Here is a 53,828-nt window from a genome sequence, read left to right as displayed (position 1 = left end):
GTGATGGTTCAAAAATATATTAAAATTTAAGTATTAAATATCAAACAAGTAATAAAAGGAATATATAAGCTTTAGATAGAGTGTCCACCTAGGCGAAAATAATCGGCCAATAAAAAACTATATTTTTACCATGTCACTTCCTCTATTTGTTTTAACAAAATGATTTTTTAACTTTGTACAATTCTCATAAATAGACAATTTTCAAGTTTTGATCATAAAAATAGATCACAAGGAGGAAAATGATCAAAATGTTTCATTTAATAGGTAAAAAGACACTAATACCCTAGATATATTAAAAAATTTTTTTTATAGTTTTAGATTATATGTTTTCAAATTCGAACTTTATATAAAATTTTTTTTGAATTTTTTTTTTGAATTTTTTTTCAAATTTTCTTTTTGTAATTCGAAAATACTTTTTGAAACTATTTTTAAAATTTTTATTTTCAAATTTTTAATATTTATTTTTTATTTTATAAAATTTTAAAACCTCAAACCCAAATCTCCACCCCTTAACTCTAAACCTTAAGATTTGGATTAGTTAACCCTAGAGGTATAAGTGTATACTTACCTCTTTAATGAAACATTTTGGTCATTTTGTTCTTAGAGTCTATATTTGTGATTTTTTAGTGCTATCCTAGGGTATTTCCCTTTAATTTTTTACTTAAATAACTATAACTGAAAATATTTTTTTAGTGAAAATATATTATTTATGTCAATATAATTATATTTTTTATTTACATATTAGTTTGTAAAGAAATATTAAGTGTAAATAATATCATAATTTTATAAAATACTAAAATAAATTGGGTTGGTTCTCAACTTTCACAAATAAAAACTATTATTTGTACAATTAAAAAAATATATCAAGAATATTTTTTTAGGAGAGAAAATAGAAAAATACATCGGAAAAAAAATTCATCTCTATTATGAAATTTCTCTATTTTAGAGAGAAAAAAATAGAGGAATACATTGGAGATGGTCTAAGGCATGGCTCATGTAAATGATCGACGTTGAGATTTCAGCTTTTCTAATTCTTACTATTCTAATGTTTCAATATAATTTGAATATTTCCTTTGTTTTATAATATAACTGTTTAAGAGTATTTTTGTTTCACTATATAAATTGTTTTTATATTATAATGTAACTTTATATTTATTTGATATTGTGAAGCTAATTAAATTATGTAAATTACTGTGTAATTGATTAAATTTATATATTAAATGATAGTTTTCTAAAGTAATAACATTTAAATATTACAGATTTTAATTAAAACTGATTACATTTTGAAACAGATAGAGTAATCTATAAACTAAGTCTATATACCTATGAGGACAAAATTGTAAAGTGGTCTCAACTTGAATTTCTCTCATTCTGTGCATTCTTAATTGGAAGAAGATAATCTACATCTAATATTATGTTACTCTCAATATATTAAAAATGGTCGAACCGTAAACCAATTAAAGATGATGTATGGAAGAAATAAAGATGTATTTCTAGTTATCACAAATATAGAATCAATTGACAACAACTTAATTATGTCCAGCGTAGGACAATAGAGAAGAGTTTTCATACCTTCTAATATTATAATATCTCACTATATTAGTGGCTAAATTAGTTTTTTCTATCACAAATATTCACTACATTCTAGGAGTTTAAACTTTTCTATCTGATGATATTAGTAGTTTGATCCCCAAAAAAAACGGTCTAACTGTACATTGTAATTGGAGAAAGAAAACAAACAAAAATCAACCGGAGAATTTTAAGGTATATGAAACAGAAATTAAAAGTAGTAATTCTATGAAATTAAAGAATAATGCAATAAAATTGTAAAAATACAAAATAAGACAAAAAATATACACATAAAGAAAGATTTAGTAAAATAAAATCATAATATAATTTTCATAATTGATAGTATTCAGTTACACTAAAAACTCTAAATTTACAACATACACAATTTTATTTACACCTTTAAACCTATTATCTAATTAAAATGATTCTAAAAAAAGTGTCAGCATGAAGAGTTAGAAAATATACGATAAAATATAATACATAACGTTAAAAATACATTATCACTTATCACTAAAAATTTATGTAAGTAGTAATAAAAATGAAATGACAACACATTTATTAAAACCATAGAACGGCACGCAACAATGTGTTATTTAAGATACAAACTACAAATTAATATACTCAGCTCAAACACACATAAAAATGAGACATCATATTTGGATATACTCCCTGTTCGAGAACTCGTTAGGCGCTAGTCGGGTTGAGCCTAGCGCCTAACAAGAAAATCAGGGATTAAGGAGAAATTAAGCGGAGCGGAATTTTTAAAGTTTTATTTAATTTATCGATATATATACTAGATAACTTTAAAGAATAATGATGAATCTAAAGTGGTCCAGTGGCCATCGTTGTATTAATGCTTGCAGGGCCGGGTTCGAATCTCCCTTGCCTATTTTTCGTCATTTTTTCAAAATTCAGGTTTAATGAAGGGTAAAAAGGATATTTTCCTTGCATCTTCTTCCTTCCTTGTGCACGACCTTAAACCGGCGGCTACTTTTTTTTGTCGTTTTTACAGTGATTTCTTAATTCTTTTGCTAGATCTATACTAAATATTGATGAATCTATGAAATACTATTCGATTTGTAGAGTTTAAACAAAGAAAAACGAAGTTTTTCAAAAACACCCGATTTTTTGGTTGGTTACAGCCTACTCCCGGCGGCTCCGTCCCGCGCCGCGATTTTCCGGCGATTACGCGGCCCTTGGCGCCGCGTTTTAGAACAGGGGATATACTTAAATCAATAATTTTAAATATATTATATTCTTGATAATTTTAAAATTACTTAAAAAGAAACTAAATTATTAAAAAATTAATATACAAATAAGACTAAAGCAATATTTTGTAACGTCAAAATAATAAATTAATAAAAATATATTATGTTAATAAAATTGATGTTTATTACAATTAATATTTTACCATTAGATATATTAAAATAATATTCTAGATCAATATTCAATTGTCAGTTTTCAACTATTACATGTAAAAAAATATTATTAAGTATGCTTTTTTTTTGAAAATGGGGTTTTATATTTTAAATAGGTTATTGTAGTACTTTTTCGTGAATTTATTCGAGATGAGATTCCGATCTTTTAAACTAAGATAATTTATGTTCTATACATAATTATATTTTTTTACATAACTCCAAAATCTCGGACTTGATTCTTCGTATTTTATTAGTTAATTGTGTTACATATAATAGAAATGCCTATTTCAAACTAAAAATAAAAAAAAAAATCAAATTTAAAAATTAGCTATATATAATTTAATATACAAAAATTCACATACAAACAAAAATGATAAATGTAACAAATTTAAATATATTATCCGTGCTACACGCGGAAAAAAGATCTAGTATCTTATACTATAAAATTGGCTTATCTGTCCTCTCACGCGTCCACATCACTCTTTAGAGATGGGCATTCGTTGACACATGTCAGTATTTAAGTAGTCTACGTTTTTTTTCGTTTATGGGCTGCAAATGAAAAGGGCCCACTTAAAAGAAAAATCGTCGTCTCCTTGCTTACCCTAGCAGCCGTCGGATGAAACTGACATTGTAACGCCAAAGGTCATCATCCTCCTTTCTAATTAAGATTTACATTTACGATCTCAAACCCACCTCCCACTACTTAACATTGATTTCTCCGACTCTTTTCTTTTGCCATATTCTAATTTGCTCCTATAAATAGGCATCGAGAAATTGGATCACTCACCACCTCCTTCACCAGAAATCAGAGAGGTCGGGTGTGGAGTCTAGGGTCATCGTCACTATAAACATCAATTTCAAATTCGTACGAGGTCATTCTCTTCTCCCCTTCGAATGTTTAAAGCTTATTATCACACAACACCTAACTCTGCATAACCAATTTATTGTTCATTCTTTATGCCGAAAATTGCAAACCAAGTCTTCTTCTCTTATTTGACCAAAAAAAAAGTCTTCTTCTCTTATAATATCTCATGATATGTGTTTGTTCTCAGCGGATCTTGGGATATGTAACATGAATTTATACCGCCCAGAAAAAAAATTGACATAAGATGAGAAAGAGGTCTGATCAGAGGTCAAGGAGAGGTATGCTTGTGTCCTTTTCGCATCCGTATCGAGATTTACCAACGTAATGCCATGAACAAGGTTCTGTTTCAAGTATGATTAATTTTTATTATCTATTTTTGATTTAACATGAAAGCTGTGACTGTATTTGTTGATAAGATGTTATCTATTTTTGATTTAACATGAAAGCTGTGACTGTATTTGTTGATAAGATGATCTTAAAAATTTGTTAAATGGTTAATCTATTAAAAAACAGAAGTAATCAGCATTACATAGAATTTTTTGTACGTATACTAGAATAAGGGTGAGTGTTTCAAAAAAAAAAAAAGTGTTTCAAAAAAAAAACTAGAATAAGGGTGGATACGAGGAATAGGATTGTAAAATATATTAGCTTAATTGCAGAACATTTTTTTGATGCTGCTTTAAAATGAACAAACCAGAGATTATAGAAAAGTATGTGTGCCATCATGATCCATGAGTTTTGTTTGGATGATGGTTTTGATATCTTGATAAATGGAATTAGGAGAGCGAGAAATGGACATGGAGGAGGATAATCATAGATTTCTCTCTTTCCAAAAATGAGATGAAGGTTTGTATGATTGGCGCAAGGGATAGCTTTTCTTCAGCCAATCCAATACTTTCTGAAATATTAAAACTGCTCAGATGCAATGGTAGAGGAGCGAGCACATGTCGTGAGTCTCGTGACTGAAGGTGCAGCTGATGAGATCATTTACTTTAGCTTGGAGTATGATTATATATCCACTTCTGTCGTAACATGTATATGTTTGTGGAATGGATCTGAATTCTTTAAAAATCTGACCAAGATACTAACTTTTTTTTTTAGTTAAAACACGTGAAAGCTAAAGGTTAATTAGTTTACTTCAGCATTGTAAATAAAATTCATAAATTCCATACAATTTGCATACGCTATTGTCTTAAGTATTATTGTATTTGGTGGAGCCTCCTTGATGTATAAATATTAATATTCATATTATGAAATTAGTAGCACAAATTGTTTTGTCTTAAATTTCATCTTTGTCTCTCTCAGGTCTGTACTGTATGAACAAAGAGGTGGGATTAGAAATAGTTAGCCATATACTGACGCAACATGCAAACTTCTTTAGGATATCCTTTCAACTTTTTCTGTTTTGATCTGATGCCTTTGTTCTGTATATAAACGTAGTCATGTTGTTTCTCTGTTTTAATGTGATCCTTTTGTTCTGTCTATAAACGTAGGCATGTTGTTTTTTTGACAAAGGCTTTTTGTCAAAAAAATTCCAAATACTATTTTTTGGCGTGTTAGTTTATGTTCTGTGGTTTGGAAGTTAATGGGATCAATACACATAGTCGTTTTTTATGCCTCAGTACATGAGAGAAGTAAGATTTGATCGATGATGAATTACCTGGTCTTCTTTTGTTACCATTTAAGTATACTTGGAGGCACTGCATCATCACGTCCATATTTCAACAACAAGAACCTAGAATATCGAGAGAGCATACTTGCACATTCCTCATTGAGATGCAGCTTAGATACCTTACTCAAATCGAGAGAGCGGCTTATCAACATAGGAGGTATAAGAAGCACACCATCATCACATGACAACATATATCCAAAATTTCACATTTTCTACTACAATCATTTTCCCCGCCCTTTTCATAGGCTGTCACCGGTGCTACCTTATCTGGATAGAGAGAGTTCGCAATCTAAGTGGCAGGAGAAAAGCGTGTTCGGAAAAGGTGTACTACTCTAAAGAGTACCTAAATTATATCAAATATTAAAAACTCTGTAGAACAATAGTTTTAACTCAGGTAATTGCCCAGTTTGGAGCCGAATATAAATAACAGATGTGTGTCGTCCTTTAGCTTTCACGGTTCATAGAGGGCAATAGACGTAGTGCAGGTAAAACAAATATTTAATTTTTCTTTTGTGTTTTTATCCTGGATGAGTACTAGAGAGCTTAAGCCACTGTTGTAAGAAAATCGAGTAAATATCATGTATAATAATGAAAGATAGTCTAACGAAGTAATTAATTTTGGGCAAGTTTGCTATCATCTGTGATTATTGGTATCATGCATTAAAGTTTATAGTTTCAAAGCAATGTATTAAAATATATATACATGAATTATTTAAAACAATAATTAACAAAATAATATATACCTATCTTTGTTGTTTACTGCTGCTCTACTCAGGAAAAATCAGAGAGGGAAAAATGTTGCTTGACACACTTGACTGAGAACACACACTATGTCACTATCTACATCTGTCATTGCTGAAAAAGGTTTAAAAACAAAATCAGTGTTTACAGTATTCTTTTAGAAGACAACTATTTAAACAACATGGCGAGACTCAAACCCATACGAAGCTGCGACTTCCAAAACATGAATCATCTATGCAAGAATTGCTGCTACCTTTTAAGATTGGAGAAATTTATCCAATACATAGTTCATAGATAGAAAACAATGTTATTGTTTTTTTTTCTTTTGTGGGGTTTTTAAAAAAAAATTCTTACCTATACCAATTTAAAATGATTACTACTCTCCTATGAATAAAATTCCTACATTCAAAATTCCTTAGAATGAGAAACACTATAATACAACAACATCTATTATTCTAAATATACGAACCATGACATGATTTGTAGACCCAAAACAGACACATTCATTATACTTATTCTCGCTCCCGACCATAGACATTTCAACACTTAAATGTACAACTATATTTACTATGAAGAAGCAATCAACTACACTAAACTACAGACACTATTAACTACCACACACAAGAACACAACAATTTGAACTCTTCCGCAAATAAAACATTCGAACCCGGCGCGCAGCGCCGGAATACCACTAGTATCATAATAAAGTGTCTTATAGGTTTGTGTTTTTGGAGTTATATTCGCTTAACCGCCGGCTTCTTTTTGCTGGCTTTGTATCCAAATCTTATATATTTGTTTTAAATTTATCAATGAAATGTAGACGGGATAAAAAAGAATTTAGAATGAAGAAGGGTCAAAAAGAGACCAAAATGGGTGTTTCAAAAAAAAAAGACCAAAGTGGAACAAAAGGACACGTAGGTGTCTCAAAGGTTCAAATCCAATTTGTTTCGTCCTTCACAAAACTCCAACCGTATCACATGGTCGAACACATGAACTCGACAAGTTCTCCTCTGCCACTTTATTTTTTTTTTGGTAAAAATGTTAAGATATTATTACCAATTTTCTTTTTTTGACAAAATTACAGAGAAAACAAGAATCGGAAAACAAAACAAAAAAACTAAACAATACTCGGATTAACCTAACACAGTAAAGACACAACAAGAAAGACATCTAACCGCTGGACTAGACAGAGTCAGAACATCCCGCTTGCCGCAAAAGGAAAAACCTCAGTTAAATCGAGAGACAGAACCCGGTAATTTTGGCTTCCCCGATGATCTGCTCTTTATGATCAGGTTCAACCAAGAACAGCTCGCGGGCGACCTCCAAAGCTGAGACAACTCGATCAGACATCAAAAACTCGAGGCCAACCACAGCGCAAGGCAAGTCGAGCTTTTATTCATGTAACAAGAAACCAAGAGCCAAACAAGCCATAGACCCGACTCGACTCCGGAGACCGCCACACCGGACCGCGAACCCAAAAGGACACGGGCCAAAACGGCTGAGAGAGAGGCAAGCAAAGACCGTGAACATCAGCACCTGCAGAAAGAGGAGAACGGCCTACGCAGAAGTCCAAGAGAACCACCACGCACTGGGATGACCGGTCTCAAGTAAGTCGCCACAACGATCCGAGAAATCCAATTGACCCAATCGGGAACTCGAACCGAACCCTCACTCCGGGTACACAGAACATGGACCCGCTCATACCTGCGCACTGTGCTGTAACCACCACGCCATATAGACGGAGAACAGCGAACAATGCGATACTAAAGGCTCCAGACACAAAGACCCGAGCAACACGAACCTGCAAGTGACGACGACGAAACAAGGAGAGAGCAATACCAGAGAGGGAGAAGAGAGCAGCCATAGACGACAGATCCTGAACCTCCAAACTTCGATTGCAAGCGCAAACCACGGAGATACAATGACCACACAGCCACAATATCCAACGTGCACGCTTTGACATGGCAGAGCCGCCATCATCACCCCTGAGCACAAGACATAACCTTTGACAGAAACGAGACGCCAAGTCTCCGTCTTGGGAAAGCTTGGAACCCCACTCCACAACGAAGCAAGATACACTTCGGAAAACAACACGAGAAGCCCCGGAGCCAGACCGCCGCAACAACACCCGCCGCAATCTCCGTTCACACCACAGATCTACAAAGGCAAAACTGAGATCCGGATCTGAACACCAAAACGCCGACTCCGAATCGCCCCAGACCCCCACCGCCTCGCTGATACTCCAGTCAAGAGCCACAAGCCTCGGATCTAAACCCCCCCGGAGCAGATCTAGATGAATCCGTGACAGAGCTCCGACCACAACATCACACATATCGACGGAGAGACGCAAAGAGGCAAAACGGAGCAAAGAGAAAAGAGGAGGAGGAGGAGAGGAGGCTCCCGACGGTCACGCGCGCCGAGGACGACCGCCGGAGCCAAGAAGCGAGGCCAAAGTTCAGAGAGCTTTTGAGGAGAAGAGAAGAGAGAGAGAAGAGAAAAAGCGAGATCACAATATGATCTATTGAGACTTCTGCCACTTTATTTTTTCCTTATGCAAAAAAACACATGATTACGTCCATCGAGATTTCTCTAACTTTTTATACAATGTATCCAGTACTCAAGTCCATATTTGATATTCATTCTTTTATGAACATTTTACTGTTTTTAATATATTTGATTTTCTATTTGGTATCATAGCTCATACCACACTGCCATCTAAAGAGGTAAAACAAGAAAGGTCATGCGTTCAAACACAATGCGAAGATAAACTGATACCACATGCTATGTTCTCTAGCTTAAAAAAACCATGAGCATACATGTCTGAATTTTCTTGGTTACAAAAAAAAATTGGTTCCTATGAATTTTGTTAACATTGCCTTTGTAAGTTGTGCGATAGAAATGAATGTCTTCCTTATTTTATTAAAGATTTATATAAATATTTACATAAGAAATCCTGATCATATACTACAAGATTATACTTGTACATCTGTTGGGAAAAAGGAAGAACATGAATTTTTGTTGTTCTTATTTATAAATGATAACTGTATATACGGATATACTGTCTTGGAGGATAAATATACAAATATATCTACGATACTATAGAAGATAATCCCTATAATTAATGATATTCATATATTTAATATTCATAACACATTCCTTTGTATGTTCATTATACAAAATAATTTTTAAAACGTGTATTATGTTAATTCATTAAAAACTTTACAATAAAAAATCAACGGAAAAACCATAGTTAAAAGAAAGAGTACATCGCACATTAACTCCTCATCATGAAAACATCAGTTAAGATCTTTGAGATGACATACTCTAATGTGATGAATGAACTCTTCAAAAGTAGTAATCAAAACGCTTTGTTAAATATGTTATGTAGAATCTCCACTTGAGTAAATTTATAGAACACTAGATCCTTTCTCCGCGCGATGCGCGGAAAAGTGTGTTGATAGCCGATTTTTGATTATAAAATTCAATGTTTTTGTTTGGAATGGAAGCATTGTGTTTTTCAAAATGTTTGAAAAATTGGTGAATATCGAGTTTATGCAATTGTTTAAAAACAAAAAGAGTAGCTAAATAAACATAAATAATATAAGAAAGAGATTAAGTCTTTTGAAGATGTGGTTTATAAGAAAAAAAATAGCCTGAAATTGGTTAAGAATAAGTTAGTTAGCTTAAATTTAAGTAAATACAAAACTATGGTTATTTATATAAAAAAGGTTCATACCTGGCATAACTGGGTAAAAAACTCTGTGTAAGTCCTTCTTTATTTGATTGTATCATCGTTTGGTTGATATGTTGGGCATTATAAATCTGTAAATATAATATTTTATCAGAAGACTTCTGAAAAATGGTAGAAGTGAAAACTACTAAGTTAATTAAAAATACCTTTGTGGGAAGGAAGACCTCTGAATATTTCTTTATAGACTATGTTATTCATTTTCAGCTGGTGAAGTTTTCACTTTCAGCTGGTGAAAGTCTTCACTTTGTAGACTATGTTCTTCACTTCCTACGGGCATGATATAATTTACTTGTGATCTAGGCTATTAATTTTTGTATGATTTTATGGTTTGTGTTTTTGGTTTGCATTTGTAAGAGATGTGTGATAATGATTTTTGTCTTTTAGAAAATATTAGGTCATGAAAGATTATATGTGATAACATATATTTTGCTTGTTTGGAATAGTTTTTTCTGTTAACCATGTTTAAAAAAAAAATTATAATAACCATGGTTGTGGCCTTACAATTTGTGCTGTTTTCAGAGATGAGTTCTCTATTGTTTAACCATATTATGCTTCGTATAATGGACTGTTTTTTTTTTTGGGTTGCCCGATTGGGTGGTGAGTGGTTCGTATCGGGAACAAAAACTTTATAGTGATTGTAACGTACGATTAGTTATGAGATTTTTTAAAAGTTTAAGGTTCTTGTAATATTGTTAGGGTGTCTTTGAAGTTTTGGCAGAATATATTGGTGGACTCCTTGTTTTCTATAGTAAGAATATAACAATTATTGGGTTTATATTGATCTAATAGGTACTGTTTAGGTATTGTTGATTCGTGACTTTCCACTTCGGTACTACTCAATTTGGATTAAGAATTATCATACTATTAACAGTATATCAAATGTTCCATAATAATCTTCATAGCTAACAATACATCAAATAGTTATGGTTTTCTATTTTTTATGAGTTTAGCCTATATTTTGTTGGTAAAAAAAGGAAACAATTGTGGAATTTTTTTTTCAAACTTTTGTTGATATGAGTTATAAGTAACATAAAAACAACATAAATATATTTTTTCTCGAATACAATAATTCATAAATATATAATCTAAATATTTATTTATAAATATTAGAAAGCCACAATTGATATTATATTTTATGCTACTTGCTTATTTTTTTAGAAAAAGATAATAAATTGGCATTTTCTACTTATTAGAATTATAAAATTTAAGAAGAAATATATTAAAAACCTATTAAATTCAAGAAAAGTAAATAATGTAAAATAGTAAAATAGATATATGTGTGTTTAATATAGTAACAAATATATAATTTCTAAAAGAAAAATAAATAGTAAAATATGTCATAAAAATAGTAAACATAATAATTAAAACAAACTAAAAATTTATTAAAATTTTAAATAGGGCCGCCTAATAGCACATGCAAGTGGAGTGGTCGAACATGATCGGAATCAAAAAACAAAAAAAAAAATAATTAAGATTTTTTTAAAAAAGTATATAAATTACAGTTTATAATTTTAGATATAAATCTACATTTAGAGCATATAATATTTTAAAAAATCATTAAATATTTATACAAATAGTTAAACTATTTTACTACATTATTAATTATATTTTTAATATTTTTGAACATGATCCAAAAATTAATTAAGACGACCTGATTTTAAATATATATATTTTTTCATTTGTTTACCCGTCCGTAGGGCAGATCCGACCCTAGTATATCATATACATGAGGTGTAGAATTATGCTTAAAAGGTGTGTAAGTTCTAATTCTATGTTGGGGAAATTACATGTTTACCACTTTCATGGTACCAGTTTTCATTTGTACCACCACTAATCAAGGAGACATTTTCAAAAATACATTCTTCATTAAGTGATAAAAGACTCTTATGCCCTTGTTATTTATATATATAATAAATCATTATTTAAATAAAAAAATTAAGAAAAAAAGTAAAAAAAATTTATGTTTTCGAATTATACTTTTTTATAAAAAAAAATTTTGAAATTTTCTTTTTCGAATTTTTTTTTATTTTTTTTCAAATTTATTTCTGAAAAACGAAAATTATGTTTGAAACTATTTTTTAAATTTTTTTTTATATTTATTAAGTATTTATTTATATATTTATTAGAATCCTAAATTTCACATTCCAAAAACCCTACCCCACCCCTCAACTCTAAACCCTAAGTCTAGATTAGTTAACCCTAAATGTATAATTGTCTTTTACCCTTCATTAAAAGTGAGGGTAAAAGTGATTAGTGTAAACATGAAAATTGGTACTATGAATGTGATATTTGTGGCAATTTCCCTTATATGTTTATATTAATTTCATAAAATTTGTACAAAATGGACTTTAAAACATTTTAAAATTAACTGTTTATATCTTAAATATATGTTTATCTCCAAACATAAGTAACTTAAATTTAGTTTTGAATTTATTAGTTTAAAATCAAATGTGAATAAAAATATATTTATGCATATAAGAAGCATAGTTTTTTAAAAGTATTTTTAAAAGTATTTTTTAAATTTTACATCATATATATAGTATTTTAAAATTATCCTTTACAATTAGGTTATGAGAACTTCTTATAACATGTAACAATACCGTAGAATTATTATTTATTTAAATAAGTGGTTCTGGAAAAGATTTGAATTTTGTCAGAAATTACTATCCACCAATAAATGTTTAAATTTTTGAATGAAATAGAAAATACATGAAAGTACAACTAATAACTATATAAGTTGACACATATTAAAAACTTAACCTTTTATATACATATACAATGTTGAAGGATTTGCAAATTTGTATGCTGTTATTTTTTTAAATAAAATTTGGATACATATAAAATATTATTTTAAAATTTTGAGCTGATAATTAATGTATTGTTTGTTAGATCTTTGTACAGTAATTATGTCATGTATGTATATTTTAATACATTGTTGTGAAAATATAATTTGGACCACATGATACCAATAAATTACAGATGATAGCAAAGTTGTCAAAAATCCATTACTTCGGTAATCGGTCTTTTACCATAATAAATCAAATTTACTCAGGAAACATTTTTTTTTAATTGTAACTGCACAGAAAAACAACTTATCAAAGCAAATATATTTTCAACTTTAAGTATCACTCTGCTCTAGCTCATTCCGATAGTCAACTTAAAGTATTAGAAAAATCTGACTACAACACCAAATCCCACTGGTATGCTCGTTTCAAGGGAAATATTTCCGGGCACACTGGGACTGAATTCTGTTAAGAAATTAGTCAGTGGAGCCCGCTAGAGACACCAAAAATTTGAAAAACAAAAAATCAAAACTATGAAATATCCATCGCCCAAAAGAGCTTATGACCTTGAGAAAGACTTTTCTCTAATCAGAACCTACAAAGATTGTAAAAGAAACATATAACATTATAAGTAAAAGTTGAATCAACTGATCAAACATAGAAACTACAACAGTCACATCGTCCAAGCAAATACCCTCTGGTGTACCTGAAAGAAGGGGTGTTACAGAGCCTCCGCAGATGGTGTCTGATAGTAAATGCACCTGATGGAGTACAAAAATTTGATACTAACCAACTTCTAATGTGCATAGATAGGACTGTAGAAGTACTTCAGGTGCTCTCTTTGGCTCTACCTATCAGAACAAAGCTTTTAGAGTCAGTAAGGCAGCAATGGTGTGGCCACTAATCGACATATTGGTCACTGAAGTACAATCTTTACCAGTGTATAACAACATACTCAATAAACGTGGACTTAAACGAAACATATGGGTCACTGAATTAACCTCCCCGCTGACAAAAAAAAGAAAAAAAAAGAATTAACCTCCCTGTGGTGAAACAAAAAAAAGGAAAAAAAAAACATCCCCTGCCTGTCCAAAATCAGCAATGTTAATATTGGGTTTAAAAGAAACAGATTATTTTTGCAGCAACCAACACAGCATAAACATATACTGTTCACAAACAAATTAACTATGATTGTTAGAGAGACCTAGTGGTTAGAATCAAAACTGTCAATTTTTATAGCGAATGTTTTAAGTCTTGTATCAATTGACCACACTGATGATTGTCAAAGTGACCTCAAGGCTATCAATCACCTGGCTTAAGATCACGTTTGATGCATGTAAGGATTGCTTTGAAAGGCTTGAAAGTTCCAATTTCTGATATCATCTAGAACAAAAAATTTTTTTTGCCAACCCTTCATAAGCAGGTAAAATATTTTCATTCCTGATCAAATAGAATGAGATACACAGCTAAGTTCCATGAATTAGTGTCAGGAAAAATCAAAATGCAAGCAAGAAGAAGTATAACATGTACTCAAAGAACAGCTCGCCAAACATTATCAAAAGTCCATCACAAACCTCTTTGATTAACTTGTACATCTAAGTTCAAAGGCAGCTCACAAACCAAAAATTAAGGGACCAGATGCTAAAGATATCAAAAATAATAATAAGAGTAATTTAAGCATGTCGGTCGTCTTTCTGGTGAAGCAAAGTGGCTTTATTTTATGTATGTTATAACTTTTGAAAATTTTATATAGCAACAATCTTTTAGTCGTTCGTAGCAAGGACTGGAAGCAAACTCAGTCCTCACTCCTCCACTACAAAACTCATTCCTGCATATACAGTGAAAAGGAATTTTAATGTGAAATCTTTTAGAAGCAAAGCTTAATTGAGAACATACATCAAGATCCATGGGGGCTTAATACAATTAACAGATGATAATTACATATATTTTGCTTAATCAATTTGGGAGGTATTTTAATCGGGGAAGAGAGTAAACAAAAGAAAATCGGATAAGTTCGAGTAACGCATTTGATTTGATTTGACCTAATCAATTTCTAACTGAAGACAATCATCCATTAGTTAATCATCAGCTAATACAAAAAGATCTGTAAGGAGTAGAAACCCCAGAGAAGCGAATTTGGGAGTTAGAGGTTGGAGCTTACAGATTCGAAGGTGTATGAAAGTCGCCAGAGAAGAAGGTAAAAGATGAGAGAGAGATCGGAGGAGAGTGGTTTTAATGCGAAGATGAGTTGACTAACGGCACCATCATTGAGGATTTTTGAAGCTATCGATGCGCTGAGATTTGTTTGGATGTGGGTGGAATAAGTGATCAGAGAAGCGGAGAGGAAGTTATATATTGAGAACCTGAGTGAATCTGAAGAGTTATATGCTAGGTGAAACGAATTCATTAAGAGGGGATTAAAGAAATTTATTGATTGTTGAAGAAAGGGGTCGTTACAGAACTTCATCGAATAAATGAAGGAGAAGGGTCGACTACGCTTTCATACGAAATAGATTTGGTGAATATGAACTGATATGGGCTTTTTAAAAAATATAAACAGCCCATTTGAAAGGTGATCACACAAAATATATTAACGTGGTATGACGTGTCAAAATGAAATCGTTTGATTGGATGATTTTTTTTGGCAGACGTGGACACGCTGAGCACTCTGGATATCGGCCTTTTAATATTGTTAGATTGCATTGTCATTCATCCGTAATCCTTACTGATGATTTTCTCATGATCATCATCTTTGGAACTTGATGTCATCAATATATAACAAATTCTTTAAACAATGATACACTTTTCTCTTTATAATTATAACATTTTATTTGAGAGCATTTTATTTGTTTGTTCTTTGATGCCTTGTTAAAATCTTGCCATATAAATATGAGAAAATTAATGAGAGAAAACTATGGTACGGAAAAAAAAATACAGCCACACAAATCATTATATTTATCCTCTTGGAAGCATCATCTTCCGATAGGAAATTTAGCAGTCTTAATGTATAAACCCGTCTGAATTCTAATAGTCATTGTACTGCTGGTTTATAGACAATTTTTTCTTGATCTTTTTGGACTTAATGCCAAATTCCTTTACATACAATAGCCTAAACATTTGTATTATATACGTGGTTTATTCATGTTCTTGTTATAAAAGTTACTATTATGACTTTCGCCATACTAAATCATATTTTCAATCATGAAAAGTATTTATAATTTACTCAAATAACATCTGAAGTATGGTACTCTAAGACCAAACATATGTGAAGGATCTTCGGAGATAATATCTTGTTTTCTAGATATTCTGTTTGGACTACATAAAAACAATATCATCTTTCCAAGTTCTTTTCTTCCAAATTAAATTTGCTATAACTCTTCTGTAGTTTCAATTATATCAAATCAATGATCATATTAATCCATTAATCATTGATAAATACACATTTGTATAATTTTCAGTAAATCACATTTTTCAACCATGAAAAATATCAGTTGCTACTCAAATAACATTTGAAGTATGATATTTCAAGACTAAACATATTTGAGCCTTTTCTATATAAATTCTTTAAGGTTCTTCTGAGAAAATATCTTCTTCTTTTTTCTAGATGTACAGTTTAAAATACATAAACAATATTGTTTTTAAGTTCTTTTCTTCCAAACTAAATTTGATATAACTTTTCTAGAGTTTCAGTTATATTCAAATCAATGATTATACTTCTTTGATAACTACACATTTGTATAATATTCAGTATATCCCATGAAAACAGTTTAAAGAAAAAATCAATCGAATAGTTGGTTTCCAGGAAACATAGTTTTGATATCATCGATCATTCACGGTTCATATTGGTATTATATATATCATGAATTGTATCCCTTCACATAAGTATTACTATCCAGTGGGTAGTACAACTCAAGCTCTTTCTTTAATATCAGACTGATAAAGAACTTGAAGATAGTTGCATCCACCATCTGAAGTTATTGTCTCTTAACAATCAGTTTCATATTTTATTTTTCTTTGACACAGGTGCTCATTTAACTCCCACTGATTTTAGACATTCTGATGTATGGATTTCTAGTCCAAATAACTCTTTTTCTACGAGAGTTAATTTATTTATCAGTAGTTTTTTTTTAATTTGGTCAATCCTATCTTTGTGTCCACATTTTAATAGCATTTGTTTCATGATCCATTTTCTCATTCATCATATCTCCTATATATTAATTGAGAAGCATTATAACATTTTTTTTGTAGTCATATGTCATCACTAAGATGATTTTCAGAATCTTAAAAAAATAGGTTGGTTAATAGTGTACAAAAAATATTCTCCATTCTTTTCTTAAGCAAAAACTATGAAATTACCTAATATGATTAACATATATTGACAATTAATGATTATCAATAATAAAAGTTTGATAACAATTTTTGTATCCTTCCTCTTTGTTTTTTTGTTTTATTTTATACTATTAAAAGAAATTAAATAATCATATAATAAAAAAATTAGATGTTTTTCTTATATGTTATATTTTGATTTTTTAAACGAATATAAATTACTATAAAAGTTAAAAATCTCACATTGAATATTTTTTGATCAGTGGTTTAATTGTTTTGTTAAAACAAATACAAATGATCATATAATCGTATAAATATGAAGTCTCATTTAATAGATATTCATATTAATATACCATAAAAAATACATAAATATGTTAATTTTGAAATTTTCATTGTAAAGGTATTGATATGTTAATATTTTTTAATTTTTAAATTTGTATTAAATTTTTTGAACTGAAAATTTTGTGATTAATAATTTAATTTTTGTTACAGAAAATATACACATTTTAATAAAATTATATAAGTATAAAATCTCAATAATAAATATTTAGATTAAACTATACTATATATATATGTTAGTATCCTTGAAATTTAATTGTATATCATCTAAAATAAATAAAATGATTATTTTGATTTACTTACAAAATGTTAGTGTAAATAAATAAGGGGTATTGTTTTGATTTATCTGCGTTTACTTTAATTTAATTATACCATAATAAATAAACGAACCTGAAATAAATAATAATATATAAATATTTGTATACATAATATTCATTTTATGCAAGACACAGATTTTAACCTAGTAAACTGTTATTTTACGTGCATAATTATTATCATTGTCGATTTTTTATCCGTTTTATTTTATTTCTTATACGATAGTTTATTGGGATATTTTGGTTGTCACATGTACGTAAATTTTTTAGTCATGTTTAATATTTCTTCTAGAGATCAATCAAAACTTAGTTTTTCCAGTTTGATCATTTTCAGTTTATATTCTTTTTCAATAACGAGGATTTTATCTTTGAAATCAACATATTTACCAGACTTCAAACATGACTCACACTTGCTAGCAATTTGATTTGTCCTTCTAAAACATCGTTCTTATCGAAACAATTACAGATGATATATGTGATTTGATCATTCTAAACTTTTGGGTCACTAAATGTGTGTACCAATTGCTTTAATGACTGTGTACATGAATTATTTTTGGACTTCTAATTCCAACTATCTTAAACTCTAGGATCATAGATAAAACATTACCTTCTATTTAATTATTTAATTCTTCTCTCTAATGTTGGAAAACTGACACATTAAATTTCAGTATGATATTCGAACATTACTTATGTTATTCATGGACGGTCTAGATTCTTAAATATCAATAAAATTAACATCTGACATATATATTCTAAATTTCATTTTAAATCTAATTTTAAGCTTTGTGGTAGAGAAACTGGTTATAACATGTTGTGAGTAAAGAAAAGAGAGAGAAATTGATGTTGTTTTTATTTATGAATGATAAATATATATTGTTCAAAAAATGAATGATAAATATATTGTATCTATATATATATATATATGTACAATATATATACACACAAATATATTGATATAATATATTAGATAATAAGTAAATATATAGACACAAATATATTAATAATATTATAGAATATAATCTATATTATAACATCCATATCTAATTTTTGTAACATATTAATATCACTCACATAATTACATATGATATAAATAAAAATTTGCTTAAAATAAATCATATACTTCATATTCAAATTATAAGAGTTATAAATACATATTTACTAAGTAAATTAATAGTATTTACATAATTACATATAATTTTCTTTAAAATGAAATTAGAAAATAATATGATATGTACTCTTTGGAGTTCGTTTATTAATCATTAGTTTAATAAGATTTTGCTCCCTTTTTAACATTTACTTAAATTAGTTTTTAGATTTTAATATTTTTTGTTTCATAAATATATATATAAGTTGAAAAAGAGCCCCTTTCCTTTGTCATAGAAGCTCTGGTCAAACACGACATCTTTGGTCCCATATCTTTCTACTTCTTTGACCATTTAGCACGTCCCATCTTCTTTACCCAACTTTTAAATTTGACCCCAAGCACTCTCTTTTTTCGCCTAAAATAAAAATAAACTCCTCAAACTGCAATCAGCCATTCATATTGCGATATGTCAGAACTCAGATGATGAATCATTAACCTAAAAAAAAAAGAACAAAAAAAAAAACTAATATGAATCGAATTTTTAATTTAGCTAAAATGTTTATCTTCCGCAGAAGGTTTTTGATTACAAGATGCATAGTTTCAGTCATTTAAAACAGAATTAAAAGAGAAGTAACTTCACTAAAAATCTAATTTTTTTTATATCATATATGCCTTCCAAAAGATTTTTTTTTCCTCTTCAAGACGATTCCAAAATGAGATTTGCTACTGCGGCGCCGGCAAGATCGGCGGCGGAGAGAGAATGATTATGATCTCCTTCGTAAGTAACGATTAACATGGACGAATCATCGGCCGCTCGCTCCACGTGTTTGCGAGCTGGACAACCTCTTACGCTACTGCACTTGTAATATCCTCTGTTTTTTTTGTCAAACCAACACACAAAGATTCAGTACCGTGTCCAACAAGTTTCGATCTCACACAAACTGAATCTTATTAAGTACCTTGGATGTGGAGATCCTTTGATTGGTTTCTGTCCGTACTTTCTCCATGAATAATCGTCTGGAGGTACATCGGACATTTTAGCACTTATCGCCGGAACCCTAATTACCCTCCTCTGTTTTATCTTCCTGTAGCAGACAAGAAACCGTTTAGATCGAATCTATTAGGACAAGACCTGACTTTGAAGTGTTGGAACGTCGAATCTTGTAATATAATACCTTTTCTTGGAGCAGTGACAACGACCGGAGGAAGCAGAGGCGCATTTTCCGGCGATATGATTCTCTGAGTTACATTTTCTCTTCGTTGGTTTGGAGAAAGAAGAAACTGTTGTGGAGAGGCTTTGAGTACCAAACGGCGCCGTTTCAGAAGGACGGTGATGATGTGAAGAAACTGTTGTGGAAAGGCTTTGAGTACCGAACGGCGCCGTTTCACGACGGTGGTGGTGGTGTTTCATGTGCTCGGACTCCGCCGTTACGGAGGAGAGAGAAGAGAACTCGATCGTTTTAATCGGTGAAGAAAACGAACCTTTATGGATCTGCGGCGGAGCTTGAAACGGCGTCGGTTTAATTTCTTGAATTGGTGAAATAACCGGAGCGCGTCTAAACCGGGCGTGTCCGGTTGGAGTACGATCTAAGAGAGATATGACTCTTTTGAACTTGGAGACCGCCGCGTCCGCCGTTGTATTACGAGCTAGTTCAAGATCGGTGATGGCGGCGGAGGAGGAAGACGATGGTTGATTGGAGTTAAAGCTTTCATGAGACATCAAACCAATAAAATTCTCCATGCTTTTGAGTCCTGAAGCTGCTGCTTCTTGAACGGCTAAGCTGTCGACTCCGACGCCTGAGATGTAGTTTCTAGTCATGAGCTCCACCGCCATAAAAGCTCTCTCTACAAGAAGAAGAATGGAGAGAGAGAGAGAGAGACTTGTGGACTTTTTGAGATTTGAAGGGACTAATAAGTAAGAGATTTGAAGGGAAAAAAAACAAAATTAGAAAAAGATGTTTAGGTTGGCTTGACTAATGTGTCACGTTAGACTTTTCTATCTTCATAAATAGGGTTTGTTGATTCTTTGCTTCTCTTTAATGTCTTGAGGATTAAGAAGTCAATTTCCTTTTTTGGTTATATTAAAGTCAATATTTGTCGAAATTAGGGGTTTAATAATGAAATGTTGAATAGAAGATTTAATAGTTGAATTAGTGCAGTGGAATGTTGAAAAATAAAATTTAATGTTGTGGATTATTTAGTGTTGAATAACTTCAACAAATTGAATAGAGACCACCGATACATGTCATTTTCTATTTTTTTTTTTGATATTTTCATATTTTCTTAGTTATGTAAAATCAATAGTTATATTATAAATTAAATAATTTATTTTTATTTATTATACAAAATCAATTATTTTAAATTATCTATAAATAGAACTAAATCTATTTAATTTGAATATATAAATACTATTCTATTTAATTTTGTGTTGAATAATAAGATAGAAGAAAGAAAAGGTGGAATAGAATATAAGGTATTCAAAGATGAAATAAAATATAGAATGCTAAAAGATACTCCATCCGTTTCAGAATAAATAGTGTTTTATAATTTTTTATTGTTTCAGAATAAATGATATTTGATATTTTATGTTATTTTAAATTTTATTGAAACTGGATATCCAATTAGATATTGCATTCATTTATATAAATGATCGAATGATTTTAAAATTATATTTTTAGAACTATTTTTTTAGAAAAAAGTAAAATTTTTAATGTTTGCATTAAGGTAAAACATCATGTATAATAAAACGATAAAATAAAATATAACGCTTTGAATCACGATACCATTGTACTTCTTACAAAGTTATAAGTTATAACTAATACAAGTAGCAATTTATATAATTCTGATCGCTTGGAAGTAGCTAACAATATGCATAGTGATAGTGGTTAAATTAACGATAGCTATTATGCGTTAGTTTTAAAATATTAGTGGTTAATAAATATAAATTTTGGCTGATAACTGTCCAAATTAATATTAAATTTCTGTCTAATGTTAAGTGCTTTTGTTATTTAAGATATGCATAGAGGGTATACTATAGCTGAAATCACAGAAACAAAAAAAAAATCAAACCCTATTCACCTCTGAAGTTTCTAACACTTGAACAACTAAAATGGATCAGTCTAAGCGGATCCCATGAATATGAATTTATACAGTAAAAATGCATGTGATTTCATGATAAACTCTGGTCCTCTGATTAGATGAAGAATGCATGTGATTTCTTGGAAATGCAACACAGAATACATTTTTTGCAGACAAAAAAATAAAAATAATGAGTTTCAAAAAAAAAAATAAAAAAAAAATAATGATAACTGGTATGAGCATAAGTCATAACGGACGAAAAAAGAGAGAGAGAGAGGAGCAGTTGATGAGAGAGCAGCGGGTCAAACTTTGGTCGTCAGCCATAAGATCTGATTTAGAAGTGGGACCCGATTTTAACGTAATCGCAGAAGTTTTGTCCTCGCCAGCTTGGTGGAGTTGACCTTTCGTCAGCTCCTTTTTGTTATTTTATTCATTTTATTTTCCGTCTATTTTTCTTGCTTCTTTTTTTTTTTTTTGAACAACCTTTTTTCTTGCTTCTTAACTTAACTATGAATGATGATTTAAGTATAGATTATATTCGGCTTTGGTCGTCTCTAGTCAGAGTTTCTTTGTTTCTGTGTATTTGATTATGGGATTGTTTCTGTTAAATTTATCGGCTTGTGTATGTGGAATTGTATATGTTTAACTAGGTCTGCGCATTTTAATCTGGATCCGAAGACCCGAACCGGAACCGACCCAAAATACCCGACCCGGAACCGGATCGAAAATGTACAAGTATTTTTTGGGTTTAAATTTTTTTTACCCGAAAGAACCGAAACCGAAAAGAAACCGATCCGAATAGATCCGGACCCAAAAAAAACCGACCCGAATAGACCCGATTCGATAAGAACCGATTTGTACCCGACTTAAAAACATATATATCTAAAACTATGATGTTTTTGTGTTCCATTTTATATATTTTATTTTATGATTTAGTTGAAATATCTTTTATGAACAACATTTGTTATTATTTTTTAACATTTTTAAGTAATATAAAACGTTAAAATGTAAAATTTAGAGTTTTAAAATGTTTTATTTTAATTATTAATAGTTTCTTTTAAGTTGTTTTGTAAAATTTTAGATATATATGACAAATATTCAACTAAAATTGATGGAATTGGGTATATCATGTCCTTTTCAAATCCTAAATATCCGAATCCGATCCAGACCCAATATGAATCCGAAAATTATGGATATTTTATAGGTATTTTAATTATAGATCCGAACCGATCCGGATCCGAGAAGAACCGATCCGAACCCAAATCAAAAATTTCTAAGTACCTATTGGATCTAAATATTTAGGATCTGAAAGATCCAGACCCGAAAAAACCAGTCCAAACCTGACCCGAACGTCCAGGCCCTATGTTTAACCGCCGTTTGTACTAGTTATATTTTTTGATGAGAAAAAACTTATGATGATGCTTTAGGTTTTAGGTTGGTTGTTGTGGAAAACTCTTAAATCTACAAACACTGAGCTGTTAGTTTTATTAAATTTTAAATAAGTATGTACATTAGTAGCTTGAACTTGTACTTTTATTGTGAAAATGGTTTCCAACCAAATGTTCTGGTTATATTCAGGAGTATTTGTATTCAGTGAGTTGATTCAATGAAATAGGTTTAATTAAATTGCCCGAATTAGTTATGATAATTTACTGTAGGTTGGCGATTTCAGTAATAATAGGCAAAGATGGAGAAATATTTTTGTTGAAAAACTCACTAGTATAGCTGGTTTGATTGTCTTTAGATTTCACTGATACCAGAACAAAAATAATCACAATTGATGATATACATAGATTATCATTTCATTTCTGTAAATAAGTGTTTATGCAATTTGTAAAATATGTTTGTTAATTAGCCTTCCAATATTTTACTGAGTAGTTTAGAAATAAAATATGTTGGAAAATAAAGTTGCAATTAATCAAAATAAAAGAAAGAGCCGCTACAAAAAGAGAGTTTAGAAAATCAAGTACCACAAAACTTGACTGAAGAGACACTCAAAGTCAAAGACGGAAAGCTGACGAAACCCTTTACTGTTTATTCTTCCCAAAAACGTGTTTGATGTCTCTTTTCCGCCACCGAAAGTTTCTTCTCTTCATCTATGCTCACATATTTGTAGAAAATAGATTACTACTCTCTACGAAGTCCAACAAAAAAAAATTTGGCCCATTTAATTAACTCTGTTTAAGTGTTGTTTGGTGCCATCGATTTGACATCTTCATTCGGCTTAACTACTCAACTTTACTCCACACCACGAACTTGATACGAGAGCTCAGCTTAACAGTCCGAGCGAGCAGCTTAGTTACTCAGTCCGTGAAGCGTAACTCAACCCATTAGACCAAACTAATTTAAGGTGAACAGAAGAAGAAAACTTATTCTTTTGTTCACCTTAAATAAGTTTATCTATAAAAGGGAAACAAGCAACTAAGAGGAGAATTCAGGCTTGAACATAGACAGAGACTGACGGCTACCTTTCCGTCGACTTGTATTTTTTCTACTAGCTTAGACGAGCACCGACTAGTTTTACTCTTATTTTTATACTAAGTAAATTATACTCTCTTTTGATCAATAATACTTACAAAATAATCCATCCTCGAGTTTTGTCTTCTTCCACCGAATTCGAATCCGACCAAACTCAGATTCATCAATACTGTTTTTAAAACTTTTTTTGTGTGATATCTTATTCACAGGATTACATCTAAACAAATGTTTCCATCACTAAACTAATGTTTTAAATAAATTCAAATTCAAACGAGAATGTCTAGTTTTAAGGCTTTGAGTCAGATAATAATGTCACATAAAATATGTATTATTAGAAAAACACAATGTCTTAGGTTCTGCTAGCGATATGCTAACCTAATAGTTCTACTTAGTAATTTTGGATCAGAATGGTAACTACGGTGTAATATAAGCGGTGCAGCATGATGAACCTGCAGTTTAGGCAGTTTGCGGGAAAAGTGCGGTTTAGACAGAATAAGCTGTGCAAAATGATGTTTGATTGGTGAAACAATATTTTTCAATTTTTCTAGATAAATATTTAAAATAATGTGACTTTTTGAAATATTTAGAAATTTACAACTTTAAAACGATGTGATTATTAGAAAAAATTATCTCTTAGTACTATTTTGGAATAAATTATATTTTAGTGCTAGCATATAATTTGTTTAGTAGTAAACTGAGAAATATAAAAAAATGTTTAAGTATTTGTGTAATCCGAATCATTTTAAAAGGATTTTAAAAAAAAATGTATATCGAATTCTAATATTTAGTTTGGTTTGAGTAAAAAATATAAAAACCATATAATTCTCAAATAATTGTTTACATTTATAAAAATAATTATGTTTTTTATTTTGTAGAGTAAATTGAATATTTTAGATAGCATAAAATAAATAAAATAATGATTAAATACAAAAACGCACTCAAAATTATACCATATTTAGAATTTTCATAAATCAAGTGTGTTATGTTAATTGCATGAAAAAACAAAAACATTTTTTTCTAAAAATATGGTTAGTGGATTATTCTTGAAAAACGTTCTGCTAATTCACGTTTTCTTTGAATGGTAACATATTGTAGGGACTACTATAATAATGCATGCATCTACAAAAACGATGTCTCCATTCATAAACTTAAGTTTAATCTTGTTAAAGCAGAATAATTTATATTGTAAATACAATATTATTTATAGTTATTATGTTTTATCCGGGAAACCTATGGATCACAAGTTCATTTTTATTGAATTATAATTTAACAGAGTAAATGAAAACTATAATAGGTGGTACATGCATCTTTTACAACGTAATATTTTCCATCTTTTTGTACCGGAGGTCGCAATTCAAAATGATGGAAACAAAGTAGCATAGGACTTCGAACCAATGGTTCAAGTTTGATTGTAAGTTGTAAATTAATCGTTTCACTTTATTATTTTATATCATCAATTCGTTAACTTTTAATAATTTTTCCAACCAGATCATACCATTTTTTCTATTTCAAATTAAGTGTCGTTATAAAATAAATTTTTCGCTACAAAATAAATTGCGTTTTATGATTTCAAAGTGCATTAATTTATCTCTTTTACCCTTTATTATATTAAAAAAAATATTATATGATTTTAATAATTAGTTAAGTGAAAATTTAACTATTCTCTTAATCTGTGTAAAATAATCTTAAATGGCATATAATTATAAATGGAGAGAATAAATCATACTCTTTCCATTCCAAAATATATATTTTTATTCGTTCATACATATTAAAAACATTGTTTATTTATTTTATCATAGATGCATTATTTCTGTGATTATGGATTTTCAATAAAGTAAAATCAATAATGATTCAGTAACCTCAATTAAATTTCTAAAAACTTACAATTTACTCTTATTAAATATTTTTAATGAAAGAAACAAAAACCTATCTTTGTGGGACATTTTTTTTCAAAATTTTATATTTGTGAAATGAAAAGAGTATACAATTTTTAGTCAAAAATCAAATTAATTATAACTAAACCAAAATAAAAACTTAATCTGAACCATAAAACCAAAAAATTTGGTTCAACTCAACACCATATTATAAGAATCAAGCTAAATAAAACCAATATTAACTAAACCAAACTGGAAAACACATTCACAATCCAAACTGATCAAAAATCACATAAACCAAATTGGTTCTTCTGATATAAACTAAGTAGCATGTCTAATACAAAGTGATATACACTATATTTTGCTAATTTGTTATGTTCTTTATAATTTTACATTGAGTCTTTTTTTTGTCATCAGATTGAGTCATTAGTTTTAATAAACAGTTTTGGTGATTAATTTTCAATGCAGTTTTAATTTCTCACTTCAGAAAAATAACACTGAAAATCTAAATATATTATCATAGTTAAATTGTATATAGACTTAATTTAGTAAATAGTATATATCTTAATATATATTTATCATGATACTTGAGATAATTAAAAAATTAATATAAAAAAATTATTGTGATACTATCATGCTTAGGTTTATCTTATATTTTTTTGTTAATTTGTTTGTTGCGAAAATATAGACATAATATTTAATAATTTATTCATATTGTTTTTGGTGTCACAGTTTCAAAATCTAAATTGTTGATAATATGTAATCTTAACTAGTTTTTGTTATTTTGTTGTTGTTTGTGGTTGTTTCAAATGCCTCAATGCCACTAAAATTCTTTTTAATCACAACTATAAGAAGTCTTTAATTTGAGATCTACGTTGTTTAATGAGAGTTTGGTTATTATAAAAAAAAGATTCTGATTCAAAATCTACACTCTCTAAATAAAAAGATAAAACAAAATATAACTTAATATATAAATTATCAATATGAATTTTTTAAACCAGCTATCAATATGAATATTAGAATTAGATAATTTATAATATTAACTCAAAATTGGTTGGGTATATATGTTAGTCTGCACCTAGTAGTAAATAATTAGAGAAAAAAATATGTTGATTAAAATATATGAGAGAAAAACAAAATTTTATTAATATATTTTAACCATATCTTAAAGTTTAATTTGGTTTTTTGAAAATATGTTTTTTGATTTTTTGATATGTTTTATTTTCTGAAAAAATATTAATTCAAATAGAAAATTTTATTTCATATGTTTTTAAATGTTAATATATTTGTACCTATTTTCATTTAGTTTCAATGTAAAACCTTATTTTAATTAAGATTACAATAAATAATAACAGAAATATACATAATTATATTAAAATATATTACAATCTAAATTAACAATACAATTTATCTGAATTTGGCTAATTAAGAATATCAAAGTCATGTTGGTTGACCTATTAATATAATAAAAATATAATTTATATAATGGTTTTTAAGAAAACTAAGATTCAAACTCTATCACTACAATCGTCACATAGAGATCGTTAAGGGTGCTATAGAGAAAATATGAACTGTCTCCACCTACAGAAGCTCGAAATAGGGAGATTAGTGTGGACGTCTTACTAAAATTATTTCGTTTTACTAAGTGATGATGAATTTGTAATTAGCGAACTGTTTATTAACTAGTCGTTCCTCTATATTCTGAGGAACAGACTATCATCCTCATTCACTGAAACATCTTATTAATCAAATTATAAACCTTGTTCATAGAGTCTTTTGTAATCTCGTTTCTATCTGCCTCCTACGTTTGGGTGTTTTAACTCGCTATTTTGAGCTTCTGTCGCTGAAGACAGTTCATGTTTTGTCTAAATTATTACCCTCTTCTTTCAAAACGAGGACCATTTAGGTGAACATTGACTGAACTGCACACCCGCTTTGTCCATGCTTCCACCATGATGGTTACGAGTCAAGTACAAAAAAACATTATTCTCACTGACAAAAAACTGGAATAATAAGATACATTGTCTTCGGGTGAAACCAGTACATAGTCAGGATGATAAAAGAGTAAAAAAAAACACTTGTCTGAGACAGGCTAAGAGAGTCTATCTCCTTGATTGTTTCTTCTAATTCATCCCTAACAAAGTTTCAGGCAATCAAAAGAAAAGAAAAGACCTGCTGAACTGACCGGTTGATTTGATCATTCACTGCTCTCCGCTGGAGCAGGTTTCTTTCCATATTTCTGCTAGAAGAAGAAACCAAGAACAAAAGTTACAAAAAACTATTGTTAAGTACGCAACATTCTGCAAAGTATAACAGAAAAAAACACATACCTGTTTGCCGAAAGAGAAAGGGACATATCTGTATTTGATCATATGCTGTATCTGTTTCCTCATGGTGAGGATAAAAAGCAGCACCCAGTAGAAAAGAAGTATTGGCCAGAAAACAGGTACGTCAAAGACCTCGAAGAACGTCATCATAAAACCGATGACAAATGCCCTAATGATCGATAAACTAGTAGACAAAACACACACACACAAAATGCATCAATCAAACAGTGACAAACTCCAAAACGGCATCTGTTACAACGGATGTAAGAAGATAATACAAGAAACAAATACCAAACGCAAGAAAGTAAATCGACACAATGGTTCAATACAGTTCACCAACTACGTCAACGGACAAAGAGAAATCTTATTAATTGAACTTATTTCAGATTAGATTAGAACAACAAGAACACAATAAGGTGACTAAACTGACACGGCAACCCATATAAGAGTGACTAATGCTAACAAATCATACCAGATTCAAGACATATCAACAATATCTTTAACCAATCTTGAACAAACAACATAGTATAAGATCAATCCAATCATTAACTTGATGAAAATTCACATTGATTAACTTATTGATTGCTCAATCAACTAAATCAAAAGTTTACAATAACCGAGAGAACCTCAACAAGCAAGTCATCATCATATAGCATACAAGTCGATACAGTGATTCTAAAGATTCAGTGGCCATGCTCAATTTCAATACGATGAGATCTAACAGTTCGATCAATTGCTATCAAGAGATCTGTTACCAGAATTTGAACTCGGGGAGACGGCGAACGAACGGTCGATACTCATCGGATCTACGAGTAGGAAGCGTCCCGCCGGTGAGCGACGCCTCGGGATCTTCTCGAGGGGAGAGGAAGGCGATGATGAGGTTGAGAAGGTAGATTCCGATGGCGTAGGTGATGATGTAGAAGCCTTCCACCAAGTAGACGCGAACGAAGTAGATCAAGACGACGACGAGGCAGGCGATCCATCGGTAGAGGACGTGAGGCACCGTCTTGTCGAGAAGATGCTGTTGGCGCTGCTCCACGGCGTGGATCAGACGCGCGGCGGCGTCGGCTGGAGACGATGCGTTGCTCGATTGGAGATCATCGGTGGCTGCTGGTGGTGGTGCTGACGCAGAGACACCAACCGTGGGTTCGGATTCCATGGAAGCACTAACTCTCTCTCTCTCTTTCTCTCTCTCAACTTCTCTCTCGCTGCTCTCTGCCTTGGGAACTGCAACGGAAGAGGCGGAGATTTGGTAGATTCGGATCGGGGTTTCTTTTGGGGTCAGACTAAATCCGGTTTACGGTTTATTTTCTGAACCGGTTTAGTTATCGGTTTGTTCTCTGGTTTGTTTTTCTACGGCAAATTGAAAAGGATTACAGAGTACAAAACTCAAAGCAAACTATGTTAACGACAAAGATTCTAAAAGTTGAAAGGATGACAGCAAAACGAGAGACACGTAAATCGAATCAAGTAAATGTGATTAGTGTGAATTGTGAAACAAGCTAGTGGTATCCGGTTTATAACTTACTTTCGAACCGGTAATAAAATCCGGTTTACAATTAGCTTTTTGTTTTTAACAACGACAATTAACTTTCTTATCGGTAAAATTTATGGGAAATTTATTCCCACTCTAGTATTGAGTTTGGTTTGCATTCTAACTTCCAATTAAAGTATTACAATTACGCATGGGCGTTCAGTTTTCGGTTCGGTTCGGTTCGCTCCTTTCAGTTTTTGATTTTTTTTTGTTCTAGAGATACATAAACTGTTTGGTTATCTATGAAATTAGATTTGGATCCGGTTCGGTTCTTTTGGTTTTCTGGTCAGTTCAGGTAACAATTGTAAGAACCGACCAATATCGGATAAATTTTTGGTAGTTACGGTTCGGTTCCAGTTTTTGGTTAATTCAGATAAATTTTGATATTTTGGATAAAAATATTCTGGTAATTAGGTTCCTTAGGATAATTTGGATAATTTTTTAACATTTTAGATAGAAAAATATTTGGGTTTTTTTTTGTAGTTCGGTGTACAGGTAATATGTTTAGAATATTTGGTATTTTTATTATTAAATATAATTAATATTTTTAGGTAAATAAATTGTATTTCAGAAATTTGGGTACCTATTCGGTTTTTGGTTCGGTTCGATTTCAGTTTTTTTTTTTTGTTATAGAAATATAGGAACCACTCAGTTATTTTTGAACTTTGGTTCGGTTTTTGGTTCTCGGCTTTTATGCACAGACCTAATTTCAACATCCAAAACTCAAATCTATTAGTGAAATGCGACTCTTACAGAACAACTATGTTTTTTTTTTAATCTTGAGAGTTACCTCTAAAACAACTCTCCTCCTTTATCTTTAATATCAACCTATAATCTAAATTAAGTTTTTCTTTCTTTAGATTTATGCACATGATACAACTCTTATGAACTGTTTCAATTTCAGTTTCATTTTTATACTAAGCTCTATTAGAGCATAAGATTTCTTGTTTTGGATATGCTATAAGTCTTCTTGTTTTGGAAATGCTTTCATGGTATGGTATCAGAGCTTAGGCGAATTCAGATTTATATGTTCTTTCCTTCCTTCTAACTTATGCTTGTGTTATAACTAGTGGATTAGTGGGTTTTAAAAAAAAAAAAAAACTCTAGATGATTCTTGGCCCTCTCGAATATGTCCGACTTGGTTGATAAGGACGTGTTCAGATTTCTATATTTTGTCACTTTTGATGTACAATACAATGTTTTGCTGCATCCACATTATCTGCTCCCTGGAACCCCAACGAGAATGTCAGATTGAAATGCAGAGTTTTGGTGGTATATAAATAGGAAGCAGAGAATACGTAGAGTTATGTTAGTTGTAGGATGCAAATTCTCTCAGCCATTGGTGCCTAGTTGAGTTAAGAGGATAAAAACTTTGACTCATTGTATAACAAGTAGGTAAAAAAAAACTAAAGATATTTTCACATTAGTGACTTCTTTAAAATGATTAGAGTTATCTAACTTTAAATTGACCTTCGACTAATCATGTTCCTTTCAAAACAATTGGTATCTGCATTCAAACTTGACCTTTTACTTTCACTCGACACCAAAATTTGCGGAGGGGTACTAAAGCTTCCACAAGATCCAATTGCATTATTAGTTTTCCAATAAGTAATTAAATATAAAAAATAATTAAATGTTTTAAATTTTTAAGTAATTTGAAATACAAATATGACTCTTATTTTTCTGATGAACAAATATGAAACTTATGAGCACATGAGAGTTGCTTCTCCTCCATCTTTAATATCTGTCGATTTTTGTTTTCTTATTTGTGTTCTATATTAGTTTTTCTCTTTTTACCTTTTTCCGCATAGTAAAATTTCTATGAGCTATTTCTTTTTTTTTTGGTGTAAATGTTAAATTTTATACTAAATTTTCTTTTGTAACAGAAGTTACACAGGAAACAAGTAGCAGATTGAAAATAAATCTAATGCAACAACAAGAGAGAAAGAAGAAGCAACTCCAAAGATTTACAGACCCTAACATTACTGAACAGAAGGTTTACTAGCTAAGGAAGCGTCAAAACTAGGCCGAGGATGCATTGCCACACGAGTTAAAGCCTTCGATAAATTATGAGACCACGCTTTGGTAGAAATTGGCTTACCCGCAGCGCTGCTCCAAATGATTGGCTTTAAATACGCGCAGCTTTACCAATTCTAACCGCTGCAGCTACGAATCTCAAACAACCACAGGAAGAAGAGAGCCCGAGCTCTTAGAGCTTCAAACCACTACCCGCACAAGTAAACCTTTAGGGCACCATCTAGCTAGCCCGACAAACCATTGAAGATTACTCTTATTAGACTCGACTTCGGAAGTAATGCGAGTCATAGCAGAAGATCGGGAGAGGTGAGAGCCACATCCTGATGCCGTTCTTCCTTGCCTACAAAAGGACCGAAGATCAGCCCACCAAAGAAAACCAAGGGTACCACAATGGTGCTGGGGAGACCGATCATCACACGAGCCTCCCACGGAAAGCCTCCACTAAGTAGCTCTGGGATTTAACTTACAAATAGTCAAATACTACTACCGAGTTTTTAAACTCGAGTTATGATACAACGACAAGACAACACTAGTACAAATTATTATATCAACAGAAAATCATAACGAATACTCTTTTTTTTTGCCAGCACAAACACTAATTTAAAAATTAAAAGTAAACCAAAGTTGGTGATATCCTAAAAATAATACAAAAATATTATAGTGAACACATAACAAGAACGAGTTGCTTAATGTATATATACTTCGGCCTTCACAGAGGGCTTGCAAAGTTAGTGTGCGAATGAAGATTAATAGTGTCCGTAACGGTACGATGGAGACTTAGCCGAAGAACTCATAGGGAATCTCTCAAATACTACTAAAGCATCCTTCATGGTTGGTCTCTTTTGTGGAACTTGAGATGCACAACTATAACCCAACTTGAATAGACCAAGTAACAAGTCTTCTTTGCCTTCCAACTCGGACCGGATCGCCACATCAGCCATGATCAGCGCACGGTTCCCATCATCTACCGTCAGTCCATTTCCAATCCCGACCTCATCTACCGACACGATTTTCCCTGTAAGAAGCTCGAGGAGGATCACTCCGAACCCGAAAACGTCCCATTTCGGGTTCGGTTTGAGGTTGCGGAGCGACTCAGGTGCGCAATAAGGCGATACTGGCCCGACCGAGCTTGGACTTGGGCTCGGTGTAGGCCCGAATTCACGTGTGGACGCTGATGCTGATCGCTTGCTACTGAAAATTCTAGATGACCCACTAGCTCGGTTATAGCTAGTATCTCCAGCAAGAAGCCTTTCGAGACCAAAATCACCAATCTTAGGCTCCATGTCTTGCCCCAAAAGTATGTTACTAGGCTTTAAGTGACCGTGCACGTGTTTCTTCTCGTGAAGGTAAGCAAGCCCACGAGCCAAACCTTTTGCTATCTTGAGCCGAGTCTCCCATGGTAAATGGCACGGCGACGACCCTCCTTTCCCTATCCAATCGCAAAACAACGTCAGCAAATATGCGCAAGATAGCACGAGTGAGCAAAATTTGGCCCACTGTTGACTTACGAAAAACATATCTAACTACCACCAACCTAACAGAGATATTACACTATCATGTGGCTTTACCATACGATATAATGCTAACATGCGCGTTTACATAAAAAGGAAGGGAGTGGTTGAAAATGAAATAGAGATGATGTTGACTCACTGTAACGTGCGTTGACGAGACTTCCATTAGGGACAAAATCGTAAATGACCAATTTTTCGTCGGTGCCCCAATAGAATCCACGAAGACGAACCAAATTCGGGTGTACTAATTTACCAATCGCTCGCACATGTGCCTCAAAGTCCTTAAACCGGCGTTGTTGACTCATACCGTTCTCACCTAACCGACGAACAGCTAGAACCGTACCGTCCTCGAGAACCGTCTTGTACATTATACTCGAACCAGTTGCTCCTAAAATGTAAGCAGAGGCTTTAAGCAAAGTTTCTACATCGAGCTCCTTCTCTCCTCCATCAATGGTCACCAACGTCCCTTTCTTGGCCTCTCCTGGCCCTTGATGTTCTTCCTCTTCGTCTTCCTCTTCGGTTTCATCTGTTTCTTGACTCTTACGTAGACATGACCATTTCACGAATCTATTAGATTGTTCTGGAGAGGAAGAGGACGTAGTTGTTGACGATGATGGTGATAACGAAGTTGTGTCTTTAACCTCGTTAGCTTCTAAACTGTGTGTGTTCTTCTGCATGTTATTCTTCTTCTTGTATCTGTAGACGTAGAAGAAGACAAGAGCGAGGATTCCGATTCCGGCGATATCTCCGACTATGATCCCGATTATAACCCCCGGTCTTAAACCGGTTCGGTTATTTGACTTATTGTTTTCCGGTCCGACCGAGTCAGATTCTGGATTTGACCCGAATGTTTTCGGTATGGCTGCGAGTGCAGGCGTAGACGTCGGTGTGACGGCGGCTGGAGAGGAGGGAATAGGACATGGGTTCCGGGTCGGAGCTCCGCATAAACCCGGGTTTCCGGAAAACGAAATTGATTTCTGGTTAAGGAAAACCGGAGAATCTGGGATCGAACCGGTTAGATTGTTGAAAGAGAAATCCACGGTGGCGTTGCGAGGGAAAGCGTCGCCGACATCGGGAGGAACCTCGCCGGAGATTTGGTTGTAGGAGACATTCAGGTACCGGAGACTGTCGCCGGAGAAATCCGGCGGTAATGAACCGTTGATCAGATTCGAGGAGATGTCTAGAAACTGAACCGATCTCCATCCGCCGGGAAGCTCGCCGGAGAAATAGTTGTTCTTCAGAGAAACCTCCGTTAAGCTTCCAAGAGACGCCAAATTGGCCGGTAACTTTCCCGCCAAGATATTATCGGAGAGATTTAACGTCTGGAGGTTGTGCATATCGCCGACCGTCGCGGGGATCTCGCCGGAGAACAAGTTGTTTGAGAGGTCTAGAAACCGGAGCTCACCGGCGGCGAAAAACTCAACCGGTAAGGACCCGTTGAGCGAATTGTTGGAAAGATCGAGGCTTTGGAGGTTTTGGAGGAAACCCAGATCGGAAGGAATCGAACCGGCGAGCTTGGAGTTTGGGAGAGACAAGGTCACAACTCTGAAGTCGTTATTACACAACACACCTCGCCACGAACAGGGATTGTCGTGATCGTAGCTCCATGATTGCAACAAAGACAGAGGATCAAGAAGAACGGAGTATTTGAAACTCATCAAGAGAACTCCATCAGAGTTTAAACCTGAGGAGACAAGAAGGAGACAAGAGAATGAGAAGAAGAACAAGATCGGTGAAACTAATTCTGTTTTCATGGCTTCCAAGGACGAAACCGCATCGCTAGCGAGAGAGAGAGAGGGAGAGACAACAAGATGTAAAAAGAGAGAATTAAAGAAGAACTGAGAGCATGTGAAAGGGTAACAGCTCACACACGAAACCAAACCTCTCTTCCTGCTCTCTCTGCAAAATATGCAGAGTTTTATAAATACTATAATCAATGCGTTTTTGCACTTTCAGTTTCCAGGGTTCATTAATCATTGAATATTCACAAGTTTATTTCTTGAAATTAGCACCCATTATATTTGCCGGGAAAATAGTATTAAATGAAAGTATTTGAACAAAATAAAAATTTTAGTTAAACACCTGAATAGTATATAGCACCAAAATACCAATGACTATATTATCTACTTTTACAAATGACCGGTGATAAAATTAAACATCAAACATATATGGAAAATAACCTACTTATTTTTTTTATCAAACTGCATTTTTCTCTCAATAAAAGCCATTAAAATATTTTTCTGAATTCATCTTCTTATCTGAAAAATTCATCAAACTGGAAAAAATAAAATTAAAATATCCAATCATAAATTTGATAAAAATAAATTAAAAGAATTATTAGGTTTTCCTGCATAGTATATATATATATATATATATATGTATATAAGTTTATGTTATACCTATATTATTATTTCTTACAAGAAACCAGAATCTTATAGGTCGTAGGATTAAATAGCTACAAGACATAACATGATCTGCAGTTACAGCTTGTTTAAATTTATTTTTTTCCTTTTGACTTTACATTAGATCCTTCAGTTTTGTTTACTATTTTTGTTTCTTTTGTTCATAGACCAAGTAGATCAAACAATCAAAATCGAATCTAGCTTGGAAATTATTTGTATTTAATTATATGGTTCGAATGTCTCTGCTGTTTTTATCATTATTATCAGCTTTTTGGTAATGGGTTCTTACAGGAATGATCCTTGCGCAAATGGCTTCCATGTGCTGCTTTTATTTATTTGCTGGTTATGATTTTTATGATTTATTGTTATATCAACCGTCACGGAGATTCTGCAAACAATTTATTTATGACAAAATCAGTTTTGTCTACAGATTGTATGATCTAATTGGAGGTCCATATGCTTTTAGATTATCTAATAGTGAAAAACATTCAGTGTGTTTATTTAAGATTATAACTTATAATATATAGTGTGTATCTTATGTTGGTACCCAATCACAATTAGGCCAATCCAAAAAGTTAAACTGTCTCATGATCTTAAATTTAACTATGATATGCTGTAAATAGATTAAATTCGGTAACTCATCCGATGTCATGCGTTGATGGATATGAATATTTACAAAATAATTAGGTAAAATTTGCAATTCGTTTATTTATGAATGTGTCAAATATCATTATGTTATTTGTATATTATTATACATACAATTTTGAATATAATAATTTGAGCTAATGAACGACAGCTGATTAAGGACACTTTTGGTATCCAAAATGAAGGAGGAAAGGGATCCTATTTAGAAATTCCAGAGGATATTAGTAGATTTAAGTGTAAGCTATTTTCGTTCTTAAAATACAAACTACTACATAGAGTGAATGGATGGACGGGTAGATGGCTATCGAAAGGTGGAAAAGAAGTTTTAATAAAATCTATCATGTTAGCTCTTCCAACTTAGGTCATGTCCAGTTTCCTGCTCCCGTTGGAAATATGCGAGAACCTTGCGAGTGCCATTGCACAATTCTGGTAGAGTTCAAATCCTCCAAAACGAGGGATCCATTGGGCTAAATGGGAGAAGATGTGTGCCCCTAAGAGAGGAGGGAGGTATTGGGTTTCGCATGATTCATGAGTTTAATCTAGCTCTTTTAGGGAAGCAGCTTTGGCGGCTTGTACAATTCCCAGACTCACTAGTGGCGAGAGTCCTCCGGGGAAGATACTATCGGCTGAGTTCGCCTTTGCGGATCGGTGCAGTGGATAGCCCATCATATGTGTGGACGAGTATCATAGCGGCAAGGAAACTATTGCTTTTGGGTATCAGGAATAAAGTTCATTCAGGATATGAAATTAATGCTTGGCAAGATCCATGGATTCCCACGGTTCCAGCAAGGCCGGCTTACCCTAGAGTCCCAGTAGTTAATCCAAAGATGACAGTCAGTGATCTTATTGATGTTGAGTCAAAGGAGTGGAATGTTCGAGCATTGAAGCAGTATGTAGACCAGGAAGACATACCAACGATTCAGAGTCTGGCCATAAGCCCAACTCACCGACACGATACTTTCTGCTGGAGCTATATCAAAAATGGACAATATACTATTAAATCTGGATATTGGGTAGCAACAAATATATTGAGAGATGTTGGGGAAAAAGAAGTTGTCGAGCCCAGCATAACCAAACTTCAAGCCTTTGCTTGGAAAGTCGATGCACCACAAAAAATTTGTCATCTTATATGGCAACTAATTTCAGGGCAGGTAGCTGTCACAAGGAATTTGGTACGTCGTAATATGCAATGTGATAATTATTGCCCAAGGTGTGGAGAAGCTGAAGAGACGGTTACTCATGCGATTTTTGAATGTCCACCGGCAGTACAAGCATGGGCACTGTCATCAACACCGACAAGCGCTCAAACATTCCCGACTTCGAGCATTTATACCAATATGGACTACCTATTTTGGAGGAAGAATAGTATTATGGGGCCAGAAAATGACAGAGACCCATATCCTTGGATAATCTGGTACATTTGGAAAGCGAGGAACAACAAACTGTTCAGAGGTATAGACAGAGACCCTTTGGAGTTAGTAAGATATGCAGAGAGTGAATGCCAGGCATGGTACAATGCAAAGGAATCTATACATGCTCCTACACAGACACAAATGGGTGAAGATACACAAGCCTTAAGCTTGGAGAATATTTGTATGGTGGATAGTTCATGGACCTCTACGGATCAATTCAGTGGAATTGGATGGATGTGGAAGGATGAGAGAGGGAAGATCCAATTAATGGGGATGAGGAATCTAAGGAGGCGAGAGACATCACTACACTCTGAATTGGAAGCTCTAAAATGGGCAATGGAGAGCATGCTACAGCACTTGACATGTCAGAGATTTGGGACAGATTGTAAGGATCTGATAGCAATGGTAGTGGATCCACAAGCATGGCCAAAGTTCGCAACCGAGCTAGAGGTCATTCAACTTCTGAAGATGTGTTATCCGGATTTCAAGATCGAATACTTCCCAAGAGTGCAAAATGGAATTGATGATTCATTAGCTAGGAATGCCCGATCTTTTCATAGGTCTTTGTGCTTTGTTGGTTGTTCTATTCCGGCCTAGTTACCCAGGTCACCTCAAGTTTGAGTAATAGAATATCTTTTTATTGCAAAAAAAAAAAAAAAGAATATAATAATTTGAGCTACTTGATTTTGCGCAGTTGCATTATTTCAAGTAACCAAAAACTAACGTAGTCTTTTCTTTTCCATAACCACCATTATTTTATTAGATTGGAAGTCTTCATTTGGGGTTGATCGTAATTGTTGTAAGAAGAGTTTGATATATGTGAAATATGTTTGTTTGATTAGCTTTAGTTCTTTGAAATGTGATATCTTGGAACTATTCATAGATTGTGGTATTGTCCTCATCACATTGTTCTTCATATGGAATTGTAGATCAATGTGCCGTTTGTTGCTTAGATTCAAAAACTCTTTATAGTGAATAGTGATGCCTAGATTTATAGAAACAACGACGTCCAGACAATCTAAGCAACAAAGGCTACATTGATTTCCTTCTTATCTCCTTCAAAAATTGAATACTTTTTACAATTTGACAAAGTAATATTTAACTGATATAATATTTTTCTTAGACAAAAAAAAAAAAAATAGTTTTCTTAGAAAATTGCAAATTGCTTATTGCTTAAAAAAAATTGCCTTCAACTCATAAGTAAAACTTTTTTAGAGGGAGATACTCTTTCATATATGGACTCATTATAGCAAATCAAGAATGAAGAGTTGATTATGATTTGTTAAGCATATCAAGGGTCATTACTTTGGATGTTTTGTTTATTTATTTTCTATCATTTCAATGAAGATCTTATCATGTGTATGATACAAAGCTAAACATTCAGCTATATGATACAAAGCTAACCATTCAGCTAAAACTAATCAAAGATAAACGTTTTATACTTTTAATCGTTGTATAAAAACTATTCATTTTATTTTTTGATATTTATGTAATTTGAAAAGGATTAGCAAAAACAATCAAAACAAAAAAATCTGAAAAATACAAAAAAGAAGAATATTTTTCCGAAATAGGAAATTCAAAATTGTATTACTGTTTCAAAGTAAAATTACGAAGTATTATTTTTTGTTTAACATTTCTATGCAATCATAATTTATTTAATAGAAATATCAATTTTGTAACATCGCATGTTAGAGAATCTTCAATGTAAAACTCCATTTTTTCCTCCAAAATAGAGTAAAATTGCTCCAACCCTACTCAATTTCCCATTCTATAATGGAGTGATGAACGAACAAAAAGTAGATTACTCCATTTATGGAGTAAATTTCATTATGGAGTGAGATATATAGTTGGGTTGCATTATTTACTCCATATTTATTTTTACTCCATTTTAGAGAAAAAAATGGAGTGGGATGAAGATGTCCTTAATATATTTGTAATACTATTATTAAATAGTATTACTTTAAATATATTTTCTTTAATATTAGTGTGATTTGGGAAAAATATTAAGCAAAATATTAAAGTCAGAATTCTTATAGTGGTATATATATTTTATATAGTTTAATTCATTAGGGTGTTAATGTAATATATTACTGTGAGAATTAATGCAAATGCAATACATATGAACAAAATTTCTAAAATAATAATACAGAGGTTACCAATTAGCTAAACAACAATAAATTTGTTTCACTATTAAAACAATATGGCAAACTGTAATTAAACTAAAGTTGAAAGTTTTGCACCTCATAACTAAATATTTTGTTGTGTCATGCAGAACCTCGTAATCAAAGTTACAAAATATCATTGTAATTTATTAATAACCAATTAAATAATAAAATAAAATAATAATAAATGTTAATTATATAATTAAGTAAAAATTAAATTAATACAATGTAATATTTTCTTTCTATCTTCGATACACACTGTATATAAATGTTAATTCTATAAAATGTTCATATTTTAGTAAGATAAATGATATTTTTATATTTAGTACAAAATAGTTTAATTTTCATGACTATTTGTATTATGTACTTTGGTGTAATGTTAGTTAAATCATATTTAAGCAGATAATTAGTAATATTTTTTTAGAAAAGTTGCAATATGTTTCAATTTATATTCTAAAATATTAACTATGAAATATAAAATATGTTGCAGAGTTATAATTATTTTCTAAAAGACGTTGATTTTTTTTATATATTTCATTTTTGTCAAAAAAAAAATTCTCAATGTCTTTTAGAAAACAATTATAGCTCTGCTTGAAGAAAAATTAAAAATATTTGGAAATATAAAATATATATTTGAATTTGCTACAATTAGCTAAAAGCTTTTTTTAAAAGCTTTTCAAACAATATAAATTATGTCTTTTTCTCTGATTATAATAATTTTAGCTATACTGCATTAAAATATTTAGCAATCATATTCTAAATATAGTTTAGTTTTCATTACCTTAAATTATTTAGTAATAAATGACGTAGTGAGATATTTAAAAATGGTCTTTTATTTATATAGTTTTAATTTTAATAATTTTCTTTTAAAATTGATTTTTTAAAAAGTTTAAAGATCTATTATAACTGCCGGTTTGAACTAAATTTGTAGTTAACGTTTGATTTGATTAATAGACTTTTTAGCATTTGATAAAACAATGTTCTCTACTTTTGTATTGATTTGATTAATTTTAATGAGCATATCCCAGATAAATATTTTCTAGAATGCATTTATTGAGCTAACATGTCCTAATCGATTCTTTAAATCTTGATTGATTTATTTATTTTTTATTTTTACTCTATCAATTAAAAATATACTCGATATTATTTATATGGATAACATTTTATCATTGGCAACTATTTTGATGAACAAAAAGAATAAATAGGTAAATAATTTTTTGTTCAAGGAACTAAACAATTTTTTTTTTGTATTTAACTAAAACATTTTTTATTTATTATTATTTCTACTTATATAGTTTGTTTGTTTTATTATGCATGGTGAAACTATTATTTTATTTATTTATTTATTAGTATATGAGGAAAATACAAAAAAATAGTTTCAACCTTTCTAAAGAAGTTCCTCTTAATTAGTATACAAGTTGAAGAACAAATATCTCACCCTAGACCTTGTCTTTGGTAACCAATTATTAAATCTCTTATGACCACGGATAAGAAAGCGTGGCCCCCACAATATTAAAATCATCCATATAAAATAAAATCGGTTTGTACGTTCATCATTTCACTCGATTGCTGTTCTTTTTCCTTTATTTTTATTTTCAGCTTTCTTGTATTCTTCCATTTTTAATATACTGTTTAGTAAAAGGTCGGTGTGTTAGCTTTACCCACTCCTAAATAAAATAACTGATTAAGTTGATAAAATTCAAAAGTTGTTGACATACTTTAACTGCAGCTAAATCTAACAGTAAAAGCCACAAACTCAGTCTTGTTAGTTGTTAATGTGGTTTTGCATGAGATCAGTATGTGTTTGTTTGACCAAAAATAAGAGTATATGTTTTCTTTAACAGATCACTGGAAAATTTGATGAAATTGCCTTATTAGAGGCTTATCAATTCAGAAAATTTAACATCCGGTTAGTCTAGTGTACACTTATCTTTAACTAGGATCACTTGGGTGCAGGGACGTCCACGCAATATTTTTATAAAAATTAGTACAGCGATGTGAGGAAATTCTTACAAATTCATTTCTAGACGTATCCAGATGAGTGCTTAGTGAAACTAAATATGGAAGAGTGTCAATATTAATCGTGTTTGAAATAGATAAATAAGATATAATTGGTCGATATTTAATTTTGAACAAAAATTTACTCCCTTCAACAAGATTCTAAATATTTCTCAAAAAAAAAAACAAGATTCTAAATAAAGCAAGAGTTGACATGATAAATTGCAAAAGATAGTTCAGCTGTTTAAGACTAATTAAATTACCAAAGAGAGTTCGATTTTCGATAACTCATGTTATGTGCTAAATACGTTAATTTTGCTTGCAATAGAGTGCAACCAAAAGAAACCAAGGCAAGTGGAGGTCAAATCAAATTGATTCATAATTAAAAGTGTAAAGTGTTTGCTTTTTAGCTCTATCACCGCTTATTTTTTCTTTATTATCTTCTCCATTAGACTTTTATTTCCTCGGAAAGTTTTTTTTTTAATTCCTAGAGAAGAACTACTTTTACCCAGTTCTGAAATTTAATAGTTTAAACTGCTTTTTTAATTTGATGAGCAGAGTTTTAACTTAGCCAATAGGTCAACTAAGTCAATAGGTCACCTTCCTGTTGTGTAAGAGCTTGATCAATGTTCTGAATACTCTTTAATAACACCACTAATTTAAGCTATAAACGCTAACATATATGGTGCAACTCTTAAACAAAGTGTAATTATTTTGCAACATTTATGGTGTATACTAATGTTGATGTTGTGTCATAATCTGGATTGAGATCGTAACGCATCCTTACAGAAAAAAATAGTAATGGTTGTAGTCTTGTGGACAAGGGAACTAGAAAGTAGGAACTTGGCTATGTACGTAGTGGTAATTTTGAAGTAAGAAGCAAAGTGTCTGAACTCAAACGTTACTTGTTGCCTAGAAACAGGATCTTGTTCCTCAAGTTCTCTTCGTGCTGTAATAAAGTTCACCAGTTTCGTGAACTATAATTAATCAATCTCTTTGGAATTTTTCGTACATATTGATCGTTTACTCCATATACTATAAAATGTCTGGATTGGTAGCGGCACGTGATCAAGATATGACAATATGTAGCATCGAAATAATCAAAATTAAATACCAATTAGGGCATTGGGTTAAGGGATTAATCCCGTGATTAAAAAGTTACATAAGTCTGATTCCACTTGTTGGGCTGTTTGTCCGACACTCCACTGTCATTATTACATAAGAGATTACAGAGAAGAATTCTATCTATTATTTATTTATTTCCCACAAAATTCTAATCTTATTCTTTCGTTGAAAGCTAGTTAGTCAAATATATTAAATTCATAAACACGTGAGAGCCTGCATACAAGTGTGTATATAAAGATTTTAATCTTCAACTCTGTCCTTGTTAACAGTTTAAAAAAGTTTTTACAAGGTTTTACCAAAACAATTGGACATTAATTATTATTTATATTTTTCATATGAGAAATTTCTTAAGATCACACTTTTTAAATTTTTGTCACAAAAATAGCTCTCAACGAAGAAAATGACCAAATAAATTTTATTAAAAGATAAAAATTTATTTGTACCTTAGGAATTAACTAATCTAGACGTAGTGTTTAGAGTTAAGAGGCGAGTTTTGGGGATATGGTTTCAAATTAAAAAAAAAATATTTATTAAAATTTTTAAAATAAAAATAGCTATTTTGGTCATTTTCTTTCTTGAGAACTATTTTTGTGAAAAAACTTAAAAATGACTATTTTTGAGATAATTGTCCTTTTCATATTCAAAAGTAGTAGTAGTTTATAATATTAGTAGCATATTCACAAACTGTTAAGAGGCGAGTTTGAGAGCTATGCCTCACTTGGCTTAACCCATTCCACACCTCTAGTTACTACAACAACATAGAAGAGGCCAAATAAACTGTAAATTTTCTACTGGTAGAGATCGTGGCTATTTCTCAAATCAAGAGCATGGTTTTCATCAACAACTTTATTCGTATCAAGGGCTTCATCTGAGTTCAATGAACGACCCATTTTTCTAATATGTCGCAAACCATGTCATCAATCTCTTTGTTTCTAACATTAATTCAATAACAGTTATCAAGACGAGTACTTTTCTCTTGCTTTGGCAACTATGAGGATCACCTATGTCTCAAATCATTATGGTAGTGAGTGGTATCATGATTCTAGTGCAAGTGCACATGTTATCTCGTTGGTCATGAAAAAAATTCCTTATTAATTACACATGTTGGCTCAGTTGATCTTCCCAAATTTTTATGTACTCTTCCTCTTAAAGATGATGTGGTTGTCCTTGTCCCCAATTTTCTAATTGTTTCTCTCTGTTTCAAAGGTTACCTCCGACGATCCTTAGTCTTATAAATTTGATTCAGATGGTGTTTGTATAAAGGAAAAGCAAACAAAGCAGTTGATGAGTTTTGGAAGAATTTTGTATGGTCTTTATTCACTTGAAGAGCCTCGGTCTCATGTCTTCTACTCTACACGGACAAGCCTCCACTAGTGATAAAGTGTGCAATAGAAGGCTTTCTAATTCTCATGCTCAAGTTCTACATTATCTCCTTGAAAATGTCTATATTTGTTAACTGTCGTAGCCATGAAGAATGTGTGAGTCGTGCCATCTGGGAAAGAGTAGTAAATTACCATTTAAGGCTTCTAAGTTTGTTGCAAGACCATCTCCTATTATGTCGAACCAAAACTTATGATATATTTCTTATAGACAATTTAGGAACTGCACTAAAGGAACATCTAGCTACTGGAGAACGAATGGAAAATTGGAACGTGAATGCAAACACATCATGCGGTTTGTCTCAACTTCCAACTGAAATAAGAAACCACTTGTTTCTCATCACACCTACGACAACAACAACACTCAACAAAACACCTTGATTGTTTATTTATTTAAACTATAAAAATATAAAGGTTAATTCTCCTAAATAGACTATTTTCAAGTTTTTGTCACAAAAATATATCCTAAAAAGGAAAATGACAAAAATGTTTCATTTAATAGGTAAAAAGACTCTAGTATTCTAGATATATAAATACAAAAAATAAAAAAAATATTTTTTATAGTTTTAGATTATATGTTTTCAAATTTAAATTTTTTTTCTATTTTTTTCGAATTTTTTTTCAAATTTTCTTTTTGTAATTTGAAATACTTTTTGAAACCATTTTTAAAATTTTTAGTTTCAAAATTTTAATATTTATTTATAAAATTTTAAAATAAATTTCAGATCTCCGGCCCTTAACTCTAAACCATAAGGTTTGGAATTAGTTAATCCTAAAGATATAACTGTATATTTATCTCTTTAATGAAATATTTTAGTTCTTAAAGTATATATTTGTGACAAAAAATTGTAAGCTATCCTAGGGTATTTCTCAAATATAAATACACTAAGATGTAAAATTATATATTTTTGCTTGAATTAATTTGAGCAAAGCTACCATAAAATATTGGCTCAAGTCTTTTACGACGAGTTCTCTGGAACTTGAATAATTATTAGCTTCCCAGATTGCCCCATGTGAATCTACCTCCTCCTTCGTCGCATTACACTGTCGAGTCCATAACTGTCTCATTCACCAAGTATTTTTCATGGAGGAACAATCAACATCTCTCTCCCCAGCAATTCTGGTATCATCATAGACGGCCACCAACCGCTCTCATACCCCATCAGTTCGATCTCTCAGTATCGGTCTTGAACTGACTTCATTTTGTTCTTTCGATCGAACACCAACTTTAAGATTCCTAGTTAAAAAATTTCATGGGTTTCTTTTTGCTTTTGCTATATCTGTTTTTTGTTATGTTTTAGATCTCGTCTTTTATCTTCTTGCTGCCGAATGTTTCTTCGGATTCGGATGTAATCGTCTAATCCTGCAGTTGGAACTCTAATTAATACAAGAGTTTGTAATTAGAAAATATTATATCAAAAATATTAATTTAGTATTTTACACTTGACAAAAAAGCTTGAAAGTAAAAAAAAAAAAAAAAAAAAAGAAGCTTAAAAGTACTTGAAAGGACTAATTATGGACGGACGGCCTCATGAGAGGCCAATAGGCACATGGCTCCACCACCACCACCACTTTGAGTCTATAACGAAACTGCCTCAGCTATCACTTATCAGAGACTTTATGATAGGATTTATTATGAGAGACTTTTCTTTAGCCAACCCCTGGTTCTATACTTGCTACAGTTTAATTTGTGACTATAGTTTATTCCCATTAGGCCATTATTACCAATGATAGTTAGGTTCTAACTTCCTTTCAAATTTCAAAGGCTTATTTAATACGAAGTTTTTCAACCTAATACCTTTTAATATTTCATTTGGAAATTTTTTTTCTTTATGGAATTACATATGCGTAGTCTGTATTTTATAGAAATAAATAAATACTGTATATTGATATCAACTAGCACCATTAAACCATCCACAATGTTTTTTTTAACTTTACAGCAGAGGTGGAATTTACTAAATATATATTCTCCAAAATATCATCTATACTAGGATAAGACCTGCGCCTTGTGCATGGTAAATTTATATGAAAATTATTTAAAAAATATCGTATGGAAAAAAAATTATATTATTGATCAAATTAATATATTTTGCTCTTAAACAATTTTTTAGAATTTTTTTTTGTTAATTACATAATTTGTTTACTAATGAACTGATCCCTTTTTTAAAAATATTTTAAGTCAAAAAATCATTTATCGCATAAAAACCTAACGTTTAAGCCGAAGAATCTCATGCCTACTATTTGGTTACAATGAAACTATGTCAACTCGGTTTTATATCATGATTTAGCAATTTAAAAGTTAATTATGGTTATGAGAAGTTTAAGTTCACGTGTCAATCCTATCTATCTTCGATATTTTCTCCTTTTTGTGTTGTTTTGGTTATTGCTCGATATAAATATTGATTTTTGAGTTTATTCTCATTTCTTTCTTTTATTTTGGCATGAAATTTAGAAAATGTTTAAGATTCAAAATTATTAAAGAGATATATACTTAGTTTAAGATCTGCGTTTTGTGCCAAATAAATACTTATTTTATATTTTTCTGCATATTATAAAATAATAAAATAATAATTATATACTAAATAACTAAGAAATCAGTTACTATGTAACAAATTGGCTTGCACATATAAAACAAATGACCGCTCTTGTTTATTCGCAATCATTTTAGAATCCTAAATTTCACATTCCAAAAACTCTACTCCACCCCTCAACTCTAAACCTAAGTCAATATTAGTTAACCCTAGGGGTATAAGTGTCTTTTACCCTTCATTAAAAGTGAGGATAAAACTGATTAATGTAAATATGAAAAATGATATTATGAATGTGGTATTTGTGGTAATTTGTCAAGTTATAGCTATGCAATTTTTATTCAAAAATAAAACTCAAACTTATAATTTTTTTTTGAATTATGAGTCTTAGAAAAGTAACAGTAAATAAAACAATTTGAATTTGTTTAGATATATTTACACAGTTTAAGACTAATAAATAATAATTGAAAAAATGATATGGATAATGATAAAATAAGTTTTCTATAAAATCAGATTCTAAAACATTTGAAAATTAATTGATAAATCATGGAAAAAGTTGACAAAAAAAGAGATATGGCTACAATAAAAATGATAATAAAAAGGAAACATGGGAAAAACGAGACTGGTGAGTGGGAGATTCGAACACTTTCAAATGGGTATATGGATTCAACCAATAACCAAAAAACATAAGGACCATAGTTAGACTAATTACTTTAAAAATTCCTATAATTAGTATGTGGCACATGCCCCACCCATCAACGACCTAGGTCCGTCCATGTTTCTACGTATACTGGATTGTTATTTAAAAATAATTTTTAATATCAAAATCAAAATTCAGAAATATAAAAATGGGCATAAATAATTAAATAAAAAATTAAATTTTGTAAAATTAAATAATATTATTTACGAAGTAATTTTTATATTTAAACTCTCATATTAAAAGTTAGAGTAATTATATGAATTAATATATAAATTGGCCAAAAATATAAATTTATATTTTAAAATAAAAACATACTTTGTACATAATATTATTATCCGAAAAATATTTTGATTAAAGAAAATTAAAATTTAAAAACAAAAGGTGTAAAAATAATAATTAACTAAAACAAATCAAATTTTGTAAATTTCAATAATAAAATGTAGTAATAAATATTTATAACATGATTATGCATGCATGTGCGTGCTAAACATTCTTCTAATTGATGTAAAAAAGGAATTTTTCTAAATATAGAATAATTGTTTTAAAACAAATTATATAGAGAAAAATAGTATTATCTATTTTAGAGAAAGAAATAGAGATAAATTAGAGTAATTTCAATTCTAAAAGCCAGTATTCTAATATTTATTTCATCCGGATATTAGACATGCTGTAATGTTGATGATATAGTTTGACATAAGATATAAGATATGATGCTAAAGTTATATATGGTGATGAGAACAAACCATTAACGAAACAAATATTCATAATTGTAAGTTGTAACCCTTGTATTTATATTTTTAAGAATATAATCCACATTACATTAAAACTGTAACTAAAAACAGAGAATTTTAAATTAAAATATTAATTCATTTTAAATTAACCAAAAATCAGTAAGCATATTTTAATTATAGTATATTGTTTAAAAAAAATCACACATAATAACACAAACACTGTAATACATAATTACATATGATACATACTGATCTTTATTAGAGAGCTTATAAGTAAACGTTTACGTCGAATTATAAGACTAGTTTAAATAAGAATAGACAGTAGTTAACCTATAAATTTGAAATTTAGAATACAGGATATTTGAAAACAAAATCTCGCCTATATCATCGAGTTGATGACAACCTGTTTTCAATAGCGAAGTGCAACTACATGAATGAGCTGTCCGGTTAATGCCTCAATATAAAATAGTTTTGTCACATCTTCTTAGTTAAACTGGATCAATATCTGTTAGGTTTCTGATAACAAAATATTGTAGACAGTATCGTTACTCTCCGGGTTTGAGGAAAATGCTTGCCCATACATTGAACCTGAAAACGAACTTTAGAAAGTTAAGTAAAGGCATTTCGAGAAAAGAAAATGAGAGATCGTCACATGCTTTTCTCTGGATAAAAGCATATATAATAGGATCTTTCACCAGACCAAACGGAATATTTTCTTTACTCGTGAAACAATATAAGTTAAGAACTGAGTCACTGTACATTCCCCCTCAAAATCCGTATTTTGTATTTTATGAAAATCGAAAAGTAGAATATTTTGAAGTGCGTACTACTGAATAATGCAATGCATCATCTACATCATAGACACAAATTTTTAAACATTAATATATATACTAGCATAAATTAATAGTAACAATAAAAAAGTATAACAAAAACAAAGATACATCACTACTTGTTTGTCTCATTCTCTTTCACAGTTACCCCATCTCCGTATGAATATTATACATGATGGGTCGTCCCTTTTGTACCACAATATTTTTTGGGTTAATTTAGTGAGCGACTATATTGAAAAAATATATTAGATTTGTAGTAAGAGAATAGAGAGAGATATGAAAAAAAGAGGAGGTTATATGGTTAGTTGGTGAAATGTAGTTTTTTTTTGTTATTGGATCAAATTTCCCTATCTTTTTACAATGATATTTTTTGTAGGGCTTATTTGCTAAATAGTCAAAAAAAGTGAAATTAGATTTTTAGAGAAAGAGTAGAAAGAGATAGGAAGAGAAAGTAAGAGGGGGAGGGGTGTTTTTAGTTAGTTTTAGTGAATTTTTTTTTTTGTGTGTTTATTGGGTGCAATTTCCCTTTTTTGTATGCATTTTCTAAAAAGAGAAGAACCAAAAAATACACCCACACACCTAAAATATTTCCATATGTACAAACGCACACCATTTCGTAAGTTTTTTTTCAGAAAATGTGTAGGGTATCAAGAAGAGAGTGAGGGTGTTTCAAAAAAAAAAGTGTTTCAAAAAAAAAAAAAAATCAAGAAGAGAGTGAGAGTCGTTATCCAAATTTCACGTGGCCGAATGCGAACTTATTAAATGAAATATACAAGTAGAGTTACAGACTAAAGACTTATTACTAGTATACGTGTAAGTAGGTCAATGACATTAGTATTTGAATAAAAATACAACTAAATAGTAATTAAGATTCAGGAATAATTAGTAGTTAGGAATTAGGATTGCAAGTTTATGGAAAGAAATAATTTGGTGATACGTTGGACCAATAAGGGAAAATCTCTTACCATATCTCCATTAATGACATTGTCTTGTCTTAATTCTACAATTTGGCTTCACTAATTGGACAGAATCTCACTCCCTCTTTTAGAACAGTTCCAAGGAAGCTTACGCGAAGCTCCCCCTGGCCCTGGCATCGAAACAAGTGCTTCGGTTCTGTGCGGTACACGACTGATGTACGGTTTAGCTTGTTCCACTATTATTTTAGTTGAAAACTTTATTTCTAGGACAACGCTTAGAAAAAGAAAAAAGAGACGACCGAAAATAGACCTTTTATAAAAAAATATTGAGATGTTATTGCTTAAGGATCAGAATAAAAGGTTTTATGTAGAACAAATGCAGATCACACTAATTTACTAAATCATCGTATTTGATTGAATAGTGTAAAAAGAAAAATAATAAAAATTAAATATCTAAAAAATACCATTTTTTATAAATAAGCAATAAATATCATATTGAAAAACTAGCAATAATATTATCATATTAATAAATATAGTGAAATTTAAATTATATTAAAATCACTACAGTTACAAACAAAATTATAAAAAGCATTTTTTGTTCTTATAATTTTCTTGATGATTGTCATAGTATTTCTTTATCCACTTTTTGCTTATTACATACCATTTTGGTTTAACAATAGAAATAACATTGTTAATTCTTGTATATGACATTGTATCAGCAAAATATTCATCTAAAATTTTAAAATAAATAAATGCGTACATGTATATAAACAAAAATTAGGTTTGATGTACATTGTACAAAAAGTATTAAGTAATAATAAACAACCTTTTGAATTTACAAGTATATGCAATTAAAATATGAATTATCAAATGTAAAAATATATGCGTGAATTCATTAAACTAATTTATATGAAAATATTATAAGATGATAATTAATTTGTAAATATTATACATGATTTTTACTGGTCCTATAACACATATAACTAAATATTGTAATAAAAAGTATAAAATTTTGAATATGTAAACTAGATATATATATATATATATAATTTTCTATAAAATATTTATAGAAGATAGTATGAATAAAATAATTTCTATTTTAATCTAAAATAAATTGTTAAATAAAAATGAGACATGAGATATTAATAAATCATATTTTTGAAGATATGTGTGTTTGATTTGGTGAATTAGATGAGATTATTTATAAGCAATTAACAGAATAGAACCTAACTTACATCTTTGGCCCTCAGCATGTGTCCAATACCTTTACTTCAATTACTCTGCAAATCAAAAAGCTAAAACAGTACAATCTGCATCATAAATGAACTACATTTATTTGGCGTATGAAATGTATATCCATTTCTGTTTTATACTAAACTAGGGTTGGCCCGCCCTACGGGCGGGATATTAGTTAATTTGATATTCACTAAATGATCGAGTTGAAATTTGTTTTAAGATTCAAGAATTTGGTTATTTGTTATGTCTTACTTATTAGTATGCGGTGGTATAGTTGTTTTTCGATTATTCTTGCTTTGGTATTGTATCAAATTAACTAATTGTCCAACTCATAATTATAGATGTACAAATGTGGATTTGTGATAAAGTTTGATGACAATACTGTTTTTTTTAATTCTTATTCATAGTGGAGTGTGCATGTGTCAGAAAGAGGCATATAACAACTTTTATGTTTTTATGTATGGATTTTAAATATATATTATTTTGTATAATGCATACTTGCTCTACAACATTTGCTTGTAGACTAAAAAAATTGTTTTCTATATTTTTAAAAGAGAAAATATTTAGTCTAGAATATAACATGGACATATGTATTGACTATATATAGAAGTTGGGTGTTATTTTGAAATGACATATGTATAGAGATTTTTCAACCATTACTTCACTGGCACAAAACATTTATAACTGTAAATACCTTCTTTTAAAAGCAAAACTAATAAAAGCGTGTACAACAAATGTATTTTGATATATATTATATGCATCAAGTTATAAAGGTTGGAAACATTGCAAAACTGTTTGAAGCAAAGTTTTTAACTTCACGATCTTCATCTTGATGTCAGTTCAGTGTCGGTCCTGGCCACAAGTAGAAGAAGCATGGGCTTCCAGCTGACACGATAATAAGTATTTTCGCGGCCACGTATTTATAAAAAGTGACTCTAGCCTAGTGGTTCTAAGAGAAATTACCAGTGCTAGAGGTGCTGGGTTCAATTACCCTTAACTGCATTCATTTATTTTGGTCTTAAATATAAAATGGGACACGTGTCACTCCCAGAACGCACGAATTGATGACGTGACTTCACGGGAGAGAGGCGAACATTTCTTTATATATATAGATATTAGTGAAAGAAAAGATAAAAAAATTAAAAGAGGAACATAAACATAAAACTGAATTCTGAAGAAACAGAACATAAACATCATTAAAGGTAAAAAAAGTTTACATAAGTATTTCACCAATATAAATTTAAAAAATTTTTTTTAGCAGTTTAATAAAATTTATGACTATAAAAAAACATAGGCTATTCCTATAATGTCAAGTGCATACGAGTCTTTTAAATTCTTTTGTTGAGGTAATCCAAATTAGAAGATTTTCTCATTAAAAAGAATTATTTTAGTGAGAAATTTTTTCAAAACCTTGAAAGGTCAGCGAAAAGATCTCTCAAATAAAAAATAGCATAGGTTTCTTTTTTTTTGGCACTAAAATGTTATCGCTTTGAGAAACTCTTTTTGAACATCTTTAATGGAGATACCAGTTCCTCGTTTGGAAAGTCATCTTCTTCTTTCTTTCTTTTTTCTTATTTTCAAAATTCCAATAGTAAAATTCCATTAAATATTTTCAATACAAATGTTCTAAGTTTAGACACCATGTATTCTCTCATTTGAAATAATAAACAACTAGGTGGTGATCTGCGCAGGTCCCGCACAGAAAGAATAGACTAAAAGAAATTATAACTTTTAATCAATACATATTAAAATGTAAAGGCTATAGTCACATATCATACATGTTATAAAATAAAAGGTGTACAGTTTGATAAAAAGAGTAGTGAAAAAAATACAATTTGAGTTTGGAAATTAAGTGGATTATCCGGGAACTAACAATCTAGTTGTGGACAACAAACAATAATAATCTTATTAATCCCCTATATATTAAAAGAGAAGCATTACAACATATTTTTGTATCCACATGTCATCACCACAATCATTCTTAGAATCATTAGAAAAATATGTTGGTCCATATAAATATATAATAAGCTTTTTGTGAAACTAACCATATATTAATCATAAA

The 53,828-nt window shown here is 30.9% G+C and overlaps 4 protein-coding genes and 1 long non-coding RNA gene across 5 annotated transcripts; 2 read left to right on the top strand and 3 right to left on the bottom strand.

Annotated features, from left to right (window-relative positions):
• The first annotated feature begins 3,334 nt into the window (after window positions 1-3,334).
• LOC106449821 lies at window positions 3,335-5,121 on the top strand. The gene is made up of 2 exons (XR_007339039.1): window positions 3,335-3,859; window positions 4,040-5,121. It is a non-coding gene; the product is annotated as an uncharacterized LOC106449821 (long non-coding RNA).
• A 14,265-nt stretch (window positions 5,122-19,386) lies between these two features.
• LOC106446463 (probable WRKY transcription factor 15) lies at window positions 19,387-20,837 on the bottom strand. Its single transcript, XM_013888200.3, has 3 exons — window positions 20,038-20,837; window positions 19,822-19,947; window positions 19,387-19,734 (listed from the first exon to the last, which is right to left on the bottom strand). The coding sequence occupies exons 1-3, from the start codon at window positions 20,694-20,696 to the stop codon at window positions 19,560-19,562; spliced, it is 960 nt and encodes a 319-aa protein (XP_013743654.1). The 5' UTR covers window positions 20,697-20,837; the 3' UTR covers window positions 19,387-19,559.
• A 7,426-nt stretch (window positions 20,838-28,263) lies between these two features.
• Window positions 28,264-29,882, bottom strand: LOC106446462 (protein RER1C-like). Its single transcript, XM_013888199.3, has 3 exons — window positions 29,375-29,882; window positions 28,623-28,803; window positions 28,264-28,531 (listed from the first exon to the last, which is right to left on the bottom strand). The coding sequence occupies exons 1-3, from the start codon at window positions 29,776-29,778 to the stop codon at window positions 28,490-28,492; spliced, it is 627 nt and encodes a 208-aa protein (XP_013743653.2). The 5' UTR covers window positions 29,779-29,882; the 3' UTR covers window positions 28,264-28,489.
• A 2,838-nt stretch (window positions 29,883-32,720) lies between these two features.
• LOC106446461 (probable LRR receptor-like serine/threonine-protein kinase At4g37250) lies at window positions 32,721-35,747 on the bottom strand. The gene is made up of 2 exons (XM_013888197.3): window positions 33,841-35,747; window positions 32,721-33,619 (listed from the first exon to the last, which is right to left on the bottom strand). Exons 1-2 carry the CDS (start codon window positions 35,453-35,455, stop codon window positions 32,937-32,939), a joined length of 2,298 nt encoding a protein of 765 aa, XP_013743651.2. The 5' UTR covers window positions 35,456-35,747; the 3' UTR covers window positions 32,721-32,936.
• Window positions 35,748-37,269: 1,522 nt separating this feature from the next.
• On the top strand, window positions 37,270-38,757 carry LOC125608195. The gene has a single exon (XM_048778165.1). The coding sequence runs from the start codon at window positions 37,270-37,272 to the stop codon at window positions 38,755-38,757; it is 1,488 nt and encodes a 495-aa protein (XP_048634122.1).
• Window positions 38,758-53,828: the final 15,071 nt, after the last annotated feature.

The sequence above is a fragment of the Brassica napus genome, chromosome A4, assembly GCF_020379485.1.
Source record: "Brassica napus cultivar Da-Ae chromosome A4, Da-Ae, whole genome shotgun sequence".
Taxonomy (NCBI): Eukaryota; Viridiplantae; Streptophyta; class Magnoliopsida; order Brassicales; family Brassicaceae; genus Brassica; species Brassica napus.
This window is presented reverse-complemented; position numbering and strand designations above follow the sequence as displayed.

What these genes read in the sequence shown, in the direction of transcription:
- LOC125608195 (XM_048778165.1), top strand. Translation starts at nt 37,270, where the DNA reads ATGATTCATGAGTTTAATCTAGCTCTTTTAGGGAAGCAGCTTTGGCGG.
- LOC106446462 (XM_013888199.3), bottom strand. Translation starts at nt 29,778, where the DNA reads ATGGAATCCGAACCCACGGTTGGTGTCTCTGCGTCAGCACCACCACCA. An exon ending in CTCCCCGAGTTCAAATTCTG is followed by an intron (nt 28,804 to 29,374) that starts GTAACAGATCTC and finishes TTTGTCTACTAG; the next exon opens with TTTATCGATCATTAGGGCAT. An exon ending in CTTTCTCTTTCGGCAAACAG is followed by an intron (nt 28,532 to 28,622) that starts GTATGTGTTTTT and finishes TTCTTCTAGCAG; the next exon opens with AAATATGGAAAGAAACCTGC.
- LOC106446463 (XM_013888200.3), bottom strand. Translation starts at nt 20,696, where the DNA reads ATGGCGGTGGAGCTCATGACTAGAAACTACATCTCAGGCGTCGGAGTC. An exon ending in TGTCACTGCTCCAAGAAAAG is followed by an intron (nt 19,948 to 20,037) that starts GTATTATATTAC and finishes TGTCTGCTACAG; the next exon opens with GAAGATAAAACAGAGGAGGG. An exon ending in AAAGGATCTCCACATCCAAG is followed by an intron (nt 19,735 to 19,821) that starts GTACTTAATAAG and finishes CAAAAAAAACAG; the next exon opens with AGGATATTACAAGTGCAGTA.
- LOC106446461 (XM_013888197.3), bottom strand. Translation starts at nt 35,455, where the DNA reads ATGAAAACAGAATTAGTTTCACCGATCTTGTTCTTCTTCTCATTCTCT. An exon ending in TCTCGTCAACGCACGTTACA is followed by an intron (nt 33,620 to 33,840) that starts GTGAGTCAACAT and finishes GCGATTGGATAG; the next exon opens with GGAAAGGAGGGTCGTCGCCG.